General features: G+C 36.6%; 3 protein-coding genes across 11 annotated transcripts; all 3 read right to left on the reverse strand.

Annotated features, from left to right (window-relative positions):
- Nucleotides 1-461: 461 nt before the first annotated feature.
- On the reverse strand, nucleotides 462-9,519 carry LOC137014246 (uncharacterized). 6 transcript variants are annotated; one of them, XM_067378450.1, is made up of 6 exons: nucleotides 9,398-9,513; nucleotides 9,148-9,254; nucleotides 8,967-9,064; nucleotides 8,635-8,781; nucleotides 5,964-6,184; nucleotides 462-1,734 (listed from the first exon to the last, which is right to left on the reverse strand). In XM_067378450.1, exons 2-6 carry the CDS (start codon nucleotides 9,172-9,174, stop codon nucleotides 1,508-1,510), a joined length of 720 nt encoding a protein of 239 aa, XP_067234551.1. In that variant the 5' UTR covers nucleotides 9,175-9,254; nucleotides 9,398-9,513; the 3' UTR covers nucleotides 462-1,507. The 6 variants fall into 6 exon arrangements, with proteins under 6 accessions (XP_067234551.1, XP_067234552.1, XP_067234550.1 ...); XM_067378451.1 differs by having other exon boundaries at nucleotides 9,148-9,190; nucleotides 9,388-9,512; XM_067378449.1 differs by having other exon boundaries at nucleotides 9,388-9,471.
- zgc:174877 (uncharacterized protein LOC570025 homolog) lies at nucleotides 9,511-24,716 on the reverse strand. Of its 3 annotated transcripts, XR_010893819.1 has the most exons (6): nucleotides 23,494-24,716; nucleotides 16,836-17,053; nucleotides 16,489-16,683; nucleotides 13,132-13,311; nucleotides 12,248-12,652; nucleotides 9,511-9,538 (listed from the first exon to the last, which is right to left on the reverse strand). XR_010893819.1 is itself a non-coding variant. In XM_067378448.1 (5 exons), the coding sequence occupies exons 1-5, from the start codon at nucleotides 24,531-24,533 to the stop codon at nucleotides 12,630-12,632; spliced, it is 1,653 nt and encodes a 550-aa protein (XP_067234549.1). In that variant the 5' UTR covers nucleotides 24,534-24,716; the 3' UTR covers nucleotides 11,001-12,629. The 3 variants fall into 3 exon arrangements, 2 of the variants coding, with proteins under 2 accessions (XP_067234549.1, XP_067234548.1); XM_067378448.1 differs by lacking the exon at nucleotides 9,511-9,538 and having other exon boundaries at nucleotides 11,001-12,652; nucleotides 16,489-16,680; XM_067378447.1 differs by lacking the exon at nucleotides 9,511-9,538 and having other exon boundaries at nucleotides 11,001-12,652.
- A 7,034-nt stretch (nucleotides 24,717-31,750) lies between these two features.
- anxa13 (annexin A13) lies at nucleotides 31,751-45,018 on the reverse strand. Of its 2 annotated transcripts, none has more exons than XM_067378060.1 (11): nucleotides 44,920-45,018; nucleotides 42,250-42,325; nucleotides 41,210-41,304; nucleotides 40,918-41,085; nucleotides 40,727-40,760; nucleotides 38,414-38,493; nucleotides 38,083-38,151; nucleotides 36,912-37,013; nucleotides 35,850-35,925; nucleotides 34,036-34,148; nucleotides 31,751-32,981 (listed from the first exon to the last, which is right to left on the reverse strand). In XM_067378060.1, exons 1-11 carry the CDS (start codon nucleotides 44,932-44,934, stop codon nucleotides 32,862-32,864), a joined length of 948 nt encoding a protein of 315 aa, XP_067234161.1. In that variant the 5' UTR covers nucleotides 44,935-45,018; the 3' UTR covers nucleotides 31,751-32,861. The 2 variants fall into 2 exon arrangements, with proteins under 2 accessions (XP_067234161.1, XP_067234160.1); XM_067378059.1 differs by having other exon boundaries at nucleotides 40,918-41,088; nucleotides 44,920-45,013.
- Nucleotides 45,019-72,089: the final 27,071 nt, after the last annotated feature.

Below are 72,089 nucleotides of genomic sequence, written 5' to 3' on the forward strand. Positions count from 1 at the left end.
CAAACGAATGAATTCAATGGAAACTAAAACTGTGGTTACCAAAATTCAGAAGAAAGTCAGTCATACAAGTGTGGAATGACGTGAGTAAATGATGACAGAATTTAAATTTTGAGTGAATTATCACTTTTGCATTGTATGTTTCTTGTCCGGCCTCCCACTTACCTCCAAGTTCGTCTGTGCAGATATATTAAAAGAAACAAACAAAGAGCAAACGGTTACACCAGAGCCGTTGAAAAGGGTTACACTGTAACACGCTTAACCAGCAGAGGTATCAGAGCGCCCTCTAGTGTCTAGGCGTGGAGTTCGCTCTTGATTTCTCAGTTGGCGGAGGTGCTCAGTTCATTTGAATAAGTCCATCAAAACGATGCGCTCACTTCGATCAAGACCCTTCTGGTCAGTTATATTACAGGTGATCACCAGTGACTGTCCGTATAGCCTTGATATCTTTGAATGTCGCTTAAGATAGAAATAGATATCCTTTATTAAAATATGCATATATAAAAAACAAACATTTGTTTCTCAACAATTGGCAATAAAGCATATCCATTATCTTTTCTTTATGTTGTTTTTTTTTTTTTTTTTTTTTTTTTTACAAGCTATCAAGCAGCAACTGCTTAATGAAATGCAAAATGAAATGCAAGTTCCATGTACTTTGTTCTACATAATGCACCAAAGCAATGCATTATCAATAGGTTACTGAAAATTAACACACATTTCATGTCATTCATAACCTGTTGTCATAGGTTATTTAAGAAAATACTTAAGGTGTGGCCACCCCTGTTGGAAAAAAAAAAAGAAAATGAAGAAAAGCTAAAACCAGCCTAATCTGATTGGCTGATCTTAGCTGGTGTTCAGCTGGTTCTTTCAGCCTGACCATCTAATGATGTGGCCGAAACCCATCTTCATCCAGGCTGCTAAACCTGCTAAGACCAGACAATCATCTTAGGTTGGATTTAGCAGGGTTTTTTAGCAGGGACATTTGCTGTTTCCCAGGTAAAATCCCGTGAGGTGAGGGCGAAGAGCTTTCAGACTGCTGTATAGATCATGTAAGAGGTCAAGCGGGGCTTCATGCATCACTACACTACTGAAAATGGACAATGGAAATTATATTTTGCATGTAAAAGTTTGGAAAAATTGCAAATCTGCAAGAAAAAATATTTCGCCCTCTTGCAAAATTCCAGATTCCATGGATTCCATATTGAAATGACAGAATTTTGGCAGAAAAAAATTTGCTAAGCAACAGTAACTGTGGCCACAACTTTAGTGACAGAGATAAAGACATTTTATGGTCCCCAGAAAGTCGTACAGTCATAAATTGACAAAATTTTCACTATTATTAATAATAATAACAATAACAATAATAAATATTGAATACCTAATACATACCGGTAATTGTTCAAAACTCATTTAAATAAATTATTAACAATGATAACATGATTACACAAAAATAAATTGAACATTAAGGGTCCATGCAGTGCAGTGGCTTGAGACTTTTCATAGGACCCATTTAACTTTCTCCTACTGTTTCATCTGAAACCCCTCGACAGACATGAGCAGAGAGAGCGCCAGTGAGGTTCTCGATCTGAGAGCGGAGGAACTTGCGATCCTCTTGTAGTTCCTGCACCTGTCTCTCCAATGCTTCAATCCTCTCCTGTTTGCTTTCCAGCAAACAGTGCAGTTTCGTGATGGTCAGCATAACACTGCTGGGTACATCTTCCATGATCGGCGGTATCACTGCAGAGAAAAAAAACATTATCACAGTGTTCCATTAATTACAAACCTGGTTGGGATTCGAACAAACACCCATCTGGTTAATGACAAGACCGTACCAAGCACATCACCCAGGCCGCAAAATGACAGAAGGGCGCTGCATGAGAGGTATGTCTGGTTCTACAGGGCTGCTCAAACGAAAGAAACAGCACCCTCAATTGATATTGTGATAATATCATATTGGCAAAACTGATTTGACAAACACTCCAGTGTGTATTTGTGCTCTGGAGAGCATCAAAGTGTTTCTATTTACAATGTTGTTTTGCAGCGTTGAGCAATGAAGCCACAGACATGTCTGTTGATCTCTTGAACGCAATGGCCAATCAGAGGTGTTTTAGTTAGTCTGAATCCACTCACCGCTCAAAACGTCAGAGTTTTGGTTCAGTGCTGCTGACTCTTGAGTTCTGCACTCTCGTGAATCCTCTCATTATAACAAATGAAGTGAAGACAAGATGTAAATAAGAGATTCATTATACACTGTGTTCCAAATTATTATGCAAGAGACATATCAGTAAGATTTCAGTACAATAAACATTCAGATTTTAGTTTTTCTAAGAAAATGTTTATTTTTTTATTTATCCATGTCTTTTTAGATAACTGGTATCAATCTCAGACAAAATAATTTGCCAGATCTATGGAAACCCTACTAAGAGGTTGTTCCACATTATTAAGCAAGTCACAGTTCTCATGCAATATGGGGAGGAAGAAAGATCTTTTTGAAGATGAAAAGCATGAAATGGTGCAATGTTGTGCAAAAGGCATGAAAACAACTAATATTGTGTGAAACTGAATGGCGATTATCTAATTATCATAAGAAGTGTGAGTAATTTAGAGCATAGCAGAATTCGGTCAGATAAAGGCTTATTATAATGAAAGTTCCTGTCAAAAAATATTAATTGTATTAAAAGGGCAGCTATAAAAAAGCCAGTGTTGAGCAGCAAACAGGTATTTGAAGCTGCTGGTGTCTCTGGAGTCTTGAGAACCTCATCATGCTGGCTGGCAGTTGTGCGTAAAGATGCATTTTAGACACCACTAACCAAACCTCACAAAGAGAAACATTGAAAATGTATTTCTACACCCACTGTAAAACAGTTTTAGTGCTGTGGTGTTTTTTTGCAGCATGGGATAGTGCATAGTGCATTGTATTTCAGAAGGCACTATCCTCCTTTTTATATCATAGCTGAAAATGGCCAGTTATGAACTCTTGTATGAACACATATCTTGCAAAAGTCATTTTAATACCCTCCATCTCACTTCCCAGCATTCCAGCCCAAATCATGACCCACCAGCTCCTTGCTGACATCACAGTCTTGTTGGAACGTGGTGGCCATTCACCAACCATCCAGAAATCCATCTATTTAGACCATCCATTGTAATACGGCATTAGTCAGTGAATAGAGCTATTTAAAAATGAGTCTTCATGTATTTCTACACCCACTGTAAATGTTTCTCTTTGTGAGGTTTGGTTAGTGGTGTCTAAAATGCATCTTTACGCACAACTGCCAGCCTGCATGGATAGCTTCTCGAGACTCCAGAGACACCAGCAGCTTCAAATACCTGTTTGCTGCTCAACACTGGCTTTTTTATAGCTCTGCCCTTTTAATACAATACATTTTTTTGACAGGAACTTTCCTCAACAAGCCTTTATCTGACTGAGTTCTGCTGTGCTCTAAATCACTCACAAATCTTATGATAATTCGATAATCTCCATTCAGTTTAACACAATATTAGTTGTTTTCATGCCTTTTGCACAACATTGCACCATTTCATGCTTTTCATCTTCAGAAAGATCTTTCTTCCTCCCCATATTGCATGAGAACTGTGACTTGCTTAATAATGTGGAACAACCTCTAAGTAGGGTTTCCATAGATCTGGCAAATTATTTTGTCTGAGATTGATACCAGTTATCTAAAAAGACATGGATAAATAAACAAACAAACATTTTCTTAGAAAAACTAAAATCTGAATGTTTATTGTACTGAAATAAACTGATATGTCACTTGCATAATAATTTGGAACGCAGTGTACAGTGTAGACAGCATCATTGATTATAACAGAACTTTATGAGATTGCGATGAACCGAGATAAGTGACAGCTTTTTATTGATTTTAGATGCCTATTATCATCCTTTTAGTACTTTAGATTACATTAAGTTTATGATAAAGTTGGCATCAATGAAAAAAACTTAGTTGACAATGTTATATTGAACTAATTTTCACACTGCTTGCATCATGACATGATTTTCATACATCACCATGACATGTTAATTAAGCATGACAGCGCAGTTACCAAAGGTATTAGTGTTTTCTTTCAAATAAATTTAAAGGTGCTCTATTTAAGTTTTTGACTGTGCTAAAGCATAAAAATACCACAATATGTTTGCAGATATTTGTAAAACATGCTCCGTTCACATACTCGTTTCTCTGAAAACCAATGCAACAGCCAGTTATTTTACTTTGAAATTTGTGTCGGAATTTCTGTTTTTGTTTCGGTCTGTACAAAACAGCAGGTTGCCAATATATATACCCGATAGTATTTCGCCACCGTGGGTTGCCAGTTGGCGGAAAACACATGCAGCGAATTGCAGCCATGGAAGCCAGCGAACAAACTGGGTCAGAGATTGCAGATTCAACATATGTGAACGCTGCCATCCGAACCCTGGTGCGCACCAAACAAGCGGACCGAGACCGCTGAAAAGATGGGTCTCGGTCCGTTTCCAAACAAACACTGGTGCAGTTCGAATGATACATGAACGCAACACAGACCAAAGACATGTAACCGAACAAAAAACAGGAAGACGAGACCCTAAAAAGGACAAAATCCTCACGCATGGCGGTTTTTCTCGTCATAGACGCGAGTGTGACGGATGGATTCCCGCCGGTGTTTTGACTACTTTACACATTTTATAAGCTCTTCACGAGTTTCCAGCTGGCCAAAATACCATCACATGTAGGCTACGCACCGCTACGCACACACAACGAGTGCATTTACCTCAGCAAACTGCACTGTTTTGGATGTTCGGTAAGTTCCGTCTCAAAAGAGGCAATACGACATAAAATCTGACCAATCACGTTGTGAATGTATCCCTATGCCATAAGGTTCGGTATCTTTTGGTTCGGTGATAAAATTGCCAATCTGAACGCTAACCGGACCAGGACCAAATGTTTTTTTTTTCTTCTTTGGTCCGGACCAAATGAACCAAACGAACCGAACTACAAGTTTGAACGCACCCTAAGTCTCCTCGCCTTCCAGTGTCAATTGAGCTCACTCCTGTTGTGTGTCTTCAAACTGGCAACCCGCGTAAGTATAGAGTCTGAGGAGGAGGGGGTGGGACAAACAATATTTTGAATTTGGACTGCAGTACCCATTTCAACCACTAGCTGTCATTCTTACATAGAGCACCTTTAAGCTTCTGTAATGTTTTTCTTCACCAGTTTTATTACTACTTGCTTTTACTTCTAAGCATGTTCTTTTAAAAGAAACCCTGACTAGAGCTGTGTCCGAAATCACCCCCTATACCCTTAAATAGGGCACTATTTGAGGTGGTGTCTGAAACCATAGTGGATTATATGGAGTGCTCTCATTCAATCCCACAATAACGAGTGTACAGCCAATGTACGCTCAGCGGCTAGAGACGACTCATAATGCACTGTGAGAATCACGTGCGAAATTAATTACTGCATCTGACTAGAAGATGGCGCCTGCAGCTGAATCATTCATCCATCCATTTTCTAAGCCGCTGGTCCAATGTGAAAACAGCGCATTATTATACAGGTATAAATTACTTTTTAAATTGATTATTAAATTGTACATAGTAGTTTCATACATAGTTTCCATTACAGAGTTTAAGATAAATCTTTTCATCTTACTACTGGAGCAGTAAGCACAAACTATGCAAAAGTGCATACTCTGTGTCCAAATTTGCTCGTTTTTCATTCACTCCCTCAAGTGAACTATATTAGTGGACTACTGTAGGGAATAGTGAATGAGGGCATAAGGGGTGATTTCGGACACAGTTTAGGACTACAGTCTAAAGCAGGCAGGCACTATCTAAAATCTCATCTAGGGTGCCAACAGAGCCTGGGCCGGTCCTGACTTCACTGCAGACAATACTTAAATGTTCTCTCTATCTGTGTCCCATTTTTTCATTTTGGAGATTGACAATGATTCTCAGTAAATGACAAATCACGTACTGGAGGTGGCACTGCTCAGAGTGTTGTCCTGCTCTGTATAATCAGCAGCTGGTGGTGAGTTTATATTTTCCCACTGGATTACTTCAGTCTCTGGTTCCTGTTTCATCCAGCTGTAGCTGCTCACGGGACTTTCCTGTCTCGCAGAGCTGGAGTCAAGCTCACTGCTGGGGGAGTAAGGAGCGAAATCCTGCAGCCATTGAGAGCTCATCTCAAAATGAGAGCTGCAGGAAGATAATAACATACAACAATCAAACAATCATGGAATCATTGCTCTTTTATATATTACTATAATATTTAAAGGGTTAGATCACCCAAAAAAAATGAAAATTCTGTCATTAATTACTCACCCTTGTGTCATTCCAAACCAGTAAGACCTTCGTTCATCTTCGGAAAACAAATTAAGATATTTTTGATGAAATGATGAGAATAATTTTTGTATGCAAAAACAAAACAAAAATACAAATTCGTCTCTCCCCTGTCAGTCTCATACGCAGTTCAGCACTTCTGTGTTTACATCCGAACGGCGGCTCAGTATTGGCCGAGGCTGTTCACGTGAGCAGCATGACGCACGCGTGTAACGCTGAAGCAGGAGCCGGCCAATACTGAGCTGGAGTTCTGACGTAGAACGCTGAACGTAAACAGCATACGAGACTGACAGGGGAGAGATGAATTTGTTGAATAAGGCCGTGTGTCCACCAAAGCGCTTGAGAGCTCTTCTGCAGTGCAGCGTTTTTTTCCGTTGAGACGCTTTGTTGCTATGATACGGAATATCCGCGGCACTGTTACTTATAACTGATTCTGCAGGTAATTGGTTTCAGATTAAAATGTTGACACAATGTAGAATTACTTGCTATGTATGTTCGGAGACCAGCAATATTAATTTATCATTCATTTTGTTTAGTTATCTGCTTGTTAATGTCGTTGTACAGCAAGAATGTTGTGACAGTTGGTCGATGTTGTATTTGTCCCGCCCCTCCTTCACTCTGATTGGACGGCTGAATGAAATGTGACATTGATGAGCGGAGCGTTTTACTCAAAGTTGAACATTCTTCAACTTGAGGCAATCAGTAAAACACGCCGAGCTCTCAGCGCTTGAGCTTGAAAAAGACGCTCAGCGCCTGGTTGCGCTCCTGGCGTTTGAAAAATGCGGCGCTCCCATTGAAAACAATTAAAAAAGTATGCTAGCAGCTGCAAAAAAACGCTTTAGTGGACACGGCCTAAAGTCGTTATTTTTGTTTTTGCGCACAATAAGTATTCTCGTCACTTCGTAACATTAAAGTTGAACCATTGTGGTCACGTTGACTATTTAAACGCTGTTTTGAATTTGGTAATTTCATTGCTATCTATTGAGGATAAAAAACCTCTTGGATTTCATCAAAAAAATCTTAATTTGTGTTTCGAAGTTGAATGAAGTTCTTACATGTTTGGAACGACATGAGGGTGAGAACTTAATGACAGAATTTTCATTTTTGAGTGTACTAACCCTTTAAAGTAGGGTTGCACCAAAATGAAAATTTTGGGCTGAAACCAAAAATTTTGGATGCACCTGGCCAAAAACTGAAACCAAAAATGACTTTTTTTTTTTATTATTATTATTATTCATTTCTTATTTTAAATGAGTCATTTGTATTATTGTATTATTAGACTTTTTAAATAAATTCAATAATTTTACTGAATCTGAATTTTAAAAAATACAAAGCAAGTCGCTTCGAAGCTGTGATCTTACAAAAGAGAGCGAAACCTGATTGCTGAACATGGAGGGGTGGAGTGGCATATTTTCAGCCTATTTTCTTTTCCGACCAAAAACCAGAAATGCCATACGTTCATTTTTTAGCAGCCGATATTTCTGTGCATCCCTAAATTAAATGTTCACTATTTAACTTTTGGTCCTCTAGCAGTTAAAAAAACAAAACTGCATATATTGTGATGAAGAGCATTGTTTTGGTTGTACTTCGGCTCTGCGTGACTGTGCAGATGAATATAGTTATCCTACTGCTCATAAAACATGCAATACTGGGCTTAAGAGATATAACCAGTTTAGATGGAAATTATCCCATGCTGACTAGCTGAAGATGCTACTGTAGGTATACTCATTAATAGACATGATACTTCCTTGAAAATAAATTCAAGCACAGCGAACAAGAACCATAATGAAATGACCCTTCACAATAGATAATGCTTTACAATGAACACTATTTATCTGTTCAATAAAACACCTTCTTTATCAGTTCTCTTTTTGCCATCAGACTCTCCTCTGTTTTTTTTTTAAACAGATGATTCCCTGGAGGTTCGAGATTTAGCGTGCCGTATAGTTAATTTTGAACAATAAAAGTTACATAGTGTACCTTTAAAATCAACATGAAATCAACACCGAATCTACTTTCTTAATACTGAATTTTTAAAAAAAATTTCATTATTTACATTTATGTTTATTAAATAATTGATGAAAAACTTATTTTTTCAAGTTGTACCATGTTGTTTTCTTAAAATTATAATAATAATAATAATAAATAAGAATATTCATGACAACTGTGGTTGTGTTCATGCAGCTTGTATCATGTCCTAATCCATTTTTAGTGACAGGATTTGTATTAAATAATAACAATAATAATGGTTATATAATGGTTCCTGCCATATTCAGTTTTGAAAACAACTAAACAAAGGAACATACCAGGATTGCAGAGGTAAATTACGAAGCTTGTTTCTGCGACTTCTCTGGTACTGTCTCCATTTGTGCCTCAATTCCGCCTGTCTTTCCTTAGAGAGTTCGGATACTGCAGGATGTTTTGTCTTTCCCTCTCTCTTTCTTCGTTGATAGCTAAGAATTTTTAAATAAAAAGAAAGTGTTTTGGTATAACATACTAAAAAATGTCATAATTTCCCATTTGCATAATACATTGTTTATGGTAATAATAGTACAGTACAACAGAATAAGAGCAAAGTCATTTCAATTAGTGTTTGCTATTATAATTTAAGATTTGCTGTGGAATAAAAATCAAATACCTTTCTCTTCTTTTTGCAAGGTATCTGGCCCTGGCAACAGGATCAGCATTCACCTTTGCTCTGTGTCGAGCTGATTTCTCATTGTTTGATAGTGGCATCTATAAAAAGAAAAAGAAAAAACTTTGTTACAATACAATAATATTCAAATACAAATTGTGGCAAGAATATAAATGGGATATACCTTTAGGCTAGCATCTGAAATCACCATAGTTTGTGTGCTAGAACTTTCAATGGGAGTCAAATGGGGTAACAGGTTACACCATTTGACATTTTAGTTTCCACATTTTTCTGAATAAAAAGTATTTTGAATTATTAACCTTCAAAGTTTTCCAAAAGACATTTCCATTCATATGTGAACCTCAGCAAACTTGTCATGTCATGGAAAGATCAAATTATCTGCTGTTTTGAAAGACATACTAACCTTGACTCACAGCCATGAGGATTTTCAGGGTTCCTCTCTTTCACAGTCACACCATTTCCTGTTTCACGGTCACATGACAGCTGAACTACATGTCGTCGGTTACACCAGCGATAGGGGAGGGGCTCTGGTTACACCACACAGAACAGCTTCACTACAATACATAATGCATGTTATAACAAACTGCTTCATACGTTGTTTTTCAAGGATTTCAAGCTTGTGATGAGACATTTTCTCCTAGTCATAATTTAACAACGGTTACACCACCTAGACATGGTTTGTCCAACAACAAGAACAAAATATCAAGATGCTTTTACTTCAAAGAATCATGTCAAATAGCTAACAATTTAGGGAGGATGACTCGTTCGTGAAGGATTGTTTTGAAGGAATTAGTTGAACCGGTTCACAAAACGTTCGTTCGCGAATTGGACTCTGAATCAGTCCGTCCGCGCGGATCTCGAGTCAACCGCTCAACTGACTCATTTGAACAAGAATCATAAGAACCGCAAGCAGTGAATTTGGGATTTGACCTGTTCAAACCACTTACTGCCTGATTAGATGGAAAGTAAGTTACATTTACACATAACTGCATCGCAGATTACAAATAATATTTACATGTTTATAGCATTTTATTAAAACAAGAAAAGAAAAAAAAAGCCAAGAGATGTAAATGAATTTTCGTATTATTTCATGCAAATCCAAAATGTATTTAGGTTCAAAATGACTGTTTTCGAGCTTAATCGTGGCTGAAACAAACTGGGACAAAGGAAAATTGCATCATAGCCTATACTAAGTCAAGTATTAAAATATTCAAAGACCATAATAAACAGCAGTTTCTTCCTACATGTTTGGAGCGTGTATTGCGTAATGACGTAATTACGTAAAAAGAACCTCCGAATTGTCAGGTTCTTTAAAACGAACCGTTCATAAGAACCGATTCGCAGAAATGAGTCGGACATCCCTTCTCACATTGTCAAACGGAACTGTTCAAGGCCCATAATGTGCTGAAAATCGCTGTCAGTATAACCGTGAACACTAGGATGAGCAATATATCTAGTATCTAGTATTAATATTTAGCCTAAAGGTAGTATATATCTAGTATTAATATTTGATATTTATATCCACGGACCCCCCAAGGGCCTTAAGGGGATGCTATGATGTCTGTGAAAAAGTTCTGAGAAAACTGTAATAAAAAAAAAAAAAAATGAAATAAATAAAAGTAAATATGCAAATCAATTTAACCAATTATAAGAGTTAATGTTAACACTTTACAATAAGATCTAATTTATTAACATTAATGTATCAACTAACATGAACTAACAATGATCAATGCATTTGTTACAGTATTTATTAATCTTTGGTAATGTTAGTTAATAAAAATCCACTGTTCGTTCACAATGCATTAATGTTAACAAATACAACATTTGATTTTAATAGTGTATTAGTAAATGTTGCAATTAACATTAGCTAAGACTAATAAATGCTGTAGAAGTATTGTTAATTCTTAGTTCATGTAAACTAAAGTAGTTAACTAATGAAACCTTATTGTAAAGTGTTACCGAATTATAAATATAATAGATATAATTAAATGTACAGTATTTGACATGGCCATTTTATTCTGTTTTCTAAAGATTGGTCTGTAATCATCCGGTTGACAGTTACTTTGTTTCTCTTCATGTTTTTTCATCTTACAGTACACTAATAGTGGGTAGAAAAATGGACAAATGTGTAAATATATTTAAATATTTCACAGATAATATTATATACATTTCTAGCATTTTTTTTTTTTTTTTTTTACTATATACTTTTTTTTAAACATATGAATATATACAGAATTGTTATTAGTATAGGGGTCCCTTGCAAAGATAGCATATTTAAAGGTCCGTGGCATCAAAATTGTTGGAATATCCCTGGTTTAATAAAGCACAATGGTTAAAATCACTTGCAGCACCTTTAATTGTTAAACAACTCTGCAGACATTTCAAAACCATAGAATGAAAAATAAACATTTTAAACAAAACAAATCACAAATAGTGTTCTTCAACTCTGGCTTTTGAAGGCCCGTCCTGCAGAGATCAGCTCCAAACCTGATCTGACTCATAAGCCTGCAATTTTCTAATAACCCTGAAGATGACCTTGATGACCTTGTTCAGGTGTGTTTCATTAGAGCTAAACTCTCGCAGGACAGCGGATCTCAAGGGCCAGGTTTAAATGACCCTGACATAGAGGAATGTGATAGAACTGTGTGAGAATAAAACCTTGGTAGAGTTTATGTGAAGAATACAAAAACACATACATGACTGGATGATCTATTTCACTCAGCTACTGTATGCAACAATATGTGCAACTTAAGATAAAAAAAGCACAGTTCTAATAGATCTGTGCATTTATTACACAAACTACTTAAAACTTCTAAGAGACGTACGCACAGTAACTTGTGTGATAAAACTTGTGGGTAAAGAGATCTATCATCATATGCATAACACATGTTTTAATGTCACCCACTATTTTTATTTCCTTCCAAGGCCCAATGCCTCTCATTCATTTCCACTTGCAATAGTCTCAGAGCGCCCTCTAGTGTGCAAACATGGAGAATGTTTGTTCAGCAGTACTAGGCAGCAGTTCTCAGAAGCTTTCACCCGCTCCATCATCATAAAACAGCAGTTCAGTTGTGATATTGTAGGCCAACCTGGAAGACTAGTTCACCATAGTCTTAAAGTTCTCCAAATGTTTTTCAGAGTAGCAGTTTTCAAATGACATCTGAAATCTTAGTATACATGTTAGAAGAATTACGTATGACAACTCACTGTAGTCCTTAATAGCAACTTGCATTTTTAAAGCAAAAAAGAAAATTCATATATACCCATAAATCACCAACCCACTAGATCAAGGCTCAGAAATCTCAAGTCTTTTCCGGGATGTAGAATTACAAACTGAACAGCTCTGCAGAGACGACACACTGCTGGGCACAGCTGAGAGTGTTTCCTCACAAGGCCTGACCCACCAGAGGAACAGACTTATAAGCGACCAGGTGCAGTTCTGTGATGAGGGCCGTATTTGGGACACTGTCAGGGAGGGTCAACCAGGCCATAAGATGGAGAGCCTAAAGAAGGTCCTTTACAGTATAGCCTACTGTACTCCAGGGCACATGGAGGCTGACTCATATGACTCATGTGAACCTTAGTGACAGACTTTGACGGAAAGCCCTACTCATGCTCTTCTTCTTGATGAAGGCAGATCAAGACCTAGTCACGCTGGGAAACACACCCTGTTGAGAAGAGATTGAAATACAGCTCAAATCATTATTTGAACGTCCTTGTTACACATATAGTTACTACAGTAATAATGATGAATTATGCATAGTTGCATGCAACTAACCCTAAACCAAACCCTAACCCTAACTGTAACTCTATAGTAAGTACATGTAGTTAATTAATAGTATTTATTTGAGTAACTATGGCACTGTAAAATAAAGTGTAACCCAAAATCCTAATCCTACCCCTTTACTAAGTACATGTAGTTAATTATTCTTACTCCGTGAACATTTGTTTAAAAAAAAAAAGTAAGTAGTTACAATTTAGTTTAAGGTGTACTATTACATGTATTTACTCTTAAATCTTTACAAAAAACATTTACACAATGGACCTTAACAGCTAAGGTGAATTCATGAACAATCCAGATTCCAGATACATAACCGACAATGGAAGAACACTCATTAAGTTACTGTAAAAGTGTGACTTCATGTACCTCTCTTTCCTTTCTTCTTGTGGCGTTTTTTTTTCCTGACAGTGCTGGACTCTTCAGATGAAGACGTGCTGCTGGATTCATCAGTGAAGCTCTCATCATTGGTAGATGAGCTGGACGAGCACTTACGCCGCCTTTTACGTGACCTGGGCTCTGAGAACATGGATGTGCTCGCTCTTGGAACTGAGAATAGTAGTAAACAAGAGCACATGAGCAATTGTAACAGGAAATGGAATATAAACTGCAAAATTCTTTAATTCATCATTTGAGCTGAACATGAAATGACTCCTCTGTGAAATCTCAGATTTTAAGAGTCTGAAATTAAATTTTTTATTCTATGCACTAAATGAAAATGCTAATTTTTAAAGGGTTAGTTCACCCAAAAATGAAAATTCTGTAATTTATTACTTACCTTCAAGACCTTCGTTAATCTTCGGAACACAAATTAAGATATTTTAGTTGAAATCCGATGGCTCCGTGAGGCCTCCATAGGGAGCAATGACATTTCCTCCCTCAAGTAAAAACTAAAAACATATTTAAATCAGTTCATGGGAGTACAGTGGTTCAATATTAATATTATAAAGCGACAAGAATATTTTTGGTGCACCAAAAAAAACAAAATAACGACTTATATAGTCATGGCCGATTTCAAAACACTGCTTCAGGAAGATTCAGAGCACAAATGAATCTGTGTATCGAATCTTCCTGAAGCAGTGTTTTGAAATCGGCCATGACTATATAAGTCGTTATTTTGTGCACCAAAAATATTCTCGTCGCTTTATAATATTAATATTGAACCACTGTACTCACATGAACTGATTTAAATATGTTTTTAGTACATTAATGGATCTTGAGAGAGGAAATGTCATTGCTGGCTATGCAGGCCTCACGGAGCCATCGGATTTCAACTAAAATATCTTAATTTGTGTTCCAAAGATTAACGAAGGTCTTACGAGTGTGGAACGGCATAAGGGTGATTAATAAATTTTCATTTTTGGGTGAACTAAACCTTTAATTTTATAGATATGCATTTTTATAACCTTATTGATTTTATAAATATATATATATATATATTTTTTTTTTTTTTTTTACACACACGGTCATTAGCTGGCCTCTTGTGTGCACACTGTTCTAGTTAAATAATTTTTTGCACACGTAAGAAATTTTGGTAGTTGTGAAGTAGTTTAAGTGCTTTACAAATTGCAAATTAAATTAACTAATCTTGCATTGTGGCCTGGTTATATTTTGGTCTTTAACAACATTCTCTAAAAACATTATTTAAATATACAGATCACTTAAAAACTTTAATGTTTAAGAGGTCTTTTATTCCTAATGCCATTAAAATTATCAACTCTGCAAGTGACTGATAGTGACATGAGCTGTATTTTTTTTTTTTTTTTCATAAAGACAATGTTATATTAACATTTTGCAGAAAATGAAAGAAAACTGCATGTCATGTTGGTTACATTTTATTTTTAATTATAAAATGGATAGATCTGGGCCTTGATTCCTATTGGTTGGGCCGTGTTTGAAGCCATTGTAAAATTCCCCAAAACATACAGCTGACCGTGTTACAAACAGTCAAACCAAAATGTATTCAGACACCTTGAACATTTCATTCATTAATACAGTTTATTCACTATAGCTTAAAAAAGGGTAATAATAAAATAAAATATGACAAGACTGTGTCAGAAAAAAAAAAATCTTGATTCAAATTGATTCAAATCAATTTTACTGGTAGTCCACTATATGAAGAATGTTTGGGTATAATGTGTCACAATTTACTTTATTTTGCTATCCTCACCTATAAATGAACTATAGTGTCCTGCACCCACTAGTACAAATATATCAAAAATGTCTGAATAGTTTTTGGTTTGACTAAGTAAGATGTGTATGTTGCTGCGTCTGTCTTAGCAACCACTCTTAGCAACGTAAACATAGTTTGTTCTCAATTGATTTTGTTTACTGAAGCTTACTGAGTTGTGTGGAAGAGTATTGTGAGAAAGATATCGAGTGACCGAGTGTATTACCTGCGTTCAGATATAGCATTTTCTTTCAGGTCAGTCCTATGTTAATAATAAAAAATCTGTTTGAATGTCCGCTGCGATCTTGTCCTTTTAACATTTAACGGGTTTTCCTGTGCCCTGCTGACACTGATAGCACTAGTCAAAGCATTTGTCATTTGCGTCTTGTTCAGTGTTCACAACAAGTTTCAATATAAAAGTCTTTGTGACGGAGTGACTCGCTCATAATGACAATCTTTGCCGCCATCTAATGGCATAAATAATGTAACTTCTGTTGATGTTCACGGTCAGGGACTATTTTTTCCAGCGGAGGGAAGGAAATTACTTAACGATTTTACTTCATGAATGTTGCATTGATACATATTTTTTGGCTTTAATATTTGTATTGTGTGGTAACCGTTTTATCAAAGCAATATGCCCTATGAAACCGTGGTTTAGAGTGAATTTATAAACAGCTTTATAACTTATAAAATCTTGTGTGTGTGCGACCCATGTTGGCAAACTGAGTCGCAATGAGCACATTTTCAAAAATGAGTTATTATTATTCTCACATTCTCTATAAAAAAAAACCTTCAAAATGATGTATGATTTGTTGGAATCAGACACAAAAAAGATTTATGAGCTACATCTGTTTGAAGTCGATAGAGTCAAAGTCAATTTTGAGAAAAGGTTCCAAAACAAAATCACCTAGCAACCACTTTAAAATCCCTGGTAATAAATAATATCCTACTGTACTGCATGGATCTAATATAATGTTACACATCAGATGTTAACCAAACATCTTAACCATCAACAGTTAACCAAACATTCATAATGTTTGCATGAATATTCAACAAGACAGATTTTTTTTAAAGTACTGTAATTATATGTATACGTGTATACCTGGATCGCATGCCGAGGCGTCTTTTTGCGCAGGCTTCTTATGTCAGCAGTGAAAGTTTTTATATACCTTTATATACTCCTCTCAGAAAATGTACAAATAAAGATACTTTTAGATGTTTAATTGCTATTTGCAGCATTTGGATGGCTTGACAAGTACTGTAATTCTGTGTATATTTGTATATCGGGATCGCGCGTTGTCTGAGGAGTGTTTGTTCGCATGCTTCGGATCTGTCAGTCAGCATGAGAAAGATTGTTTTGTTTACATCCGAATGAGTTTGACAATCGCATTTCATTGGTTAAGACTCATGCCATCAAAAATTCACTAAGAATATTCACAAAGTACCAAACTTGTGCGACTAATTTTGCCAGCACGGGTCACATATATATATATAAAATCCATTATAACGTGTAAGTGTTTTGAATAAGGTCAACTATTTAAATCTTTCCACCGCACCTTCAGGCACTGAAACCAAGCGAGCGCCAGTGAGGTTCTCGATCTGAGAGCGGAGGAACTTGCGATCCTCTTGTAGGTCCTGCACCTGCCTCTCCAGAGCATCAATCCTCTCCTGTTTGCTCTCCAGTAGGCACTGAAGTTTGGTGATGGTCAGCATAACACTGCTGGGTAAACCCTCCATTGGAGGTTCCGCTGCTGAGAAAAAGAATCATGAATTTTATCACTCAATCTTCATCCCATCATTTAAATATAGAGAAGCTAATGAGCTCATTGACATGGATTCTCAAAATATAAAAAAATAAATAAATAAATAAATAAAAATATATATATATATATATATATCGTACTGGCAACAGCACTGCTCAGAGATTTGTCCTGTTCAGCATCATTGGCGGCCTCTGAATTCATGTTTTCCTGCTGGATTACTTCAGGCTCCGGTTCCTGTTTCACCCAACTGTGGCTGCTCACAGGACTCTCTTGTTTCGCTGAGCTGGAGTCGAGTTCACTGCTGGGGGAGTATGGAACAGATTCCTGCTGCCACTGAGTGCTAATCTCAACCGGAACGCTGGAAGAGAACAAAATCATACAACAATGTCATAATGCCACTTTTCATATTATTTCAATGCTATCCTATTTAAACATTACTTGAATAACTAATGTTATTTGGTGTAACCAATAATAATAATAATAATAATAAGACTAGTTTAGTCTCTTTTTAAAGAAGGCACATGGCAGATATTGCTGAAGTTGAAAAAAAAGAAACGAAACAAAACAAAAAACGTTATAGGAGTTTGTTTATTATATTAAAAAAAAATGCACAAATTTTAAAAATGTATACATGAAATATATATTTTGCCAAACATGTATAAATCTAAACAAGCTGTGTTCCAAAAATTTGAGGTTGATCTCTCAAAAAATTAGCTTTCAGTAACATGTTGTTTGGGTGCAGTACCAAACGTTTCCACTGTGGCTATTTTTTCAAGACCATTTAACTTTAGGGCTCTCAAGTGTCACGCATTGAGCGTTGTATTTCACACCAAAGACAGAAAAACTATTTATCATACATTTAATATGCCGCAGCGCCCAAAATATATCTGACCGCACACAGGAATCAAGCACGTCTCCCCTGGAGTTCTTATTCGAGCCTGCCACTTATCAGCCGCACAAGAGAGGCTACACAATAGCCAATCAGAAAATAGCACTATTGTATCTGGGTAAAATTTAACGCAACACCAATGAAAAATGCATATCCTGGAATTGTTCACCATCATCCTTGTTCACCCACAGAGGAAACCACTGGAGCTCTGAGCATCACTTTGAGCACAGAATAAGTCATGATCTCCTGTTTTAACGTTACAACAAATTCACAACTTGCTTGACACAAACAATGACAATTTGATTGTTGTTAGAGAATTCTTTTAAGTAGATTCATACTGTCTTCTTTACGTTAAAGGTGCCCTAGAATTAAAAATTGAACTTTCCTCTGCATAGTTGAATAACAAGAGTTCAGTACATGGAAATGACATACAGTGAGTCTCAAACTCCATTGTTTCCTCCTTCTTATATAAATCTCATTTGTTTAAAAGACCTCCAAAGAACAGGCGAATCTCAACATAACACCAACTGTTACGTAACAGTCGGGATCATCAATATGTACGCTCCAATATTTGCATATGCCAGCCCATGTTCAAAGCATTAGACAAGGGCAGGACGTCTGGATGTGCACAGCTGAATCATCAGACTAGGTAAGCAAGCAGTGTTGCCAGATTGGAAATTTCAAGTTTCATACCAGAAGCTCAAAATTATCGTATTTAGAAGAAAATTATCGTACACAAGTTTTTAGTATAGGTTATTTAACTGAATTAATAACTAATGATTTTTACAACGGAATGAATCAATAGCGAACTCAAGCTGGACAATAACACTATTTTAGCTGCTGTACAGTCACAATTATGTTCCCTCTGTCTCTGTAAAGCTATACTTTGACACAATCTGCATTGTAAAAAGCGTTGTCTGTAAAAATTGTCTTTTTTTTAAATATTTCGTTAGCATGTTGCTAATGTACTGTTAAATGTGGTTAAAGTTACCATCGTTTCTTACTGTATTCACAGAGACAAGAGCCGTCGTTATTTTCATTTTTAAACACTTGCAGTCTGTATAATTCATAAACATCTTCATTCTTTATAAATCTCTCCAAGAGTGTGTAATGTTAGCTGCAGCCCGTTAGCTGCAGCCTAGTTACTATCAAACTCATTCAGAAACAAATGTAAACATCCAAATAAATACTATACTCACAGGAATCGATGTATGCGTGCAGCATGCATGACGAACATCTTGTAAAGATCCATTTGAGGGTTATATTAGCTGTGTGAACTTTGTTTATGCACTGTACTATAGTCGACAGCTCAGAGGGGGCAGGGAGTGCATGATTTAAAGGGGCCGCAACATGAATCGGTGCATAGTTAATGATGCCCCAAAATAGGCAGTTAAATTTATTTAAAAAAATCTATGGGGTATTTTTAGCTGAAACTTCACAGACACATTCAGGGGACACCTTAGACTTATATTACATCTTGTAAAAAAAGTTTGATGGCACCTTTAAGTACTGTATTATAGTTTCTTTTAGATAGACAGGAACATTTTGTTTACCTGCTTGATTATTTTCGGCTACTTCCTGTAGCCTTCTGATGAAGTAGCCGAAACTAGTCAAGCTGGTAAACAAAACGTTCCCGTCTATCTAAAAGAAACTATAATACAGTGCTGTTAGAGAATGTTTCCCAGATAATCTGCATCAGTTTTTCATGAGTGTCTGTAACTTAGCCAACAGTTTTACAGCCTGTTCACTGACAACACCTGCTCAGAACAAGTAGTCTATGCCTAGTTATATTTTCGTTATCACACGATGACTGACATTTTGTCACATTAAACATCTCTCTCTCCAAATAGGCTTAATAATTTTATTTGCAGTTGTGGTTGGAGATGTCACACTTGCCTGTCTTCAAAACTTGAGAGCCCTGTTTAATTGTGTGTTCGTGTGTATAAAAAGATTTTGGCACTTGCTATACCAGTCTTGAACCACTCCGATGAAGTAGAAAAAAATTCTAAAAAAAAAATAAATAAATAAATAAATAAATAAAATAAAATTTCCAATAAAAATGACAACAGGACCAGAGGGTTAAACATTCTATTTTATTCTTCACATTTTGTAAGTATTCATGAAGGTTTTGCAGCTGCAGACATATAATGTGTGTATATATAAAAATATATATATATATACACACATTATATTTAGGGATGCACCGATGATTTTTTGGGGCCGATACCATTTATTATTATCCACATTTATTTAGGTAGGCTAAATGGATGATTTTTGCAAATCGTTTAATTTGTATGGTGAATATGAAAATTGAGAAATGGGCCCAGGCACAAGACAAAATAGAAGACTTGGAGAAGACGTTGTATGACAAAAAGCAGCACAAAGAATTAACACCATTCATTTAAATAAATTATATGATTAGTTCAAATAAATATTGCCTTGTCACTGTCAGTGTTGCCTGTCATTCATAATTTTAATAAATCCATTAAAGAATCATTAAGTTAGCCTATGTTAGCTATATGCTTAAGCAACGAGGGGACTACAGACTGACTTTAAAGAAAAGACACACAATGCAGGTAACTTGCGCACGCATCTCTCTCTCTCTCTGATCTTTCTCTTTCAGTTCTCTGACTCTTTCTTTTAATAATGAATTTAAAGAAATGTGATAATTCATGGCTCTACTTTATTTAAAGCGGACGGAGTGCTAGAACTAACTTAAGAAACTTAACTTAAAATAACCGTTTAAAATAATTACACTGTAAACATCAGTTACAGCTTTAACTTGTTTTTAACTTGGCAAATAACCAAGGTATACGCGGGATAATCCACGGCAAGCCCAGGGTTTCTGCAGGTTTCATCAAATCTAATTTAATGCTTTTTAGTGCCTTTTTAATACCATTTTTTTTTATTTCTTAATGCCATATGTCGCTAAATGTCGATAGATGACGTCATATGGCAATTAGAATATTCATCATGTTATTGTTGTAGTCGCATTCTGCCAAGTGTCAGCCCTTTATTTGTTTGCTTCTCTGGTGCTAACCTTTTTGCTCACATAATATATTTTAATACAGCCAAAGTCCAAATAAAATAGTTTCATCTATTTATTTTTCTGGTTTTCTTGTTAGACAACATGAAATGACTGAAATGCAGCCCATTAAGATTACACAGGGCTCGACATTAAGCCTTGTCATTCGCTTGTGTAAGTAAGTAAAAGGGTTGCTTGTCAAAAAAAAAAAAAAAAAAAAAAAAAAAAAGGATTTTTTTTTCTGGTGTAAATATACATTTAAAATTTCTGAAGCAATATCCTTTCAGAATATTGCAACTTTGACATATTTAAATCTGCATATTTGTTATAGATTTGTGACCCCAGCTTAAACTGAATGCGCTGCTCCTCTCAGCCACTCACTGAACAGCAGACACAGAGAAAGAGGTGAAAGCATGCAAAATCTCAAGCTTGTGCGGCAGTACCAGGGGGTTTTGGATGCTAGATCAGGTTAACAAGTATATTCATGCACTTTCTTGGAAAAAAGTTGCAAAAGGGGTCTCTGAAAAGTCGCTAAGTTGGCAACACTAATGCAGCCTTTCGTCTCCAGGTCCCAGCCCGCTGCTGTCCAAAAACGGCTTTACGGCAATTTTGCAACAGCCGGAGGCCAAAATGGTGCCACGTGTAAATACCAATGTACATATTTTGCAACTGCAAATCAAAGTTATTAATTATGAAGGCCATATTCAATATACACCGGTAGTATTATTTTTCTTCAAAACTATCTAAAAATTTAATGCCTGTAGAAATAAAATTTAATGCTTTTTAATGCCATTTAAGGCCTTAATTGTCACAAAATCCATTTAATGACTTTTAAGTAAGGGATAATCCACAGCTAGCCATGCATTAAAGGACGCACCCTATGTTGCCTCTACGTCGTGCATTAAAACCCTTTAATGCATGGCTAGCCGTGGATTATCCCTTACATAGTTAGTGACAGATTGCAAGCATATTCGTCTAAAATAAGTCTGTATTTTTAGCTTCAGAATCATTTTTATTGTACTGTCACCATTGTCCTGTGCATTGGGTTACCAGCACCAAGTCCAAGCTTATTCATTCCCTCTCCCAATATAATTAGCATTTTAATCAACAGTACTATTTTAATTAACCTTTTACTAGGGCTGGGTATTGACAATTTTCACGATTCAATTACTATTCACATGCTTTCGATTCGATTACGATTGCGATTCGAGCATAATGAATCAGTGTATCGAATTATGATTCAGATCGCGTGTCAAACTGCCAACGGCTAAAATCACGTAACTTTGGCGCTCCGAACAGCTGATTTGACACGTTGATTCATTTATGCTCTGATGCTTCCTGTAGCAGTGTTTTGAAATCGGCCATCACTAAATAAGTTGTTGGGTTTTTTTTGACGCTCCAAAAATATTCTTGTCGCTTTATATTATTAATATTGAACCACTGTACTCACATGAACCATTTAAATATGTTTCTAGTACCTTTATGGATCTTGAGAGAGGAAATGTCATTGCTCCCTATGCAGGCCTCACAGAGCCATCGGATTTCAACTAAAATATCTTAATTTGTGCTCCGAAGATGAACGAAGGTCTTACAGGTGTGGAATAGCATGAGGATGAGTAATAAATGACAGTTTTCATTTTTGGGTGAACTAACCCTTTAAATGAACTTTTTTATATACAAAAACTTAAATTACACTCAATGATGTTTTTATTATAAACTTTAGAATTAATAATCATATTTTACTCTTTACACTTATGAAATACAAACATTTAAATTGCGACTGTCATAACTGATTTATTCAAACATGCATTAAATATTGAAGAACATTAAAAATTATAATGAATATGTAACGGTGCATAGCTAGATCAGAAAGTTGCTTCCTAGAGTTCACTTTTCTAGCTGACTAATGAGTTTATGGTCACTGAATATGTTTTTCTGAGGTAAATGTGACATTGTTTGCAAGCTGTTTTATTGACGTCTTTCTGAGATTGAAACACTGATTGAGCGATTACACAAGACATGATACGGATTTCGGTAAGTTGTACTGTATATTTTAACATACCTCCAGATGTTCATGCATGTTTATGTCGTGCTGTAACTGGTATTAAAGCAGAGGAGAGGATGATCTAATGCTTCTCTTTAACTGAGGCGCTACAGCGATCTGTCACGCCACATTAAACAGTGCCAAAACGGTATTTATTTTTTGAATCTCATAAGATGGACTAGGGCTGCACGATATATCGCATGCGATTGTCACGCGCATTTCGTCAGTAAAGCCGGTTCCCTGATTACCGCTAAATCGCCATCACCTGCTTTCAAATGGAGCGGCATTTAACAGACAGAGCCGTAGTTCACTGACAAGCTACGCAATATCACTTTCAATATCGCAGATGAATCACCTTCGATAATGAACGCGATATTGCGTAGCTTGTACTGACGAAATGCGCGTGACAATCGCATGCAATATATCGCCCAGCCCTAAGATGGACGTCATTTGACTTTGCTTCATATGAAAAGTAACAAAGCACAAAGCACAAAGATTATTGCGATTTATTGGATGGGAGGCGCTCCAACTGAAAACAGACTAGACTAATCGATTCTTGGGATTTAAGAATCAATATCACTTCATAAAAGTGAGAATCAATTAAAATCAAGAAATCAATATTTTTTACCCAGCCCTACCTTTTACCATATGTCTTGGAATATCGCGATAATATCGTATCGTGAGTTAAAAATATGTAACGAATCGTGACATGAGCATTCTTAGTGCCTGTCCAGTCAAAAAATAACCAGAATATAACTTTTGTACGAATTTGGTGTTTGGAAACTTCTGTTCAAAATTTGAACATTGAGTTATTTTCATCAATATTTAGGCCAAACATACCTGTGCAAACATACCGCCATGATCTCCCTCGTTTCGTTCATTCGTTGTATTGAAGTGAGCCTCAGACTGTGATTGGTGTAGATGGTTCTCGTGCCGGCCTCTTTACATATTTTGGGCAGCATTTGGGACAGATAATTGACTCCCAAAGGAACTGCAGTGTACCAGATCTCATCGCTGGTAAAATAGGTCCTTTTGGGTTGCAGGTAAAGCGCTTTTGCGTCTGCGGGGATTTTGCTCAAATATTTCTCCAGAGAGGCAACCGGACACAGCGGATTGCCAGGCTCTTCATACATAGCCTTTCGTTTTTTCTTGCCTTCCCTTTCCTGCAGGTTCTTCATGTCCTCGTTTAATGTCATCGTGAAGTATTTGAATCCGTTTTGGTCTCGGTTCAAAACAAACGCGTTTGGCTGCAGGTGTCGGTTCCCCTCCTTACCCCGGAGTCCGAAATGTAATTGTATGTCATACCACACCTTATTTAACAAGCCTTTTGGGTTGCCAGGGTCCAGTGCAGCAGAATGCTTCAGCATGTGCTGGTCTTCGAGTGAAATCGGAGGGTAATGTGCGGTTATATCCCTACCGGAGCGTCGCATCTGCTTAACAACCCCTTTAAAAACGTTGTTGGCGGACCTGAATTCGGCGTCCTGCATCAGATTCCATGCGCGGTTGAGGGGAGGGTCGTTGATGAAGCGATTCAACCCAGCCCGAAGCCCGACATAGCTGCTGATACCGTACAACTCTCCCTTGCTCGTCCGAATAGATCCATAAAACTCGCGCAGTACCGGGTTCAGCTCCGACTTTTCGGCGGTTTTAAAGTCGATTGTCAGCTGCTTCTCGCGCAGCCAGGCTTTAAAACAGTTCACAGCCCATATCGTTTGCTTTACAGTACTCGATTCGTTTCGGTTGTGTTCCAATTCGTCTAAATCCGCTGAGGACACATTCGCACACCTGGATATCTGTGCTGCTAAACTGGGCTCTCCTCCCTCCGTCTCTTCTTCCTCTTCACCTGAGGAGCTTTCGCACTTTAGGTCAAACATATTCATGGAAACACGATCTGCTGGTTAAATTGGTTTTCTTCTAATACATCATAAATGCTCAATGTGTTCGTATGAACATACATGGCACCCAGACTAACCTTTCCATATCTGTACAAAGCTCGAATGAACCAGTATTTTAAGCGACTTGCTGACCTGTATACATAAACAGACACGAGTGTTTTCAGTATTTCTTTGTTCTTCTTCATGGAGATACTGGCGGATGGAGCGTCACAGAAACATACCGCCCCCTACCGTTTACTGTGCGAGCAACAGGAGCGATCCAATCACCCAACCATCTGTTCTCCACTTTTATGTAAAAGCCCTTTAATTTAACCTTTGGTACTTTATCACTGACCCTGTGTCTCAATCAGCTCCCTAGTTCAGTAGTCAGGGTACTGAAACGTTCGCTCCCTGAAAAGTCCCACAATGCACCGTGAAAACCAGGGAGCATCGATGCTCACTATGCTCCCTTAACGGAAGTTCTGAAGCGCGAAACTTGAATCACGTGAGTCAACTCACTACACATAACGATACGCGATAGATGTTTTTAAAAATACAAACCGTTATTTTATTATATTTCAGCATAAACATACATCGCTCGACAGGTAATGAACATAATCTAGCTAACATTTATAATTTATTCACGGCTGAAATGTTGCACGTATATGTAACAAGCAAATAATGAACCATAATGTACTTTAAATAACATTACAAGTAATGTCAGAAAATATCAGCTCTGTTGTTGTTCATAAATACCAGTAGTGATGTTGTACAATGAGGACATTGTCACGTCGCCGGAAATAGAGTCATAAGTGTCCCAATGTGTAGTGAACCAGCATCTTTTACTGTCCTTACCAGTGCCCGAATTCGTGTACACGATATACTGATTCACGAGCTCGGGAGCTAGGGAACCGATTGAGACACACCCTGATATATATGGAAGCCCGTTTCCGCCACTAAAAAAAAAAAAAAAATTCCACAAAAAAAAAAAAAAAAAAAAGATTAATTGCGACTTTTCATCTCAGAATTCTGACTTTATAACTCGCAATTGCGACTTTATATCTCAGAATTGTGACTTTTTATGACGCAATTGCGACTTTTTATCTCAGAATTCTGACTTTTTAACTCGGAATTGCGACTTTATATCAGAATTCTGACTTTTTACCACGCAATTGCGACTTTATATCTCAGAATTGTGACTTTTTAATCACGCAATTGCGACTTTATATCTCAGAATTCTGACTTTATAACTCGGAATTGCGACTTTATATCAGAATTCTGACTTTTTACCACGCAATTGCGACTTTATATCTCAGAATTCTGACTTTTTATCACGCAATTGCGACTTTATATCTCAGAATTCTGACTTTATATCACGCAATTGCGACTTTATATCTCAGAATTCTGACTTTATATCACGCAATTGCGACTTTATATCTCAGAATTCTGACTTTTTATCACGCAATTGCGACTTTATATCTCAGAATTCTGACTTTATAACTCGCAATTGCGACTTTATATCTCAGAATTGTGACTTTTTAATCACGCAATTGCGACTTTATATCTCAGAATTGTGACTTTTTAATCACGCAATTGCGACTTTTTATCTCAGAATTCTGACTTTATAACTCGCAATTGCGACTTTATATCTCAGAATTGTGACTTTTTAATCACGCAATTGCGACTTTATATCTCAGAATTGTGACTTTTTAATCACGCAATTGCGACTTTTTATCTCAGAATTCTGACTTTATAACTCGCATTTGCGACTTTATATCTCAGAATTCTGACTTTTTATCACGCAATTGCGACTTTATATCTCAGAATTCTGACTTTTATCACGCAATTGCGACTTTATAGCTCAGAATTGTGACTTTTTATCACGCAATTGCGACTTTATATCTCAGAATTGTGACTTTTTATCACGCAATTGCGACTTTATATCTCAGAATTGTGACTTTTTATCACGCAATTGCGACTTTATATCTCAGAATTCTGACTTTTTACCACGCAATTGCGACTTTATATCTCAGAATTGTGACTTTTTAATCACGCAATTGCGACTTTATATCTCAGAATTGTGACTTTTTAATCACGCAATTGCGACTTTTTATCTCAGAATTCTGACTTTATAACTCGCAATTGCGACTTTATATCTCAGAATTGTGACTTTTTAATCACGCAATTGCGACTTTATATCTCAGAATTGTGACTTTTTAATCACGCAATTGCGACTTTTTATCTCAGAATTCTGACTTTATAACTCGCAATTGCGACTTTATATCTCAGAATTGTGACTTTTTAATCACGCAATTGCGACTTTATATCTCAGAATTGTGACTTTTTATCACGCAATTGCGACTTTTTATCTCAGAATTCTGACTTTATAACTCGGAATTGCGACTTTATATCTCAGAATTCTGACTTTTTATCATGCAATTGCGACTTTATATCTCAGAATTGTGACTTTATAACTCACAATTGCGACTTTATATCTCAGAATTCTGACTTTTTATCACGCAATTGCGACTTTATATCTCAGAATTCTGACTTTTTATCATGCAATTGCGACTTTATATCTCAGAATTGTGACTTTTTATCACGCAATTGCGACTTTATATCTCAGAATTGTGACTTTTTATCACGCAAGTGCGACTTTTTATCTCAGAATTCTGACTTTTTAACTCGGAATTGCGACTTTATATCTCAGAATTCTGACTTTTTATCATGCAATTGCGACTTTATATCTCAGAATTGTGACTTTATAACTCACAATTGCGACTTTATATCTCAGAATTCTGACTTTTTATCACGCAATTGCGACTTTATATCTCAGAATTCTGACTTTTTATCATGCAATTGCGACTTTATATCTCAGAATTGTGACTTTTTATCACGCAATTGCGACTTTATATCTCAGAATTGTGACTTTTTATCACGCAAGTGCGACTTTATATCTCAGAATTCTGACTTTATAACTCGCAATTGCGACTTTATATCTCAGAATTGTGACTTTTAATCACGCAATTGCGACTTTATATCTCAGAATTGTGACTTTTTAATCACGCAATTGCGACTTTTTATCTCAGAATTCTGACTTTATAACTCGCAATTGCGACTTTATATCTCAGAATTGTGACTTTTTAATCACGCAATTGCGACTTTATATCTCAGAATTGTGACTTTTTAATCACGCAATTGCGACTTTTTATCTCAGAATTCTGACTTTATAACTCGCAATTGCGACTTTATAGCTCAGAATTGTGACTTTTTATCACGCAATTGCGACTTTATATCTCAGAATTCTGACTTTTTAACTCGGAATTGCGACTTTATATCTCAGAATTCTGACTTTTTATCATGCAATTGCGACTTTATATCTCAGAATTGTGACTTTATAACTCACAATTGCGACTTTATATCTCAGAATTCTGACATTTTATCACGCAATTGCGACTTTATATCTCAGAATTCTGACTTTTTATCATGCAATTGCGACTTTATATCTCAGAATTGTGACTTTTTATCACTCAATTGCGACTTTATATCTCAGAATTGTGACTTTTTATCACGCAATTGCGACTTTATATCTCAGAATTCTGACTTTATAACTCGCAATTGCGACTTTATATCTCAGAATTGTGACTTTTTATCACGCAATTGCGACTTTTTATCTCAGAATTCTGACTTTTTACCACGCAATTGCGACTTTATATCTCAGAATTGTGACTTGTTAATCACGCAATTGCGACTTTATATCTCAGAATTCTGACTTTTTATCACGCAATTGCGACTTTATATCTCAGAATTCTGACTTTATCACCCAATTGCGACTTTATATCTCAGAATTCTGACTTTTTATCACGCAATTGCGACTTTATATCTCAGAATTCTGACTTTATAACTCGCAATTGCGACTTTATATCTCAGAATTGTGACTTTTTAATCACGCAATTGCGACTTTTTATCTCAGAATTCTGACTTTATAACTCGCAATTGCGACTTTATATCTCAGAATTGTGACTTTTTAATCACGCAATTGCGACTTTATATCTCAGAATTGTGACTTTTTAATCACGCAATTGCGACTTTTTATCTCAGAATTCTGACTTTATAACTCGCAATTGCGACTTTATATCTCAGAATTGTGACTTTTTATCACGCAATTGCGACTTTATATCTCAGAATTCTGACTTTTTAACTCGGAATTGCGACTTTATATCTCAGAATTCTGACTTTTTATCATGCAATTGCGACTTTATATCTCAGAATTGTGACTTTATAACTCACAATTGCGACTTTATATCTCAGAATTCTGACTTTTTATCACGCAATTGCGACTTTATATCTCAGAATTCTGACTTTTTATCACTCAATTGCGACTTTATATCTCAGAATTCTGACTTTATAACTCGCAATTGCGACTTTATATCTCAGAATTCTGACTTTTTATCACGCAATTGCGATAAATTGAGATAAAAAGTCGCAATTATTCTTTTTTTTTTTTTTTTTTTTTTAGTGGCGGAAACGGGCTTCCATAGATATTTTATCATGCAAAAGAAAATAAAAATGAGAAATGTTCGGGCATATCTTCAAGCCTATTTTGCTGCTTCTTCAGATTTTTTTTTTTTTTTACAGAAACTAGGAGTGTCCATTTATTAAAATAAATAAATGATTATTGAGTATGGGATAATCCACGGCTAGCAGTGCACTAAACGATTTTAATGCACAACGTGGTGTAGGCCTATAGCTAAGAAACTCATACGTGAAGAGGAGTGCTTTCAAATCGTTTAATGCACAGCTAGCCGTGGATTATATTAATGTAAGCTTCAGTATTGAGATTAATGTTCTTCAGGCATCCAACTCTTTTTAACCAATGGATTTATAGATGACTTTTCCAATCAATCATGATTTACTGGGGATGTTTATATGCTGGGTAATTGATTAATCTGATTAATCCGGATTACATAATCAGATTCCAAAAATGAAAAAGGCCTACTTAGATTATTTTACATTTTAAAATACTCATAATCAGACTACAGTTACTTTTTATTGATTACATGATTGCATGTTATTCTCACAATGGCAATAAATTATAATTCATTGAAACACCCTATTTTTCTTATCTTCGAAATTTGATCACTGGATTTACAGAAATCATTTCACTTTTAAGAGTTTTCGCAACATTGCTCCTGATGAACACATTAATTTATTATTATTTGAATTATCACTCATTTATAATAAGTTAAGTCAATAATAAAATTAAGTCAATAATAATAATAAAAATTAAGTTTACAGTTCTCTGATGTCGGTTAATGGTCTCAAGACATGCAGGTAAACGAATTATATATATATATATATATATATATATATATATATACACACACACAGTGCTCAGAGTAAATTAGTACACCCCCTTTGAAAAGTAACATTTTAAATAATATCTCAATGAACACAAAAACATTTTCTAAAATGTTGACAAGACTAAGTTTAATATAACATCTGTTTAATTTATAACATGAAAGTAAGGTTAATAATATAACTTAGATTACACATTTTTCAGTTTTACTCAAATTAGGGTGATGCAAAAATGAGTTCACCCCACAACAAAAACTACTACATCTAGTATTCTGTATGGCCTCCATGATTTTTAATGACAGCACCAAGTCTTCTAGGCATGGAACGAACAAGTTGGCGACATTTTGCAACAACTATCTTTTTCCAGGATAGATTTGATGCTCAACTTGTCTCTTCAGAATTTCCCATAGGTGTTCAATTGGGTTCAGATCAGGAGCCACTGAATCACTTTCACCCTGTTCTTCTTCAGAAATCCAACAGTGACCTTAGATGTGTGTTTAGGATCATTGCCATGTTTGGAAAATCCATGACGACCAAGGGCACGGAGTGATGGTAGCATCTTCTCTTTCAGTATAGAGCAGTACATCTGTGAATTCATGATGCCATCAATGAAACGACACCAGCAGCACTCATGCAGCCCCACATAAGGACACTGCCACCATCATGTTTCACTGTAGACACCATGCATTTTTTCTTTGTATTCCTCACCTTTGCAATGCTATACAGTTTTGAAGCCATCAGTTCCAAAAACATTTATCTTGGTCTCATCACTCCAGAGTATAGAGTCCCAGTAGTCTTCATCTTTGTCAGCATGGGCCCTGGTGGGCTGTTTTGTGCCTGGGCTTTAGGAAAGGCTTCTTTCGTGGACGGCACCCATGCATGTCATTCCTCTGCAGTGTAAGCCGTATTGTGTCACAGGAAATAGTCACCCCAGTTTGGCTTTCTACTTCTTTAGATAACTGCAGTGAACTTGCATGCCGATTTTCTTCAACCCTTCGACCTGGACGTCTCTGTGTGATGGTTGAAGTTCCATCTTTTTTTTTTTTACATTTTTGTACCACTTTTGCTACAGTATTCTGACTGATTAGTAAAGCTTTGCTGATCTTGTTGCCTTGACCTTTCTGGTGTAAACAAATTATTTGTGACATTTCTCTTCCATGTGGTGCCATTGCTGACAGCATGAAATGGGAAGGGGTTTTCACACCCTTTTATAGTCAACTGTCTGCTGGACACCTGTGTAATGAATAATTAGACTCACCTGTGGTTGAATTCTTGTTAAATTAGACATTTGTAGTCTAAAATTTAGCTGTGCTCCAGAGACTTTCAGTGGGGTGTACTCATTTTTGCATCACCCCAATTTGAGTAAAACTGAAAATGTTGTTCTCTAAGTTATATTATTAACCTTACTTTCATGTTATAAGATAAATAGATGTTATATTAATCTTAGTCTTTTCAACATTTTGGAAATTGTTTTTGTGTTCATTGAGATACTGTTTAAAATCTTACTTTTCAAAGGGGGTGTACTCATTTACGCTGAGCACTGTATATATATTCTAGTAAGAGATTTATTTTGATTGTTTATTTTAAAATTATTTATTTATTTATCTTTTCATTAAACTCACGAATGAACCCCAGAGAAACTGTGATTAGGCCATCTCGATCATCGGTGAGCAAAGTAACACATACCATGCAACAACTTCTCTAACGTGCCGATTCGGGTCAGGACAATATTGTGCTGCTAAATAATGGCGAATAATTTAAATAAAATATACAATGAAGAGTATATTTATATAAATAAATGAAGAGACAATTATAAAATAATAATACTAGTCCTTCAGTAACTTTGCAAGATACTCCAGTGTACTTTGAACAGCTTTATTTTATTCAGTTAATTATTTCATAGAATGAAATACAATTGTGTTAATACAGAAGATACTAGTCCAAGTTCCATCTCACGTTTACTCAAAATACGTTTCATTTAAATAGTCATTTCACAGATAGTAAGCCCTGCATACTGAATAAAACATGGGTCTATGTTCTTGATCTTAATCTGATAAAATGGATGAATTGATAAAATGATAATGATAAAAAAAATGAGGGGGAGAACAGCACAACTCTGCCTTTATTCTTGTGTTAAAGATATATTAAAATATTATGTAATTTATAATAAAATATTCCATCTAAATATTATAAATACTTTAGTTTTGTGTTAGTTACAACATTACTGATTGTGAGTAAAACCGTCACTTCAATAACGCAGATATTTTACCACAGGTTGACATATTAGCTGCATAGAAGTTTCATAAATTATTTTGCTGACCATAAATGTTACATTCAGTGTTTCTCTGTATGCGTCATAATGTCGTTCACACATATTCAGAATTCACATTGTCATGCACATTTTGAAACGGTCAGTGAAACTGTGAGGTTTTTGTATGGCAAAATACTGGCAGGAAAATGATCTCATGACTGATATTTGACAGTAAATAAAATTGCTGGTCTTGCATCATTTATGTTCTTACTTCTCAACTCATAATTATCATAATGTAGGTAAGCTAACAGCATCAACTACAACATCATGGCTGCGTAGAAGAAGGATGTTATTTTGTAATCCTAGAAACCACAAGACTCCACTTAAACAAATTCAACTGGCCAATTTAGTGTCAAAAACAAGGAATGTCACAGCAACTGGACACACATGCATGTTTCTGTTTGTGAGGACAGCTGTTCATGAGACTTTTGAGTCATGTTATGTATATTCATAATTTATACAGGCATATATATTGCACAGTGTAATAATACATTTATATTAAACAAGTATTTGAAAGTTTAGTCCCTACTTCTCCACTTTAAACTAAGCTTTATAAAATTGTGTAGACTATAGGGCAGAAAATAAGTCATGTTAGTTTGCCTTGATTGGGACTATAATAAAAGCTTCCTTGGTCCATGGTAAGCACTGGGGTCTGATTGTGCGTCTCAGTGAAGGATGGCCAGCAGGAGGCGCTTGAAATCTCCACCGCATTCCGAGCTGATGGCGTCTTTTAGAGACACATCATATTTCTCCAGGTACATGTCTTTAATGGTCTCCAGATCAATCTGATCAAACAGAAGAGTGTACGTTACAGGCTGTTTTGTAAGACAGTACAGTGTACTTTAATGTCTATGATCAGAATAGCATGTTATACTAATCATAGTATTTGCTATTTACTGTTAATGGTATGCAAATGCACGCATGAAATATCTGGAATACCTGCTACATTTGTAACATGAAAACCCACAATGCAATGCATTTTCTGTTTGCCAATAGAACCAATAGTACAATACCATTCAAATGTTGGTTTTCTTTGAAATAAAGTATTACTTTTATTGAGCAAGTGACAATAAAGACATGTATAATGTTACACAAGATTTCTGTTTCAAATAAATATTAAGTAGCACAACTGCTTTGAACATTGATAATAAGAAGAAATGTTTCTTGAGCATCAAATCGTCATATTAGAATGATTTCTGAAGGATCACGTGACACTGAAGCCCGGAATTATGATGCTGAAAATTCAGCCTTGCCATCACAGGAATAAAATACATTTTTAAATAGATTAAAACAGAAAAGAGTTCTTTTAAATTGTAATAATATTTCACAAAAGTTTTGATGAAATAAATTGTGAGCAGAAGATACTTTAAAGATTTCTACCGACCCCAATCTTTTGATTTAAAATGCAACATAACCTTCAGTATACTACTGTTTAAAATTCTGAACATAACCAAAATGACTAGTAATTCTGATAATATTATAGCTTTTTACCCTAAAGGCCCGTTCACACCAAGGACGATAACTATAAAGATAACAATAAAGATATAGTTCTAAAAATCATAATAAAATATAAAATATAAATATAATATTCAAATATAAAGAATAGCAGAGTTCACAGCACAACTATAACAATAACAGCACATAATGATACAAACCCTGACAGCCAATCAGAATTCATCCTGCTTTAGAGAGCTTTAGCATTTAAAGAGGCAGATATCAAAACTGTGCTTAAACAAAACAGTATTGTGCGTTGGTGTGGACGCTAATATGGTTATTGTTCTTGGTGTGAACGGGCCTTAACACTACTCAAAACATACAGAATGAGGAATGCTATTATACCTCTGAGCGACACACAATGATGCGGATGAGGGTGTCTTCATCAGTTCCGGCTCCTTTCATAGCGGCGTTCAGCCTCCGGGCAAAGAATAGCTGGGGGCTCTTAGCACACCTCACTATGGGTTAGATGGGAAGTGTTAACCAGTTAGCACTGTAGCATTACTGGGACTGTAGAATTACTATACAATCAAAACTGGAAACTCTAGTATTGTAGTATTTTAACATAGCAGTTTGGCTTTGTGTACACTCTGCCCAGTCTCGTGTGTTTGCAAATAGTAACGACTCATGGCCCCAATACACTCACGGCGAAGTTCTTTTTCGTTCTTCGTAGGGGTAAAAATAAGTTTCTTTAGTATACTGATAGCAAACACTGCTGACAGTGACATGAATATGTAAATATGTGCTGTACGCTTTCCTTTCAATAATAAAATAAACATACAACAAAAATGACAGCGGTGAAAAAACAGCAGTTCAATTGTTAGTTCACCCAAAAATGAAAATAATGAAATTAATTACTCACTCTCACGTCGTTCTACAAACGTTGTTCATCTTCTGAACACAAATTAAGATATTTTTAATGAAATCCAATCGCTCAGCATTGCCAGCAATGTTACTGCACCTCTCAAGATCCATAAAGGTACTAAAAACATATTTATAAAAGTTCATGTGAGTTCAGTGGTTCTACCTTAATATTATGAAGCAATAAGAATACCTTTTGTGCACCAAAAAACAAAATAATGACTTTAACAATATAGTGATGGGCCAATTTCAAAACACAGCTTTATGAATCTTTTGTTTCAAATTAGTTATTCGGATCTCCTATCAAACTGCTAAACTGCTGAAATCACGTGACTCTGGTGCTCCGATTCACTGATTCGATTCGTAAAGCTCTGAAGCAGTGTTTTGAAATCGGCTCATATAGATATTTTTGAAAAGTCATTTTGTTTTTTGGCGCACAAAAAGTATTCTTGTCACTTTATAATATTACGGTAGAACCACTGAAGTCACATGCACTGTTTTAAATATGTTTTTAGTACCTTTATGGATCTCGAGAGGTTTAGTGAAATTACTGGCAACACAGGCCTCACTGAGCTATCGGATTTCATCAACAATATCTTAATTTTTGTTCCTAAGAGGAACAAAGGTCTTACGGGTGTGGAATGACATGAGGGTGAGTAATAAATGACATTTTTGTGTGAACTAACCCTTTAAGAAAGCATCTGATCATAGTGATGTGGATATATCTGCACCAGCTCTGCAATTTGGCACTCCAGTTAAGTCACATCACATTTATTTATCTAGCACTTTATACAATAGATTGTTTAAAAGCAAGAAGTTTTTTTACAGTATTAAACTTTACAGTTTTCTAGAAAATTTGCTTTAGCAAGCAGTTTCGAACTCTAAAACAAATAAAAAATGAACTTCATTTTGGCCTGATTTTATTTAAAAATCCTGATTTTTATTTTTTAAAGTTGCGATATTTTCTTCCCTATTGTGATTTCTATCTGAGTGAAACGGCTACTTGAATGAGAAAAAATGTTGGGTGAGACATGATTTTGTCCATCAGGAATTAATTTAATTGTTGTAGTTTGCTATTGTTGTGATCTCATGTGAGTTACAGGTGTCCTGCCCTCATACTTGAAAATCACGTCATCAAGAAGGGAAGAGATGTTGTTGCAAGAGTTTATTTTGATTAAAGATCATGAGAGCGCATGAAAACTAATGATGTGCACGGACTTCATGTGATTTCTTAGCTTACAAAAAACTAAATGGAGTCAGATATGCTAAAAAAAAATATCTGTCTTTACAATACAAACCAAGTGTAATGAAGCAGTCCTTCAGAGTTCCAGAGGTTTCCTTATCAATTGCATCCAAAATCTCAGTTCCAGAAATCTGTTGAAGAACATGAAATACAATCAAAAAGTAATCCAGAGCTATTACAGAAAACTAAGACAAATTATTGTACTAAATTACTACCTTAAAAGGGATAGTTCACCCAAAAATAAAAATAAATAAATAATCATTTACTCACCCTGGTGTTGTTCTGATGCTGTATATGCCCTTCTTTCTTTTTATACCACAAAAAGTGAAATTAAAAAAAAAGAAAAAAAGTCCTGCTTGCGCTCATTTATATAATGGCAGTGAATAGCGACCAGCATCAAGCTATAAAAAAGTATCACAGAATGATCCCATGCAATAGGTGTCGTATATTCCAATAGGGTTCATTAAAAAAAAAAAAAAAAAAAGAAGGAAAAAAAGTAGCATTATTTAACGTCTTCTGTGCATGTCCGCGCTCGTGCGACTCTATTAGCACCGCAGTTCACTCCGACTCACCCAGAAAAAGCACACAAGTTGTGAGAAATCAAGATGACATGAAATACAATGCCTAGAAATACCAAAAAGTATCTTCACCATGTTGATTATCTCCGGGACTGAACTCTGGTTGTCAGATGACAGCCAGAACGACAGTTGACAGATGTGAACGCAATAACTTGTTGCGATGAACAACAAATATTTTCACCTCAGAAAATAAAGTATATGGATTGCATTTCATGTCGTGATTTATTAATCTGCATTTCTCACAAATTGTGTGCTTTTTCTGGGCAAGAAGGAGATGGAGTGAACTGCTGCACTGATAAGAGTCTCATGAAAGCGCAAATCGAGCAGCCGCACACATCAACGGCCAAGGTCAGGATTATCGTTAAATAATACATTCAATTCTTTTTTTTTTACTATCCCTATCATATATCCCCAGAACTCTTGGAGTATATGTCATGCATTGCATTCTGTGATCCTTTTGATTTGATCTACTTTTGATTGTTTGATTTTCATTTTAGGGTGAACTGTCCCCTTAAGCCCATAGAACAGAATAAACTCACGGCTTCATAGGCTTTGAATGTGGCCTGCAGCTGTAAGTAGTTCCTGGTGGCCAGAATGAAGCTGAAAGTTGACTCATCTGTGCCAAAGCAGCCCTCTCCAGCCTTACAGATAATCAAAACATCTATTAACAAACTGGAATAATAAGACTGGACGTGGGACTAAATATTAATATCACCATGTTGTCATAAAATATCCCAGGGTGATCTCATTCATATTAACATGTATTTTCTATCACACATTAAATCATAAAAATGTAAAATAAGAGAAAAACTATCAAAATAAATTTTATTTGTTTGCATGTCATATGACCATTAACTGACATTAGAGAACCGTAAACATGCAAATTTATTAAGTGTCTGAGATTTTAACTTAAAATCTCAGGAGGCACGTCAAGGAAATATTTGAGGTCCAAAGGGTTCGGGTGCCGAAACATTTTGGAAATCCCTGAGATAAACAACGAAGCAAAATATCAAACTATTAACAGCATCTAAAACATAAACAGAACAGCATATAGCCGAATGTGTGAAGTGCATTTCATAAATGTCATGCCATTAACATTTCTAAATACTAATAAAGTAATAATTAAAGCTAATAAAGTAATAAAAAATAATAATAAATAAATAAATAAACAGTATACACTACTGTTCAAAACCTTTTTAATTAAATGAACACTTTTATTCAGCAAGGATGCATTAAATTGATCAAAAGTAAAGATATTTATAATATTACAAAATATTTCTATAATAATTATATGCTGTTCTTTTGAACTTGCTATTCCTCAAAAATATCGAACAGCACAACTGTTTTCAACATTGATAATAATAAATGTTTCCTGAGCATCAAATCAGCATATTAGACTGATTTCTAAAGGATCATGTGACACTGAAGACTGTACTAATGATGCTGAAAATTCAGCTTTGATCACAGGAATACATTACAATTTTAAATATATTAAAATAGAAAATAAAATTGTAATAATATTTAACAATATTCATGTTTTTACTGTATTTTTGATCAAATAAATGCAGCCTTGGTGAGCATAAGAGTTACACAAACAGTCATGTTTTAGATGCTGTTCACACATTTATAGTGTTTCCAGACATGTGCTGTACTAGGCTTCATGTATAAATATCTACAGTATAAAGTGAGATCGTGTTGAATGTCCCTTACTTCAAATAGTGAGACGGCATCTTGCTCTGCCAGTGCTTCGTCCACCTCGTAGCTCTCATCTCTGTTACCCTACAAGAGAGAAAGTATTAACCAACACCCTTGACCGAGAGAGTGAAAGCCAATCTGAGTCACGTCATTGAATCCTGCCTCTACTTATCTAATGAAAGGGGATGTGAACCACTGCCAACTCCAGAGCTCTATAGGGACAGGAGGAAGAGGGAGGGGTGCTAAACACAGGCCTACAGTGAGAGCTTCATGTCGCCCAGGACTGCACCGTAGTCATTTTGTAAGACGTGAGCAACCATTTTGATTTAGAATGAAGAGGATTTACCTCGAGAAGCAATGTTAGCAGTCGCCTAACATCCCCACTGGTGTCTCCTTCAATGTCTGCATCCAAATCTCTGTCATGCACTGTAGACAACAATATACAAGTTGTTGCTTACCAAAAGTGGTTTGTTTTATTTGATAAAACAATAGAAATACTGTTCAAAATGAAGAAAAACATATTTCCCATGTCTACACTTATTGTATTGTCTTTTGATTCTTAACTAAATTATTTGAAACATCATGAATCTATAATCTGGTCACATCCTGGTAGAAATATTTATGTCAGAAATATGAAGACAAAACTGTAATTATGAGATAATTTACACCATATTGACAAAGATGTTACACCAGTTTTGCATTCACAGGCTTAGGGTGTTTTCACACCTATGGATCGCTTGTTTTGTTCCGAAACAGGGACTAAATTTGTTACAATGTTTCTTTTTTTCTTGGTTCGGTTCGCTTTCACATGGCAAAATTTCAAAGCGTACCAAAATGCGTTAAGGTAAGTCACATGGGAGTAAAACTGTCCTCTTATTGGTCAGAATTTTCTCTGCGTCATCCATCAAAATAATGATTGACAAGTTCGCTCCATGAGTTTATTGTGGCTTTATTTGTAACTGTCGAGACACACACAAACACTTTATAAATGTAGCTCTCTCCCGCAGTTAATTCATATTTGCTGCGGCAAATTCAAACCCGCGCTCTTTCTCTCTCTCTCCATCTCTGGATTTCCCAGCGCTGTCTAGTAGGCGACCTGTTGTCCGTGTGTCTGTCGAGAGAGACCATTTGAATTTTATAATGAAGCAGAGCGGGAATTGAGACTTCGTCGGGACAGCATTCTCGCACGGAGAAGTGTATTTACACACCAGAGGCGCTCGTTGGCTTTCAGATATTGTAAATAATGTGCTCACTCACATAATCAGACATTACTGATTTTATCATATTTTCCGTTATGAAAATTATATAATTTGGTTCGTTGGTCCGTTAACTGGGTCGATTGCTTTCACATCTCAAGCGAACCGCTCCAGAGTTCGTTTGAAAGCGTACCGAGACCACCTCTTCAAGCTGGTCTCGGTACGCTTGTTTGGTCCTCATTTGGTGCGCACCCGAGTGCGATTGCTGCTTTCAGACCTGCCCAAACGAACCGCACCAAAGGGGCAAACGAACTCTGGTACGATTCAACCGAACTAAATGAGGCAGGTGTGAAAGCACCCTTAAGAACCATATTTTTAAAAAGAAATTAAATTTCGCTTTGAAAAGAAAATTACCCCAAGAAGTACCCTAAAGTCTTCCTAGATGTATTTGACTTTCTTCTTTCTGATGAACACAATCAAAGTTATATTAATAAATATCCTGATGCATGCCAACTTTACATTGGCAGTAAATGGCACCAACAAGTATGAAGCTCAAAACACTCTACACAGCTCCGGGCTGTGTTTGATGCATTTGAGTAAGAAAAATATCCATATTTAACAAGTTATAAAGTGAATTAAAGCTGCGAGCAGTGATGAAAGAACCCTCGCACCCGGGGCCACTGCCACCCGTTGACCTTAGGAAAACAGTGAGCAGTTGGCGACATGCATGTAAGCGACTAAATACAGGAGAATTATAGCAAAATCATTTTGACGTGCCACACTTCCTGCTGCAAAACAGGTGGCGCTTTGACTATAACTGAATATTGCCATGAAGATGTCTTCAGGCCAGGACTATTATCAAACATGAAATTTGGAGCAGAACGGACACTGTATGCCTGAATTACAGCAACTTCCTGTTTCATGGAGAAATGTTGAATTTTGTCAGGCCGCCACAGACACGCCCTTCAGCGAAAACTCTAGATCTTCGCAATTTAACATCACAAAGGCATTTAGATTAGACTGACCAAATATGACCTTGATCTGATTAAAGCTCTAGGAGGAGTTTGTTAAAGTACAACGTCTGGAAAATGGCAAAAACTGCACAAATTTTGCAGAGAAATTCAAAATATCTGTTGGGTTTACAAATTTTGCACCCAAGGGACTATTTTGGAGGTATTGGGCTGTTACATGTGTGTACCGAATTTCATACCTGTACGTGAAGCGTAGCGTGAAGGGCGCTTAAATGTGCCCTAGATTCAAAAAATTTAATTTACCTCGGCATAGTTGAATAACAAGAGTTCAGTACATGGAAAAAAGCACTTTGATCTTTAAAACACTGCAGATCTTTTACATTCAAACAGCTATATTACACACAGCATGAAAGATAATATTGGAAAAGCATAAAGGGGAAGTTCTCAACAACTCCTTTTTATAGTGCTGAAAGCAAATTGAGTCATTCTTACCATAGGTGTAGGTGTCTTTGTAAGTGGCAATCTCCTGTTAGAAAACAAAAAGTAGTAAATGACTCATTTCTATTTCGAAATCCATTCAACTGAAACTATAATAGTAACGGACAGACATTTTTCCCTGCTTTGAGAACAGTCACAAACACAGGAACTTGCAGATGCTTTCAATTCAAAACAAACTGACATACAGCATTGGTAGCAGTGCACAGAATCTCCACCAGGACATCCTCGTCTGTGCCAGCGCCCTTGATGGCCTTCCTGAGCTCCTTAACAGCAAACACGTGGGGAGGATCCAACATGGCAATGATGGCATTCTCGAAGTTTCCAGACAGCTCGCTCTTCAAAACCTCCACCAACTCCTTCACAGAAAACACAAAGCTTTGATTGCCTGCTCTTTGTTCTTAAAAGACGTCCAAATGCCATTTTCATTTTTAAAAACTACTTCTCTTTGACATGAAAGGGTATTTTCAGAATACTCACGTCATCATATTTCTCAAAGTATGCTTGTTTGATCTCCATTCTCTGAGCTGCACTTCGATTGGCTAGAATGTTTATGATGGCTTGCTCATCAGTTCCTTGAAAATTTAACAGAACATGTCATTCAGATTTATCCAGCAGTTATGAAAATAGCCTGTTAATAGCAGACCAACTTATAAGTGCATAATGAATTGTAATTGGGTCAATGACGTGACTGGTCATTTTTTGATGGGTCAAGGCCTTAATAATAATTAAAAAAAAATCAAAAATATGACTTCCAAAGTATGTGAGTACAACTAGATCGCTTTTATTGAATCCAAAAGGTTTTAATTATATTTAGCTATATATAAGAGGTCATTCGGTTTAACCGTCTAAAGGCAAATACAGCCATTTCATTTATAAGTAAATTATCTTACAAATAAATAAATGTATATATTTTTATTCTGGCATGTTTTTATAATATCATATATCAACATAGTGCAAAATGATATTAAAATTATGTATAGAAGTCATTGTTTTGTTATGAGAAAGTATTGTCCAGAAAAAAAAATAATTTCATTGATGTCATTCGGAGTAACCAATATAAAAATCTAATAAAGCTATACGGTAAATATCAAGTGACAGGATGTGACATCATTCAGACACCTGCAAAGGACCACATAGTCTTTTAACAAACATCAGGTCATTCGGTACAACTGCTATAAAACATGGAAAATGTTGCAATATTTAAAAAACTTGTGCTAAATATAAAATGTTTTTTTTTTTTATAAGCTAGCTTTTGTTAGCTAACTATCTTATTCAGTATAATCAAAAGTGTCATTTGGTAATGACTTTTTTGGTGAAAAATTTTGTAAAAAAATGACAAAAGCAGTGTTAATCGATTATAAAATCCACATAATCTCATTGTTACACTTAGCAAAACTTCAAAATTAATAATATCTCCATTATGTTTTTTTACACTTTTAAAAACTTTATTCATCAATGACCCAATTGTATTTGATAGATATACTGAATGCAAATATAAGATTGGATAAACATCTCACCTAAACCTTTGCAGGCTTTGCGGATGGCCTTTATATCGGCAACTACATCGAAGTCTTCATAAGGAACAATTGTTGGCTATTGAATAAAACCAAAGAGAATTATTTCCAATGTTCATCATGTCTGATGCTGTTCACCGTGAATTACAGTATGTCTTAAACATTCACATGAATTAGGTTACTTAAAGGGATAGTTCACCCAAAAATTTCTATGATATAAAAAATACTATGATAGTCAATGGGGGGGCGAGATCTGCTTGGTTACAAACATTCTTCTAAATATCTTCCTTGGTGTACAGCAGAGCAAATAAATTTAGATTTACATTTTAATCATTTCTCCAAAGCTACTTACAAATGAGAATAGTAGAAGCAATCAAATCACCATGCAACAGTACGCAAGTGCCGTGTCAAGTCCCAGTTTCACCAGCAAAGTGATTGTAGCAAAGAATTTTACATTTTTTTAAATACACACACAAATACAGAAAAGTAAAGATGAAAAGTGCTAATATTACTGGGTCAAGTCTTGACGAAAAAGATATGTGACTCAGCTGCTTGGATAGAGCGTGGCTCCACCAGCAGGAAACAGACCAGGAGAAGGTCCGTGGGAGTGATTTTGTGCCCCTTTGGGATGGCACCACAAGGCGCCGTTCACATGCAGAACGTACACTTTTGGAGGGCGTATAAGTCATTTAACCTAATTAGGATTTCATTTTTCAGTGAACTATCCCTTTAATTCATGTTTTAGCATTCAGTGAATGTGCTTGCTACGACATTGGCGGTCGTTATTATTGGTTGAGGACATTTATATGTGCCACCAGTAATCAGTTACCATTAAATATTGACTACAACATTTAATTTTAATACAAGAAGTCAGGTTGTTGCAACTGGTCCTCTCACATTAAAAATTAAAATGTCACTGCTTATTATTGCTACATAGTTTTTGCTTTATGGAAGCAATTCTTGCAGCCATCAAGAATAATGTGTTTAAAGCAAAAGTCTGTGGGGACCACTGTTATGATACTTTAATGAGAAAAATGTTTCTTATATATTTTAAAGATTCAAAAGTCCTAAAACATTTTGTTTTTTGTGTTCTGTTGTTGTGTTTTGTGTTCACCCTATGTTGTAAGTTTTGCACTCCTAATAAAAAAAAAAGCAAAAAAAAAAAAAAAGCACTAAAACATTTATTACTGTTGCAACGGTCCTAAAACACTATAAAAAAAAAAAAAAAAAAATTATATATTATATATATATATATATTATAAAATGATCGTAGCACTCAGTAGTTTGTTAAAGGATTAGTTCACTTTCAAATAAAATCTTCCTGATAATTTACTCACCCCCATGTCATCCAAGATGTTCATGTCTTTCTTTCTTTGGTCAAAAAGAATTAAGGTTTTTGATGAAAACATTCCAGAATTATTCTTCTTATAGTGGACTTCAATGGCCTCCAAATGGTTGAAGGTCAAAATTACAGTTTCAGTGCAGCTTTAAAGAGCTTTAAATGATCCCAGCGAAACGATCGCTCATTTCCTGAAAAAATACAACTATATAAACAAATGATCGCCTTACGAGTGCTTCTGCCAAAACTGAACTTTTCCTAAGGCGATCATTTGTTTATATAAAGAATATAACAGTTGTATTTTTGTAGAAAATGAGCGTTTCACTAGATAAGACCCTTATTCCTTGCCTGGTATTGTTTAAAGCCCTTTGAAGCTGCACTGAAACTATAATTTTGACCTTCAACCAATTGGAGGCCATTGAAGTCCACTATAAAGAGAATAATCCTGGAATGTTTTCATCAAAAACCTTAATTTCTTTTCGACTGAAGGAAGAAAGACATGAACATCTTGGATGACATGGGGGTGAGTAAATTATCAGGAAGATTTTATTTGAAAGTGGACTAATCCTTTAACTTCTAACCATCAACCAAGAGATACATTAGAAAAAAATAGATACACTTTTATAATATAATTTTTTTTCCTATAAAATTTTATTTAAAAAAAAATACATTAAAAATGTATTTTTTAAAAAAAAAAACTATTTTTTTCACAGATTTCACAGAAATATGCACTGAGCTTTTGTGTGTGTGTAAGTGTCTCTGTGTAGCTGAAGAGGTTTAGTGTTCTACTATTGCCCACAGTCTCCCCCATATGGACAAAAGGCCGGCTGAGGAATGCTCAGAGGAAGCGCCCTATCCAAACACACAATCCTGATGGATCGAGGCCCCTGCACAGCAAACATGAAGCGGAGTTTGTCCCAGTCTCCTCCCAGAGCATTTCCTCTGACTCACTCAGATAACGGGATTCTCATACATCCTTTCTTTACAATATCATATAACTTACATAATCTAAATCACCGTAAAACATATTCGAAAAGTGGAAAAAATGGATTTTAAACGGTTACCAATAAAAACACTCGCGAATTACAGCTGTAGGCTAATAACAGTTCACGCGATAAGGGCTGTTTGCCAAATGCATCGTGGCAGCGCAGCCCATATCAGGTCTCTTAACTGTCTTTATTCTCCGTGTTCATTTTTCTGTCCGTCTTTGTAAAACACATTTAAGTTGATCGATTTTGCGTCGAGTCCCGTGCCAAACTGAGCGCAGGAGGACACTGACTCTCTCTGACGCGTGTAAGTTGTGAATTAGCAGAGAAATGAAATGAAATACTCACTTGACAGTTTCCCATGGTGAGAGTTTCTGCTGCTTGATGATCAGATGATCTGACCGCTGTCCGAACTGCAGGCCACACGCGCACGAGTTTCTGTAAATGACGTCAGCACGTATGGAAATAACGGGATGGATTTTAAACGTGCTCATTAGAGAGGCAGCATAAACAGGTTTGGCATCTGGATTTTTGAAAACCACTATAATCATCTTAATTATTGTTATACGTGACTTCTGCATGCATTATAATTATTAATTCTGACTATGTCTTACAAATATGCATTTAAATCTTCAATTCATTTTTTTTTATTTTTTTTATTGAAAGCAGTTTCAGGCTCAAGTAGTTGAGAAAAGCAACAATAGGTATGACCTAAAACCACATATATGACAAACAAACAGGTTGGGAGACACACAAGAATGTATTTTTATAAACTTGTGTTTCTTTGGCACCTATATAAGAAAGATTCATTAAGGGCGCCCCCTACTGATCAATCATTTAGTTACTTGTCTCAGAGTGATGACTTATAACATCAGATAACTCAAAATGCTTGATTTATTTAGACCAACTTTACAAATTAATGCTGATGTAAAGTGTAGATCAGTATAGTGTACAGATTAGCAACTTCACTGACAGCAAGAGGAGAGATTCAGCTTTCTTTCATCAATTGTGATTCTCCTACACAACATGATAAAAGGCTAAAGCATTTAATCTAAATAAGAGGTTAATATTACATTTATGTTGCATGCATTATATGTATTAGACTGTTGATTGCATTAAATCAGTTTACATCACATTTGTCATGATGTTGAGATCAAAATCTCCATTATTTTGCCTTATTATACCTTTCTATTTTTGTTGAATGATGAGTTAAACCTACATATTTCCCCAACATATTGTGACATGCATGGGCAAAATAAATGTTTTGCCTATGTCAGACTAGTCACTGTATTTTTTAAATAATTAAAGGGTTAGTTCACCCAAAAATGAAAATTCTGTCTTTAATTACTCAGCCTCATGTCGTTCCACACCCGTAAGACCTTCGTTCATCTTCTGAACACAAATTAAGATATTTTTGATGAAAATCTGATGGCCTGCATTGCCAGCAAGATATATATAAGATACATGCTCCAAACCACTGATTCGAAATAAAAGATTTGTAAAGCTTCGAAGCTTCATGAAACAGTGTTTTGAAATCACCCTATCACTAGATATTGTTGAAAAAAGTTTTGTTTTTTTGGTGCACAAAACGTATTCTAGAGAGTCATGCAAATGTGCTGTGTAGAGCGGTTTGTCTGTTTAGGGCTTACTGTAGAAACATGTCGGCGCAAAAGCGACTTAACCTGTCAGGGGACCCGCGGTGTATGATAGAAATGTTTTTATTACCTTAGAATGAGCCATAACGGTTCATTATGAAAGGTCTTTTTATACACCACTGAAAACATAGTTCTGTATATTATATTGCATTTCTCTCAATTAGATCCTCCTAAAATTTACACATTGCACCTTTAAACATTGTAGTTGCAAATTTACTTACAGTCAGTAGAACATCTGTTGAGGAGCCATCAAAATAAAGTGTAAGCAGATATTGAACAGACAGTTTAATAAAACTTCAGTTAGTTGACGTAGTTATTTATAGTTAGTACAGATAAAGATGTTAGTATGGATGTGTCTAAAGTGAACCACCGAAATAAAGTGTTCCCCTTACATTAGCATTGTGTGCAGAAATCAAATGTAATGAATCAATGTTAAGTGCTAGTACTGAAACTGATCTTAAAGGAATGGTGCACCTGTTTAAATAGAGCAGACTGTTTAAAAGCATTTCTCCTTTTGTAATTATTGAAAGCATTTATTCAAAGGATACAGATTATATATATACATATATACAGATTGGTCATATAAAAAAGTGCTAAATAAATAAAGATGTCTTGACTTATAAACAAAGCAAATGTGTCTGTGATGAACTGATGTCTCGCGGTCTCTCTGTTCTTGCTCAGACGTGGACAGGCTCTGATCTCTGGTGTGGCGGCTGGAGTTCCTGTCAGGTTGGGGTTGGTCTTCAGGCTTCGGGTCAAGTCTCGAGCTCAAATCCTCCACCAAGGACAGCAAGCATGTTATTTCCTATCCAATACAAAGATTATATGAACAAGTCAACTCATGAATGTTTTTAGAGCTAATTTATAACAGAACTGAATTCTGTTTGCATCACTGATTCTGTTATTTTCCTGTTTGAAGCCGCTTTGAAACAATCTGTATTGTATAAAGCGTCATATAATGAAGGTGACTTGACTGGACTATAACAAGAACATTACAATGAACACAAATTACAATCTCACTACAAATCATCCAGAATTGAAGACAAATCATAATAATCCTACTCTGTCTGTTACACTTCCTCACACCTGAAATCACTGATGGAGTGAATCTCCTGAGCTTCTCCAATCTAGATCATTTCTAATCCATTGATGTTGTAACATCTGCTCTAATGTCGGCCGTTTAGTTGGATCCCGGGTTAGGCACTGGCTAATCAGATCTCTGCATTCTGTACAAATTTTAATAAGGAGAGAGCTGGTTAGTCATGACCATGTGACTTGGCATCTATGAAAACAGCACCTACAACATGATTAATATCATGTAAAATGTTCCTTATCTTTAGTGTAAAAGTGAAGTATGTCGTTCCTGCGACACTAGTGGCACCTACAGCGGAATTACAAAATAAAGCATATTTTCGTAAACCCTCACAAACGTCCCTTTCGCGCATCGTGTCTTCCACAAATTAAACAGCTTTTACTGGTTCTTGTGAAGGCATGTTTCAGGTCCAACATATTAGGAATACTTTTAGCTGTGTTGCATTTGTCTTTATGAAAATATATGTATGATACTGAAGCTGCTTTGTAGCGCGTAGAATCACAAATACTCTGTTCGCTTTGACCCGTTTAATCTTTGATGCTATAAATGCAGCGAGTTTTGGCTTTCACTGCTGTAACTAAAGCTGAATTTATTTTCCCATGACTCCGCCTGCTACAGTAGCCACGCCCCAAACTCTCGCTATACATTGAGCTATATATGAAAAAATCGTACATACTTCACCTTTAACAGTTTCTGTGCAGAGCCTTTGCTTTACGTTGATCAATGTTATCAACATTATTCACTCACCTTTGGATAAGTTGGAGTTCCGAAATGTAACTTTAGCTTGTACGATTTCCATTCTATCCCTAAAAGGAGAACATGTGTTCACCATCTCGTACAACAACACTCCTAGAGCCCAGACGTTCGCTGCGACGGCGTGGAATCTCGGTTCTGTGAGGACTTCAGGTGGGCAGTAATCCGGTAATCCTGTGAGCAGACATTTGCACATTGTTGAGAATTTTTTTAAAAGCGTCAAATAATCAGTAAGTCTCTACATTCAGGTTTCCACACTCTCAAAATGCTCACCAAGGTATATGTTGCTCTCGTAGCCATCGCTGCTAAACAGCTGACCGCAGCCAAAGTCTATCAGCTTGAGCTCGAACGTGTTCTTCTTCAACAGGAAGTTCTGCGCATGAACATCATTATGAAAAACGCCACGCTCAATGCAGTGTTGTACTGCCAGCACAGCCTGTCGCATGATGACCCGTGCTGTTGTTTCGTCCAGTTGAGGATGACCAATGATGAAGTCCAGCAAGCTCTCGCAGGGTTCAGGGAACTCCATGACCAGAGTGAACTTTCGAGGATGTTCAAACCAATTGTATAGTTGAATGATGTAGGGGCTGATGGGTTCTCGCCTCATCATCAGCAGCAGCGCCACTTCTGTAACGAGAGGTTCGGGATGCCCAGGCTAGAGAAAAGTAGTAGACAGAAGGTTAGTTGGGTAAAAATCTGAAGAAAACATATAACTTTTAAATGTACTTTTCTTTGATCTTTGTAGATGTGTTCAACAGAGCCTTTTCAGCTCAAAGTTATTTGGTGTTTCTAGGCTTTCTAGTCTGTTACATTTACACCTAATGCTTCCTACAGGTGTATAAACTACAGAAATCAGCACTTCAACAACTAAACACACATTCAGGTTTCGGCCAACTTACGATATCAAGATAACGGTTGTTTTCAGTCTTGCGAATCCGCTTGATGGCAACCTGAAAAAAATAAAATAAAATTAATGAATTAACAGTAAAAGTATTGAAGCAGCTGACTTTGCACCAAGTATTAAACCATCTGTTAAATGTCTTCAATATGTTTTGATGCATGCAAGAGCAAAATGTTTGTACAATTCACTAAGATTTACCTTTTTGCCATCAAATTTGCGTCTCCCCTCGTACACCCTGCCAAATCCTCCGGATCCAATCATCTCTCCCACGTTAAAGAGAGACTCAAAGGACTCTGAAAACAAACAGAAAAATATGAGCTTGCTAGAAAATGGTTTTGTATTAAAAATAGAAAAAATAATATTAATATTCTCTGAAAACAAGACAACAATACTGTTTAAAATAATGTTGGAAAAAAATGACTGGCAATTTACCATTCTTTGTCTTGACTCTGGAGTGATCAGGTGACGGCTCAGGATCAGGCTCTGACTCCAGATCTGCTGGAAGGACAAAAGGCTCCACAACATCCCCAGCACTACTGTGGCAACAGCAGCTGAAAGGACTCTTCATGGCCTTCCACAGCATCTTCAAGAAAGATCGAAATCCTTTCCTCTTCCTCCTTTCTGTAGGTTTTTCTGAAATAAAGAAAAATAATGGAAAACAACTATTAGAAACATCTGACCTCAAATTAAGCAATGATAGAATGACATAACTTATATTTTACTGTTATATTCTCATCTGTAATGTTACAAATCCAAAGTAATGGAAATATTTCCAAGCTATCCACCTGACTTCTGCTTAATGCCTGCATAAATGTCCCAAAATCCTATCTCACAATATTAATAGTCATTTTATTTCACAATTATCACTGTAGCTTTCTTAATTTATTGGCCAACTCTGGCACATGTGGCTCAGTGCTGGTAATGGCAAAGATCATGGGCCATATCTTAAAATATATTTAATTTTTAGATTTAAATAAACATTGATTTTAATTAAATACATAGCAATGTCTTATTAATGACATAACCGACTCTATAATACTCGCCATCAGCCATTTTGACAATGTTGTGTGTATTTGACAATGCAAGTGCAATAAGTCGTAAAACAGAACTGTTTTCAGGATCGTATGCTGTGTGAGAAGCGGGTGTTTCGGGTGTGTGTCAGACAGCACAAGTACCATTGATCTGTACACTTTACACGGCCCAGCCTCATTTCAGTCTCACCTGTTGAGCTCTTGTTCACAGGAAGAGACTCCATGGCAAACCTCTGCTGTCTCCAACTCTCTAAAGTCACTGTTGGCTCGACAGGAACTTGACCTGGCAGCGGAGGGTTCATCCACTCTTCGAGGCTGTCGCACCTGGACAAACAGCGTTTGCCACAACTGCCCTGTTCGTTTGGGCTCTCCGATCCATCACCGCTCCTCCTCCAACAGACGATGTACGTGCCTCTGCTGCTCAGGCTTAATGACTCTCTACAGAACCGCCTCTTTACATTGTCCTCAGAGAGGGACAAAGATGATGTGGACATGATGCCCGGTGAGGAATCTGGAATATTTCAAACATCCAAAACTGTTTTTAATAATATCAGTAATCAATGTATTAACTGAGCCATAACTCCTTTAATAACAGCTTATTCTGACCTCTGTGAGACCATGTAGCCGGTCTTTTAAATGGAGTGGATGGACGTCCATCATCTGGGCTCTGCTGGCTGCCGCTCTGCCACTTCCTCCTCCAGTGATCCTGACCTGTGGACACAAAAACAGACTCAGAGGGCAGAGGAGTTAAATATCCAGGTAGCTCCTGGCTCAGTGTCTGGGTCGGGTCTGGCAGCGGATCCTGATGGCGGTCATCAGAACCGGGTCTCCAAACCTCCTGACCGGCAGTCTGAGAGGAAGAAGCTCTCCTGGATCTGGAGGCTGGAATATTTCAGACATCACATAGTTAATAATGCTTTAATAATAATCAATAATCAGTGTCAGTGGTCAATTACAAACTGGTACTATAGTTACTCATATTGAAAAGTTTATTTCATATGCAAGGAACCACAAATACATGTGATCACCTAATGTTAGCTGGGAAAATTGTGGGATCAAATGGGTTCCCTCACACTTTCACATTCAGTCAATCATTGTACAACATCATACCATAAAGAAATGAGAAACTAAAGCACTCACCTCCTCTTCCACCCCTGTGAGCCTTCGACATCCTCCTCCAAACTGCAATAAAAACAATACAAAATAAAATATAAAAAGAGAATAAAACACAACTCTCCTCGGAAATACCCCACCTCAAAAAAAAAAAAAAAAAAAGGAAAAAAGAAAAAATAATAAAAGAAAAGAAAAAATAATGTAAATGAAACACCAAACTCCTTCTAATAAGAAAAGAACAATAAAATAAAACTGTCCTTAGAAATAATATGAACTCTTTAAAAAACAAAACTATGTATCCTCCGATCTCCTTCTAGAATAAAAGTCTCCTTGAAATCCTCCAAACAGCTTCAAAATCAGCACTGAAAATGCTCTGCAAAAGTCTCTGAATTCGCCTCGTCTCTCAGTCAACAAACAGCGATCGGTTCGAGTTTGTATACAGTCAGAATTCATAACTCGCGTCGCTATAGCAACTAAAATTTGAATCGCTTCAAAGTCACGTGTGTGAGCAGAGCGCGTGAGCGCGCATTGAATCTGAAAATTTATTGAAGTTACTAACTTAATTTTGACGTTTTTCTTTATTACATGTTGGATTTATTCTTTCTTAACAGTTACTATTCCTATTATTATAATAATCCGTGGAATTAAAATCCATCGTGTCCAAAATCACAAATCCGCCGCGAACTCTATGGGCGCCGCCATCTTGCCTGCCGCCATTACTGCATGCCGGTGCCCTTTAATGACATTTCAATGAAAAGCACATCCTGCTCATTTAAGAAAATGTCTGGTGAAAGGGAACATTGGGTAGATGATGTCAGGCAGTGGCCAAAACTTACCGATAAAGGTAATTTATTGACAACATAATGTAAAAATGTAATGTAATTAAGAAGGGTATTAATTGATGACAACAATAAAACCGAACGCTGTCATTACTAGCTGTGTTGCTAATATGTTCACAAGCTTCACAAGTTTCAAATAATTATTAGGCCATCCTTAAAAATATTCTTGTTTGCCATAACCCGACCGACCCTGTCAATTTGGGACCGACCCAATTAATTATTTTTTTCCCCTTTTAGTCCGACCGACTTGCCGATTGTAATAAAGACCCACTGATTTTTTTTTACTCTTCAAACAGCTAATACAAATGCAATAAAATGTGAGACACGCTTTTCACACGCTCTCACGCCACACATCCATTTCCTCACGCACAGAAAAATCTCGATGTAAAGAGGACAGAGAGGCCGACAGACTAGACAGAGCAGGTTACTCATGATAGAAAAAAAATCTCAGCTCTCAGATTCTGTCAATTTTATTACGAAATTCAAACAATAAATACCGTTTTGGTGCTTGTAAATGTGACATGCTAGAAATACAGATTAAAAAATATTACAACATCAAACAACGTATAATGTTATGTTCTTGTAAACATGTTGTTCAAAATGGATTTATGTATTCACACTTACCTTCGTCTGAGGTAACGTTAAATCTCTCCGAAATGACCGAACGCTGGCAGCCCCTCACACAGAACCTGTTTTGGCTGATATGTGTACTGTATTACATCTTTATTATTTTTACTTATATCATTAAATAAAGTTGTTATTATAATAAAAAATGCATTATATTTCAATTGTTATTTTTAAATAATACTGCCAGCTGATAGGGCTCTCTGTATGTTTACAGCATTAAGTTAGGTGAGTTGGTTTTTTCTTGAGAAACATTAATGCCTACCTTGTGTAGCCTAGCTAATATTTATCCAAATGAGTCAATATTAAATCAAATCACAATAATAATTAAATAATAATAATTGAATAATTGAATTAAAATAATAAAAAAGTGTAGCTTACCAGAAATTGTAGCCTACCATGTAAACATTGTAACATGTCAATAAACCTAATAAAATTCAGCTCAGTTACTAAAATGTTTTGACAATCACAATACACTTATTGTGATGCAATAATAAAAAAAAATATTTACATTTTTATCGACCTACCGACCATTTTTTATTTTTTTGGCTGTTACGGCAAACTAAAATATTTTTAAGGATGGCCTTAGCTACGACCAGTTGTAGCAATAAAATACATGTTCTTACAGGTATTCAAGATTATTTTATTAATCATCTGGCATGCGATGAGCATCTCGGTTTATGTGTTTCGTCCAGTTTTGACGCACATCTTGGTCCTCCGCTCGACCAGGAACTCTCTGCAATCCGTATGGCCGTAAACATGAGCAGTCAATGTGCAACAAAGGTTTGTGGATTACACAAACGGTTTTATTCCAGACCTGTAGTTTTGTGCTGTTGTTAAAACAACCAACCACACAACACGCTCTTCCCGGCATCACTGGACAGCATACGTACTAAAAAACTATATAGCTAACATCTGCTACAGCCTACAGGACCAACACGCTACTTCTGTTACTTCCTTAGCAGCAAGGCACGCAGTAATGGCGGCGCTGCTTTACTTCCGTGTTTCGCCGGATTTGTCTATTAGGCCTATTCATAATTGAGCAAAAGCGTCACTTCTCAAGGCAAATGGATCTCATAATCATTGCTTTTGTCTAAAGTGCATGATGAGGCCAGAAATGTTCAAGCCTTCATGACAACTGTACGCCAAATTATCAGAAAAGAAAAACGCAGCGCAGTTTCAAGTTCAAAGTTACAAAACAGCAAATAACCTCCATTCATGAACTTATGAATTTATATATGGTCAGACACTTGCACGTGTCACCATTATTAACATTTGACCAAAATGAAGCTCAAAAGAGTTATGAGGTCGAATTTCGGAGATTATCAGAGACGCTTTGTCCGTCATTAAAGCCGCATCTGAGGCGCATTACCGTTTCCATCATCTTATTATAAAGTTTACTGTAGCTATGCGGACACTCAGTTGTTGTTTTCTGACATTTGGCCTAAAATCTCATGCTATTAAAGAATAAGCTGCTACGCACAGACTATTTCAGACATTATTGACTATGACTCGATGACAAATGCTAGACTGAGACACTCTCTCCGCTCCTCAAACACTAGTTTTTATAGTGAAGAAAACGCTGTACTTATTCAAACAAACAGTTCTTTATTTACCCTCATATTGTAAACAAGCAGAGATCTCTCTCCAAAGCGTGCAGCACTTCATTCACGATAGAGGCGGATGGAGTTATGAGGTTTGACCGATAGTTTGAAGAGCCAATGGAGTTACGGGGTTTAGTCACAAGCTCTTTTTAATACTTTTCATTGGTTAAACATTTCAAAACACAGAGACGTAAGGGGAGACCAATAGTAATGATTTGTGGAGAATTTTTTTTTTTTTTCATGAAATTTGTAGATTTTTTATTAAACTTTCAAAATTACAGAATTCAATAGCAACACAATTTCACACATTTCCACTTTTTTCAAGTATACAATGAAAGAACAATAGTGAAAATTAAAAGGGGATCACAAACAACAGAGGACAAATTTAAGACTAGGTTGCAATTCATTTTAACACTCAGAAACTGACCATCAGAATTCAACAAGTGACAAACTAATAATATCAGACTCAAACTAATGTCTAAAAAATAAAGATTTTTTATTTGGTGTGTGATATACTTGTTATTCCATATAAAAAACGAGCGAGGAGAGAAGTTGTGCTTAAAAGCCAAACACCACGTTAAAGCACTCGCCTGTGAAAATTCCATAATTTAAGAGGTATTTTGTTAATATCAAAACTGCATCTAAGAATGAAATTTATACCACCAAGTTGTTTAAATAAATGGCTAGGGGAAATATTTTAACCAATTTATGTGCTATTCAAAGTTGTAAAATCAACAACATTTAAACCACCCTGATCATATGGAATGCATAATATATTTTTCTTTAAATAATGAGGTTTGTTTTTCCAAACATAATCAAAAATTAACTTGTCAAACTCTTTGGTATAATGTTTTAGGTACAAATAGAGCTTGGGAGACAAATGCAGATCTTGACAAACCTTCAGATTTCGACAGTAAGACACGACCATAAAAGGACAAATCTCTCTGCAGCCAAGAGTTAAATTTCCTTTTTGTACTGTTGAGAATTGGATGAAAGTTAAGAGAATGACGATAAGATTCATCTTTACAAAGTTTGACACCAAGATATGCGACTACCTCCTCAACATGGATTCTATCAATTTCATCAAAGTTAAAAGTGGACTTTTAAACTTTTAAAACTTTTAAGTGGAAATATCTCACATTTGCTAACATTAAGGTTGAGACCAGATACCTTAGAGAAATTATTTATGGTACCAATCGCTTTGCTAACCTCTGAAGCATTTTTTAAAAATAGTGTAGCGTCATCAGCCAGCTGACAAATTTTTTATTCATTCCCAAAAATCTTAATATCTTGAAAGAAATTCATATTTACAAAACAAGAAAGAACCTGTGTGATGAGCAGAAAGGAAACGGAGAGATTGGACAGCCCTGTCTAATGCCCCTAGAGAGAAAAAACCTACCAGAAGTCCCATTAATCATTTTAACAGAGCTGCTACATTCTGTGTACAGGGTTGTGATTGCCTTTCTAAAAAATGTAAAGTATTCTAATGTTGCAAACATGAATTTGTGCTCCACTGTATCAAAGGCTTTATTAAAGTCAATAAATAGTATTAGGTTGACATCATGAAGAAGGTGACTGTAATCAATCAAATCAAGAATAAGACGAATATTGTTGCATATATGCCTCCCTTTCAACCTGACTGAGACTGATCAATTGGAATCCAACCCTAATTTCAGCCTGCTGGCAAAAATAAGAGAAAACAGTTTGGCATCAGTGTTTAATAATGTTATAGGTCTCCACCCATCTAGAGATAGAGTATCCTTATTTGGCTTCGGTATGAAGGTAATTACACCCTGTCGAAGAGATGGAGGTAAAACGCCATTCTTTATAGATTCATTAAACATTGCTAAAATAAATGGGCAAAGGGCATCTTCCGGTTTGTATTTCCACAGCGATCTCTTACATATTTACGTATTTCCAGGTCTCCTGACATCTGCTTTAAATATCACAATACTCGTGATAGCTTTCATTAACTCTACAACAAGTAAATCAACTTCACCAGCTAATTATTCTTTGACTGAGATGCCAAAGAAATATACAGAGTAACCGCGAAAACGAAGTTCAAAGACAATTTATAAAGATTTGCCACGTGAATAAGTTGACAGAAAAATAGTTGCAAAGATTCTTATAGTCAGAGGAATGTTGAACCATCAAAATAAAGTGTTAGCAGATATTAAACAAAACCCTGAGAGTTAGTTGACATGTAGTTGCCAAGTTATTTATAGTTATAAAGATGTTAGTATGGATGTGTCTAAAGTGAACCACCGAAATAAAGTGTTCCCCTTACATCAGCATTGTGTGCAGAAATCAAATGTAATGAATCAATGTTAAGTGCTAGTACTGAAACTGATCTTAAAGGAATGGTGCACCTGTTTAAATAGAGCAGACTGTTTAAAAGCATTTCTCCTTTTGTAATTATTGAAAGCATTTATTCAAAGGATACAGATTATATATATACATATATACAGATTGGTCATATAAAAAAGCTCTAAATAAATAAAGATGTCTTGACTTATAAACAAAGCAAATGTGTCTGTGATGAACTGATGTCTCGCGGTCTCTCTGTTCTTGCTCAGACGTGGACAGGCTCTGATCTCTGGTGTGGCGGCTGGAGTTCCTGTCAGGTTGGGGTTGGTCTTCAGGCTTCGGGTCAAGTCTCGAGCTCAAGTCCTCCACCAAGGACAGCAAGCATGTTATTTCCTATCCAATACAAAGATTATATGAACAAGTCAACTCATGAATGTTTTTAGAGCTAATTTATAACAGAACTGAATTCTGTTTGCATCACTGATTCTGTTATTTTCCTGTTTGAAGCCGCTTTGAAACAATCTGTATTGTATAAAGCGTCATATAATGAAGGTGACTTGACTGGACTATAACAAGAACATTACAATGAACACAAATTACAATCTCACTACAAATCATCCAGAATTGAAGACAAATGATAATAATCCTACTCTGTCTGTTACACTTCCTCACACCTGAAATCACTGATGGAGTGAATCTCCTGAGCTTCTCCAATCTAGATCATTTCTAATCCATTTATGTTGTAACATCTGCTCTAATGTCGGCCGTTTAGTTGGATCCCGGGTTAGGCACTGGCTAATCAGATCTCTGCATTCTGTACAAATTTTAATAAGGAGAGAGCTGGTTAGTCATGACCATGTGACTTGGCATCTATGAAAACAGCACCTACAACATGATTAATATCGTGTAAAATGTTCCTTATCTTTAGTGTAAAAGTGAAGTATGTCGTTCCTGCGACACTAGTGGCACCTACAGCGGAATTACAAAAAAAGCATATTTTCGTAAACCCTCGCAAACGTCCCTTTCGCGCATCGCGTCTTCCACAAATTAAACAGCTCTTACCGGTTCTTGTGAAGGCATGTTTCAGGTCCAACATATTAGGAATACTTTTAGCTGTGTTGCATTTGTCTTTATGAAAATATATCGGGTGCATGAAGATGCTGTATGATACTGAAGCTGCTTTGTAGCGCGTAGAATCACAAATACTCTGTTCACTTTGACCCGTTTAATCTTTGATGCTATAAATGCAGCGAGTTTTGGTTTCACTGCTGTAACTAAAGCTGAATTTATTTTCCCATGACTCCGCCTGCTACAGTAGCCACGCCCCAAACTCTCGCTATACATTGAGCTATATATGAAAAAATCTTACATACTTCACCTTTAACAGTTTCTGTGCAGAGCCTTTGCTTTACGTTGATCAATGTTATCAATATTATTCACTCACCTTTGGATAAGTTGGAGTTCCGAAATGTAACTTTAGCTTGTACGATTTCCATTCTATCCCTAAAAGGAGAACATGTGTTCACCATCTCGTACAACAACACTCCTAGAGCCCAGACGTTCGCTGCGACGGCGTGGAATCTCGGTTCTGTGAGGACTTCAGGTGGGCAGTAATCCGGTAATCCTGTGAGCAGACATTTGCACATTGGTGAGAATTTTTTTAAAAGCGTCAAATAATCAGTAAGTCTCTACATTCAGGTTTCCACACTCTCAAAATGCTCACCAAGGTATATGTTGCTCTCGTAGCCATCGCTGCTAAACAGCTGACCGCAGCCAAAGTCTATCAGCTTGAGCTCGAACGTGTTCTTCTTCAACAGGAAGTTCTGCGCATGAACATCATTATGAAAAACGCCACGCTCAATGCAGTGTTGTACTGCCAGCACAGCCTGTCGCATGATGACCCGTGCTGTTGTTTCGTCCAGTTGAGGATGACCAATGATGAAGTCCAGCAAGCTCTCGCAGGGTTCAGGGAACTCCATGACCAGAGTGAACTTTCGAGGATGTTCAAACCAATTGTATAGTTGAATGATGTAGGGGCTGATGGGTTCTCGCCTCATCATCATCAGCAGCGCCACTTCTGTAACGAGAGGTTCGGGATGCCCAGGCTAGAGAAAAGTAGTAGACAGAAGGTTAGTTGGGTAAAAATCTGACGAAAACATATAACTTTTAAATGTACTTTTCTTTGATCTTTGTAGATGTGTTCAACAGAGCCTTTTCTGCTCAAAGTTATTCAGTGTTTCTAGGCTTATTTGTCTGTTACATTTACACCTAATGCTTCCTACAGGTGTATAAACTACAGAAATCAGCACTTCAACAACTAAACACACATTCAGGTTTCGGCCAACTTACGATATCAAGATAACGGTTGTTTTCAGTCTTGCGAATCCGCTTGATGGCAACCTGAAAAAAATAAAATAAAATTAATGAATTAACAGTAAAAGTATTCAAGCAGCTGACTTTGCACCAAGTATTAAACCATCTGTTAAATGTCTTCAATATGTTTTGATGCATGCAAGAGCAAAATGTTTGTACAATTCACTAAGATTTACCTTTTTGCCATCAAATTTGCGTCTCCCCTCGTACACCCTGCCAAATCCTCCGGATCCAATCATCTCTCCCACGTTAAAGAGAGACTCAAAGGACTCTGAAAACAAACAGAAAAATATGAGCTTGCTAGAAAATAGAGAAAATAATATTAATATTCTCTGAAAACAAGACAACAAGACTGTTTAAAATAATGTTGGAAAAAAATGACTGGCAATTTACCATTCTTTGTCTTGACTCTGGAGTGATCAGGTGACGGCTCAGGATCAGGCTCTGACTCCAGATCTGCTGGAAGGACAAAAGGCTCCACAACATCCCCAGCACTACTGTGGCAACAGCAGCTGAAAGGACTCTTCATGGCCTTCCACAGCATCTTCAAGAAAGATCGAAATCCTTTCCTCTTCCTCCTTTCTGTAGGTTTTTCTGAAATAAAGAAAAATAATGGAAAACAACTATTAGAAACATCTGACCTCAAATTAAGCAATGATAGAATGACATAACTTATATTTTACTGTTATATTCTCATCTGTAATGTTACAAATCCAAAGTAATGGAAATATTTCCAAGCTATCCACCTGACTTCTGCTTAATGTCTGCATAAATGTCCCAAAATCCTATCTCACAATATTAATAGTCATTTTATTTCACAATTATCACTGTAGCTTTCTTAATTTATTGGCCAACTCTGGCACATGTGGCTCAGTGCTGGTAATGGCAAAGATCATATGGGCCATATCTTAAAATATATTTAATATTTATATTTAAATAAACATTGATTTTAATTAGATACATAGCAATGTCTTATTAATGACATAAATGACTCTATAATACTCGCCGTCAGCCATTTTGACAATGTTGTGTGTATTTGACAATGCAAGTGCAATAAGTCGTAAAACAGAACTGTTTTCAGGATCGTATGCTGTGTGAGAAGCGGGTGTTTCGGGTGTGTGTCAGACAGCACAAGTACCATTGAACTGTACACTTTACACGGCCCAGCCTCATTTCAGTCTCACCTGTTGAGCTCTTGTTCACAGGAAGAGACTCCATGGCAAACCTCTGCTGTCTCCAACTCTCTAAAGTCACTGTTGGCTCGACAGGAACTTGACCTGGCAGCGGAGGGTTCATCCACTCTTCGAGGCTGTCGCACCTGGACAAACAGCGTTTGCCACAACTGCCCTGTTCGTTTGGGCTCTCCGATCCATCACCGCTCCTCCTCCAACAGACGATGTACGTGCCTCTGCTGCTCAGGCTTAATGACTCTCTACAGAACCGCCTCTTTACATTGTCCTCAGAGAGGGACAAAGATGATGTGGACATGATGCCCGGTGAGGAATCTGGAATATTTCAAACATCCAAAACTGTTTTTAATAATATCAGTAATCAATGTATTAACTGAGCCATAACTCCTTTAATAACAGCTTATTCTGACCTCTGTGAGACCATGTAGCCGGTCTTTTAAATGGAGTGGATGGACGTCCATCATCTGGGCTCTGCTGGCTGCCGCTCTGCCACTTCCTCCTCCAGTGATCCTGACCTGTGGACACAAAAACAGACTCAGAGGGCAGAGGAGTTAAATATCCAGGTAGCTCCTGGCTCAGTGTCTGGGTCGGGTCTGGCAGCGGATCCTGATGGCGGTCATCAGAACCGGGTCTCCAAACCTCCTGACCGGCAGTCTGAGAGGAAGAAGCTCTCCTGGATCTGGAGGCTGGAATATTTCAGACATCACATAGTTAATAATGCTTTAATAATAATCAATAATCAGTGTCAGTGGTCAATTACAAACTGGTACTATAGTTACTCATATTGAAAAGTTTATTTCATATGCAAGGAATCAAATACATGTGATCACCTAATGTTAGCTGGGAAAATTGTGGGATCAAATGGGTTCCCTCACACTTTCACATTCAGTCAATCATTGTACAACATCATACCATAAAGAAATGAGAAACTAAAGCACTCACCTCCTCTTCCACCCCTGTGAGCCTTCGACATCCTCCTCCAAACTGCAATAAAAACAATACAAAATAAAATATAAAAAGAGAATAAAACACAACTCTCCTCGGAAATACCCCACCTCAAAAAAAAAAAAAAAAAAAAGGAAAAAAGAAAAAATAATAAAAGAAAAGAAAAAATAATGTAAATGAAACACCAAACTCCTTCTAATAAGAAAAGAACAATAAAATAAAACTGTCCTTAGAAATAATATGAACTCTTTAAAAAACAAAACTATGTATCCTCCGATCTCCTTCTAGAATAAAAGTCTCCTTGAAATCCTCCAAACAGCTTCAAAATCAGCACTGAAAATGCTCTGCAAAAGTCTCTGAATTCGCCTCGTCTCTCAGTCAACAAACAGCGATCGGTTCGAGTTTGTATACAGTCAGAATTCATAACTCGCGTCGCTATAGCAACTAAAATTTGAATCGCTTCAAAGTCACGTGTGTGAGCAGAGCGCGTGAGCGCGCATTGAATCTGAAAATTTATTGAAGTTACTAACTTAATTTTGACGTTTTTCTTTATTACATGTTGGATTTATTCTTTCTTAACAGTTACTATTCCTATTATTATAATAATCCGTGGAATTAAAATCCATCGTGTCCAAAATCACAAATCCGCCGCGAACTCTATGGGCGCCGCCATCTTGCCTGCCGCCATTACTGCATGCCGGTGCCCTTTAATGACATTTCAATGAAAAGCACATCCTGCTCATTTAAGAAAATGTCTGGTGAAAGGGAACATTGGGTAGATGATGTCAGGCAGTGGCCAAAACTTACCGATAAAGGTAATTTATTGACAACATAATGTAAAAATGTAATGTAATTAAGAAGGGTATTAATTGATGACAACAATAAAACCGAACGCTGTCATTACTAGCTGTGTTGCTAATATGTTCACAAGCTTCACAAGTTTCAAATAATTATTAGGCCATCCTTAAAAATATTCTTGTTTGCCATAACCCGACCGACCCTGTCAATTTGGGACCGACCCAATTAATTATTTTTTTCCCCTTTTAGTCCGACCGACTTGCCGATTGTAATAAAGACCCACTGATTTTTTTTTACTCTTCAAACAGCTAATACAAATGCAATAAAATGTGAGACACGCTTTTCACACGCTCTCACGCCACACATCCATTTCCTCACGCACAGAAAAATCTCGATGTAAAGAGGACAGAGAGGCCGACAGACTAGACAGAGCAGGTTACTCATGATAGAAAAAAATCTCAGCTCTCAGATTCTGTCAATTTTATTACGAAATTCAAACAATAAATACCGTTTTGGTGCTTGTAAATGTGACATGCTAGAAATACAGATTAAAAAATATTACAACATCAAACAACGTATAATGTTATGTTCTTGTAAACATGTTGTTCAAAATGGATTTATGTATTCACACTTACCTTCGTCTGAGGTAAATCTCTCCGAAATGACCGAACGCTGGCAGCCCCTCACACAGAACCTGTTTTGGCTGATATGTGTACTGTATTACATCTTTATTATTTTTACTTATATCATTAAATAAAGTTGTTATTATAATAAAAAATGCATTATATTTCAATTGTTATTTTTAAATAATACTGCCAGCTGATAGGGCTCTCTGTATGTTTACAGCATTAAGTTAGGTGAGTTGGTTTTTTCTTGAGAAACATTAATGCCTACCTTGTGTAGCCTAGCTAATATTTATCCAAATGAGTCAATATTAAATCAAATCACAATAATAATTAAATAATAATAATTGAATAATTGAATTAAAATAATAAAAAAGTGTAGCTTACCAGAAATTGTAGCCTACCATGTAAACATTGTAACATGTCAATAAACCTAATAAAATTCAGCTCAGTTACTAAAATGTTTTGACAATCACAATACACTTATTGTGATGCAATAATAAAAAAATATTTACATTTTTATCGACCTACCGACCATTTTTTATTTTTTTGGCTGTTACGGCAAACTAAAATATTTTTAAGGATGGCCTTAGCTACGACCAGTTGTAGCAATAAAATACATGTTCTTACAGGTATTCAAGATTATTTTATTAATCATCTGGCATGCGATGAGCATCTCGGTTTATGTGTTTCGTCCAGTTTTGACGCACATCTTGGTCCTCCGCTCGACCAGGAACTCTCTGCAATCCGTATGGCCGTAAACATGAGCAGTCAATGTGCAACAAAGGTTTGTGGATTACACAAACGGTTTTATTCCAGACCTGTAGTTTTGTGCTGTTGTTAAAACAACCAACCACACAACACGCTCTTCCCGGCATCACTGGACAGCATACGTACTAAAAAACTATATAGCTAACATCTGCTACAGCCTACAGGACCAACACGCTACTTCTGTTACTTCCTTAGCAGCAAGGCACGCAGTAATGGCGGCGCTGCTTTACTTCCGTGTTTCGCCGGATTTGTCTATTAGGCCTATTCATAATTGAGCAAAAGCGTCACTTCTCAAGGCAAATGGATCTCATAATCATTGCTTTTGTCTAAAGTGCATGATGAGGCCAGAAATGTTCAAGCCTTCATGACAACTGTACGCCAAATTATCAGAAAAGAAAAACGCAGCGCAGTTTCAAGTTCAAAGTTACAAAACAGCAAATAACCTCCATTCATGAACTTATGAATTTATATATGGTCAGACACTTGCACGTGTCACCATTATTAACATTTGACCAAAATGAAGCTCAAAAGAGTTATGAGGTCGAATTTCGGAGATTATCAGAGACGCTTTGTCCGTCATTAAAGCCGCATCTGAGGCGCATTACCGTTTCCATCATCTTATTATAAAGTTTACTGTAGCTATGCGGACACTCAGTTGTTGTTTTCTGACATTTGGCCTAAAATCTCATGCTATTAAAGAATAAGCTGCTACGCACAGACTATTTCAGACATTATTGACTATGACTCGATGACAAATGCTAGACTAAGACACTCTCTCCGCTCCTCAAACACTAGTTTTTATAGAGAGAGTTTCTTGAGTGAAGAAAACGCTGTACTTATTCAAACAAACAGTTCTTTATTTACCCTCATATTGTAAACAAGCAGAGATCTCTCTCCAAAGCGTGCAGCACTTCATTCACGATAGAGGCGGATGGAGTTATGAGGTTTCACCGATAGTTTGAAGAGCCAATGGAGTTACGGGGTTTAGTCACAAGCTCTTTTTAATACTTTTCATTGGTTAAACATTTCAAAACACAGAGACGTAAGGGGAGACCAATAGTAATGATTTGTGGAGAATTTTTTTTTTTTTCATGAAATTTGTAGATTTTTTATTAAACTTTCAAAATTACAGAATTCAATAGCAACACAATTTCACACATTTCCACTTTTTTCAAGTATACAATGAAAGAACAATAGTGAAAATTAAAAGGGGATCACAAACAACAGAGGACAAATTTAAGACTAGGTTGCAATTCATTTTAACACTCAGAAACTGACCATCAGAATTCAACAAGTGACAAACTAATAATATCAGACTCAAACTAATGTCTAAAAAATAAAGATTTTTTATTTGGTGTGTGATATACTTGTTATTCCATATAAAAAACGAGCGAGGAGAGAAGTTGTGCTTAAAAGCCAAACACCACGTTAAAGCACTCGCCTGTGAAAATTCCATAATTTAAGAGGTATTTTGTTAATATCAAAACTGCATCTAAGAATGAAATTTATACCACCAAGTTGTTTAAATAAATGGCTAGGGGAAATATTTTAACCAATTTATGTGCTATTCAAAGTTGTAAAATCAACAACATTTAAACCACCCTGATCATATGGAATGCATAATATATTTTTCTTTAAATAATGAGGTTTGTTTTTCCAAACATAATCAAAAATTAACTTGTCAAACTCTTTGGTATAATGTTTTAGGTACAAATAGAGCTTGGGAGACAAATGCAGATCTTGACAAACCTTCAGATTTCGACAGTAAGACACGACCATAAAAGGACAAATCTCTCTGCAGCCAAGAGTTAAATTTCCTTTTTGTACTGTTGAGAATTGGATGAAAGTTAAGAGAATGACGATAAGATTCATCTTTACAAAGTTTGACACCAAGATATGCGACTACCTCCTCAACATGGATTCTATCAATTTCATCAAAGTTAAAAGTGGACTTTTAAACTTTTAAAACTTTTAAGTGGAAATATCTCACATTTGCTAACATTAAGGTTGAGACCAGATACCTTAGAGAAATTATTTATGGTACCAATCGCTTTGCTAACCTCTGAAGCATTTTTTAAAAATAGTGTAGCGTCATCAGCCAGCTGACAAATTTTTTATTCATTCCCAAAAATCTTAATATCTTGAAAGAAATTCATATTTACAAAACAAGAAAGAACCTGTGTGATGAGCAGAAAGGAAACGGAGAGATTGGACAGCCCTGTCTAATGCCCCTAGAGAGAAAAAACCTACCAGAAGTCCCATTAATCATTTTAACAGAGCTGCTACATTCTGTGTACAGGGTTGTGATTGCCTTTCTAAAAAATGTAAAGTATTCTAATGTTGCAAACATGAATTTGTGCTCCACTGTATCAAAGGCTTTATTAAAGTCAATAAATAGTATTAGGTTGACATCATGAAGAAGGTGACTGTAATCAATCAAATCAAGAATAAGACGAATATTGTTGCATATATGCCTCCCTTTCAACCTGACTGAGACTGATCAATTGGAATCCAACCCTAATTTCAGCCTGCTGGCAAAAATAAGAGAAAACAGTTTGGCATCAGTGTTTAATAATGTTATAGGTCTCCACCCATCTAGAGATAGAGTATCCTTATTTGGCTTCGGTATGAAGGTAATTACACCCTGTCGAAGAGATGGAGGTAAAACGCCATTCTTTATAGATTCATTAAACATTGCTAAAATAAATGGGCAAAGGGCATCTTCCGGTTTGTATTTCCACAGCGATCTCTTACATATTTACGTATTTCCAGGTCTCCTGACATCTGCTTTAAATATCACAATACTCGTGATAGCTTTCATTAACTCTACAACAAGTAAATCAACTTCACCAGCTAATTATTCTTTGACTGAGATGCCAAAGAAATATACAGAGTAACCGCGAAAACGAAGTTCAAAGACAATTTATAAAGATTTGCCACGTGAATAAGTTGACAGAAAAATAGTTGCAAAGATTCTTATAGTCAGAGGAATGTTGAACCATCAAAATAAAGTGTTAGCAGATATTAAACAAAACCCTGAGAGTTAGTTGACATGTAGTTGCCAAGTTATTTATAGTTATAAAGATGTTAGTATGGATGTGTCTAAAGTGAACCACCGAAATAAAGTGTTCCCCTTACATCAGCATTGTGTGCAGAAATCAAATGTAATGAATCAATGTTAAGTGCTAGTACTGAAACTGATCTTAAAGGAATGGTGCACCTGTTTAAATAGAGCAGACTGTTTAAAAGCATTTCTCCTTTTGTAATTATTGAAAGCATTTATTCAAAGGATACAGATTATATATATACATATATACAGATTGGTCATATAAAAAAGCTCTAAATAAATAAAGATGTCTTGACTTATAAACAAAGCAAATGTGTCTGTGATGAACTGATGTCTCGCGGTCTCTCTGTTCTTGCTCAGACGTGGACAGGCTCTGATCTCTGGTGTGGCGGCTGGAGTTCCTGTCAGGTTGGGGTTGGTCTTCAGGCTTCGGGTCAAGTCTCGAGCTCAAGTCCTCCACCAAGGACAGCAAGCATGTTATTTCCTATCCAATACAAAGATTATATGAACAAGTCAACTCATGAATGTTTTTAGAGCTAATTTATAACAGAACTGAATTCTGTTTGCATCACTGATTCTGTTATTTTCCTGTTTGAAGCCGCTTTGAAACAATCTGTATTGTATAAAGCGTCATATAATGAAGGTGACTTGACTGGACTATAACAAGAACATTACAATGAACACAAATTACAATCTCACTACAAATCATCCAGAATTGAAGACAAATGATAATAATCCTACTCTGTCTGTTACACTTCCTCACACCTGAAATCACTGATGGAGTGAATCTCCTGAGCTTCTCCAATCTAGATCATTTCTAATCCATTGATGTTGTAACATCTGCTCTAATGTCGGCCGTTTAGTTGGATCCCGGGTTAGGCACTGGCTAATCAGATCTCTGCATTCTGTACAAATTTTAATAAGGAGAGAGCTGGTTAGTCATGACCATGTGACTTGGCATCTATGAAAACAGCACCTACAACATGATTAATATCGTGTAAAATGTTCCTTATCTTTAGTGTAAAAGTGAAGTATGTCGTTCCTGCGACACTAGTGGCACCTACAGCGGAATTACAAAAAAAGCATATTTTCGTAAACCCTCGCAAACGTCCCTTTCGCGCATCGCGTCTTCCACAAATTAAACAGCTCTTACCGGTTCTTGTGAAGGCATGTTTCAGGTCCAACATATTAGGAATACTTTTAGCTGTGTTGCATTTGTCTTTATGAAAATATATCGGGTGCATGAAGATGCTGTATGATACTGAAGCTGCTTTGTAGCGCGTAGAATCACAAATACTCTGTTCACTTTGACCCGTTTAATCTTTGATGCTATAAATGCAGCGAGTTTTGGTTTCACTGCTGTAACTAAAGCTGAATTTATTTTCCCATGACTCCGCCTGCTACAGTAGCCACGCCCCAAACTCTCGCTATACATTGAGCTATATATGAAAAAATCTTACATACTTCACCTTTAACAGTTTCTGTGCAGAGCCTTTGCTTTACGTTGATCAATGTTATCAATATTATTCACTCACCTTTGGATAAGTTGGAGTTCCGAAATGTAACTTTAGCTTGTACGATTTCCATTCTATCCCTAAAAGGAGAACATGTGTTCAACATCTCGTACAACAACACTCCTAGAGCCCAGACGTTCGCTGCGACGGCGTGGAATCTCGGTTCTGTGAGGACTTCAGGTGGGCAGTAATCCGGTAATCCTGTGAGCAGACATTTGCACATTGGTGAGAATTTTTTTAAAAGCGTCAAATAATCAGTAAGTCTCTACATTCAGGTTTCCACACTCTCAAAATGCTCACCAAGGTATATGTTGCTCTCGTAGCCATCGCTGCTAAACAGCTGACCGCAGCCAAAGTCTATCAGCTTGAGCTCGAACGTGTTCTTCTTCAACAGGAAGTTCTGCGCATGAACATCATTATGAAAAACGCCACGCTCAATGCAGTGTTGTACTGCCAGCACAGCCTGTCGCATGATGACCCGTGCTGTTGTTTCGTCCAGTTGAGGATGACCAATGATGAAGTCCAGCAAGCTCTCGCAGGGTTCAGGGAACTCCATGACCAGAGTGAACTTTCGAGGATGTTCAAACCAATTGTATAGTTGAATGATGTAGGGGCTGATGGGTTCTCGCCTCATCATCAGCAGCAGCGCCACTTCTGTAACGAGAGGTTCGGGATGCCCAGGCTAGAGAAAAGTAGTAGACAGAAGGTTAGTTGGGTAAAAATCTGACGAAAACATATAACTTTTAAATGTACTTTTCTTTGATCTTTGTAGATGTGTTCAACAGAGCCTTTTCAGCTCAAAGTTATTTGGTGTTTCTAGGCTTATTTGTCTGTTACATTTACACCTAATGCTTCCTACAGGTGTATAAACTACAGAAATCAGCACTTCAACAACTAAACACACATTCAGGTTTCGGCCAACTTACGATATCAAGATAACGGTTGTTTTCAGTCTTGCGAATCCGCTTGATGGCAACCTGAAAAAAATAAAATAAAATTAATGAATTAACAGTAAAAGTATTCAAGCAGCTGACTTTGCACCAAGTATTAAACCATCTGTTAAATGTCTTCAATATGTTTTGATGCATGCAAGAGCAAAATGTTTGTACAATTCACTAAGATTTACCTTTTTGCCATCAAATTTGCGTCTCCCCTCGTACACCCTGCCAAATCCTCCGGATCCAATCATCTCTCCCACGTTAAAGAGAGACTCAAAGGACTCTGAAAACAAACAGAAAAATATGAGCTTGCTAGAAAATAGAGAAAATAATATTAATATTCTCTGAAAACAAGACAACAAGACTGTTTAAAATAATGTTGGAAAAAAATGACTGGCAATTTACCATTCTTTGTCTTGACTCTGGAGTGATCAGGTGACGGCTCAGGATCAGGCTCTGACTCCAGATCTGCTGGAAGGACAAAAGGCTCCACAACATCCCCAGCACTACTGTGGCAACAGCAGCTGAAAGGACTCTTCATGGCCTTCCACAGCATCTTCAAGAAAGATCGAAATCCTTTCCTCTTCCTCCTTTCTGTAGGTTTTTCTGAAATAAAGAAAAATAATGGAAAACAACTATTAGAAACATCTGACCTCAAATTAAGCAATGATAGAATGACATAACTTATATTTTACTGTTATATTCTCATCTGTAATGTTACAAATCCAAAGTAATGGAAATATTTCCAAGCTATCCACCTGACTTCTGCTTAATGTCTGCATAAATGTCCCAAAATCCTATCTCACAATATTAATAGTCATTTTATTTCACAATTATCACTGTAGCTTTCTTAATTTATTGGCCAACTCTGGCACATGTGGCTCAGTGCTGGTAATGGCAAAGATCATATGGGCCATATCTTAAAATATATTTAATATTTATATTTAAATAAACATTGATTTTAATTAGATACATAGCAATGTCTTATTAATGACATAAATGACTCTATAATACTCGCCGTCAGCCATTTTGACAATGTTGTGTGTATTTGACAATGCAAGTGCAATAAGTCGTAAAACAGAACTGTTTTCAGGATCGTATGCTGTGTGAGAAGCGGGTGTTTCGGGTGTGTGTCAGACAGCACAAGTACCATTGAACTGTACACTTTACACGGCCCAGCCTCATTTCAGTCTCACCTGTTGAGCTCTTGTTCACAGGAAGAGACTCCATGGCAAACCTCTGCTGTCTCCAACTCTCTAAAGTCACTGTTGGCTCGACAGGAACTTGACCTGGCAGCGGAGGGTTCATCCACTCTTCGAGGCTGTCGCACCTGGACAAACAGCGTTTGCCACAACTGCCCTGTTCGTTTGGGCTCTCCGATCCATCACCGCTCCTCCTCCAACAGACGATGTACGTGCCTCTGCTGCTCAGGCTTAATGACTCTCTACAGAACCGCCTCTTTACATTGTCCTCAGAGAGGGACAAAGATGATGTGGACATGATGCCCGGTGAGGAATCTGGAATATTTCAAACATCAAAAACTGTTTTTAATAATATCAGTAATCAGTGTATTAACTGAGCCACAACTCCTTTAATAAAAGCTTATTCTGACCTCTGTGAGACCATGTAGCCGGCCTTTTAAATGGAGTGGATGGACGTCCGTCATCTGGGCTCTGCTGGCTGCCGCTCTGCCACTTCCTCCTCCAGTGATCCTGACCTGTGGACACAAAAACAGACTCAGAGGGCAGAGGAGTTAAATATCCAGGTAGCTCCTGGCTCAGTGTCTGGGTCGGGTCTGGCAGCGGATCCTGATGGCGGTCATCGAAACCGGGTCTCCAAACCTCCTGACCGGCAGTCTGAGAGGAAGAAGCTCTCCTGGATCTGGAGGCTGGAATATTTCAGACATCACATAGTTAATAATGTTTTAATAATAATCAATAATCAATGTCAGTGGTCAATTACAAACTGGTACTATAGTTACTCATATTGAAAAGTTTATTTCATATGCAAGGAACCACAAATACATGTGATCACCTAATGTTAGCTGGGAAAATTGTGGGATCAAATGGGTTCCCTCACACTTCCACATTCAGTCAATCATTGTACAACATCATACCATAAAGAAATGAAAAACTAAAGCACTCACCTCCTCTTCCACCCCTGTGAGCCTTCGACATCCTCCTCCAAACTGCAATAAAAACAATACAAAATAAAATATAAAAAGAGAATAAAACACAACTCTCCTCGGAAATACCCCACCTCAAAAAAAATAAAAATAAATAATAATAATAAAAGAAAAGAAAAAATAACGTAAATGAAACACCAAACTCCTTCTAATAAGAAAAGAACAATAAAATAAAACTGTCCTTAGAAATAATATGAACTCTTTAAAAAATAAAACTATGTATCCTCCGATCTCCTTCTAGAATAAAAGTCTCCTTGAAATCCTCCAAACAGCTTCAAAATCAGCACTGAAAATGCTCTGCAAAAGTCTCTGAATTCGCCTCGTCTCTCAGTCAACAAACAGCGATCGGTTCGAGTTTGTATATATTCAGTCAGAATTCATAACTCGCGTCGCTATAGCAACTAACATTTGAATCGCTTCAACGTCACGTGTGTGAGCAGAGCGCGTGAGCGCATTGAATCTGAAAATTTATTGAAGTTACTAACTTAATTTTGACGTTTTCTTTAATACATGTTAGATTTATTCTTTTTTAACAATTATTATTCCTATTATTATTATAATCCGTGGAATTAAAATCCATCGTGTCCAAATCACAAATCTGCCGCGAACTCTATGGGCGCCGCCATCTTGCCTGCCGCCATTACTGCGTGCCTGCGAAGTGTGACGGTGTGACTTGCCGGTGCCCTTTAATGACATTTCAATGAAAAGCGCATCCTGCTCATTTAAGAAAATGTCTGGTGAAAGGGAACATTGGGTAGATGATGTCAGGCAGTGGCCAAAACTTACCGATAAAGGTAATTTATTGACAACATAATGTAAAAATGTAATGTAATTAAGAAGTGTATTAATTGATGACAACAATAAAACCGAACGCTGTCATTACTAGCTGTGTTGCTAATATGTTCACAAGCTTCACAAGTTTCAAATAATTCTTAGGCCATCCTTAAAAATATTCTTGTTTGCCATAACCCGACCGACCCTGTCAATTTGGGACCGACCCAATTAATTATTTTTTTCCCCTTTTAGTCCGACCGACTTGCCGATTGTAATAAAGACCCACTGATTTTTTTTTACTCTTCAAACAGCTAATACAAATGCAATAAAATGTGAGACACGCTTTTCACACGCTCTCACGCCACACATCCATTTCCTCACGCACAGAAAAATCTCGATGTAAAGAGGACAGAGAGGCCG

Source organism: Chanodichthys erythropterus, chromosome 23, assembly GCF_024489055.1.
Source record: "Chanodichthys erythropterus isolate Z2021 chromosome 23, ASM2448905v1, whole genome shotgun sequence".
NCBI lineage: Eukaryota > Metazoa > Chordata > Actinopteri > Cypriniformes > Xenocyprididae > Chanodichthys > Chanodichthys erythropterus.

What these genes read in the sequence shown, in the direction of transcription:
- zgc:174877 (XM_067378447.1), bottom strand. Translation starts at nt 24,533, where the DNA reads ATGAATATGTTTGACCTAAAGTGCGAAAGCTCCTCAGGTGAAGAGGAA. An exon ending in TCTGAGCAGTGCTGTTGCCA is followed by an intron (nt 16,684 to 16,835) that starts GTACGATATATA and finishes TCTTTTTCTCAG; the next exon opens with CAGCGGAACCTCCAATGGAG. An exon ending in CAAGAAGAAAGGAAAGAGAG is followed by an intron (nt 12,653 to 13,131) that starts GTACATGAAGTC and finishes TCTTCTCAACAG; the next exon opens with GGTGTGTTTCCCAGCGTGAC.
- anxa13 (XM_067378059.1), bottom strand. An exon ending in CAAAGACACCTACACCTATG is followed by an intron (nt 38,494 to 40,726) that starts GTAAGAATGACT and finishes TGTTGTCTACAG; the next exon opens with TGCATGACAGAGATTTGGAT. An exon ending in GGACTGCTTCATTACACTTG is followed by an intron (nt 34,149 to 35,849) that starts GTTTGTATTGTA and finishes TCTAACCCATAG; the next exon opens with TGAGGTGTGCTAAGAGCCCC.
- LOC137014246 (XM_067378450.1), bottom strand. Translation starts at nt 9,174, where the DNA reads ATGGTGATTTCAGATGCTAGCCTAAAG. An exon ending in CTTGCAAAAAGAAGAGAAAG is followed by an intron (nt 8,782 to 8,966) that starts GTATTTGATTTT and finishes AAAAATTCTTAG; the next exon opens with CTATCAACGAAGAAAGAGAG. An exon ending in TCTGAGCAGTGCCACCTCCA is followed by an intron (nt 1,735 to 5,963) that starts GTACGTGATTTG and finishes TTTTCTCTGCAG; the next exon opens with TGATACCGCCGATCATGGAA.